This window comes from Balaenoptera acutorostrata, chromosome 5 (genome assembly GCF_949987535.1).
Source record: "Balaenoptera acutorostrata chromosome 5, mBalAcu1.1, whole genome shotgun sequence".
Lineage (NCBI taxonomy): Eukaryota > Metazoa > Chordata > Mammalia > Artiodactyla > Balaenopteridae > Balaenoptera > Balaenoptera acutorostrata.
In genome coordinates, this window is record NC_080068.1 from 58159273 (window position 1) to 58231361 (window position 72089).

Consider the following 72089-nt stretch of genomic DNA (forward strand, 5'->3'; position numbering starts at 1 on the left):
TGATGTGATGTATATATATACATATATATAAACACACATGTATATATATACACACATACATATATATATACACATACACATGCACACACAATGTAATATTACTCAGTCATAAAAGAGAAATGAAATCTTGCCATTTTCAGCAACATGAATGGACCTAGAGGTTATTATGCTAAGTGAAATAAGTCAGACAGAGAAAGACAATTACAGTATGATTTCACTTATATGTGGTCTAAAAAACAAAACAAATGAACAAACATAAGACAGAAACAGACTTATAGATACAGAGAACAAGTCGATGGTTCCCAAAGGGAAGAGGGTGGGTGAAAAAAGAAATAGTTGAGGCAGATTAAGAGGTAGAAAGTTCCACTTGCAAAATAAATAAATCACAGATAAGAAATGTACAGTGTGGGGAATAGAGTCAATAAAAAGGAAGAAAGGAAGGGAGGAGGAGAGGAAAGGAGGAAGGGAAGAAGGGAGGGAGAAAAAACAAACACCTGTAAAAACGATTTCGGTATTGGCACAAAATGTAAGATCAATTTTTCAATAAGCTGAAGAGTAAGAGAAACCATGACAATGTGCAGCAATATTGGCAGTATCTTTTACATTAATGTGTATATCTGAAATGTAATTGTTTAAATGTTGATGAGAAAAATTAAATTGAAAATATTGAAAACTAATATTTTTTTTTAATTTCTTAATTCATGGAGACATCTCTTGGTTTAGCCAGGGAATAACGACAGAAATTTAGAGAAAGTAAGAAGTGAATACACAGAATAATATGGGTGTTAAGAAATGACATTTAATGTCTATCAAAATAGTAGTATGGTCTTCACATTTCTAATTTTTAAAGGCAATATCTATTCTCAATTTGTTACGAATTGTGACTTCATGCTATTGTATTTTGATAAAATAGAAATATCCAATTCATCATGTTTGATAAATGCTACACACACATCATTTAAGGAACTAATTATAACACTGGATTGGTGTAGGTATATGGTCAGCAGTTAGTAACTTTTCTGAAATTAGTCTTTAATTTACAATGAATTTACTCTAAGATTTTATGCTCTAGATCTGTGCTACTCACACAGTAGACTTAGCCATAGTTGATGTTTAAATTTTACTTAATTAAAATTAGATTAGGGCTTCCCTGGTGGCGCAGTGGTTGAGAGTCTGCCTGCTAATGCAGGGGACACGGGTTCGAGCCCTGGTCTGGGAAGATCCCACATGCCACGGAGCAGCTGGGCCCGTGAGCCACAACTACTGAGCCTGCGCGTCTGGAGCCTGTGCCCCGCAACAGGAGGGGCCGCGATAAGAGGCCCGCACACCGCGATGAAGAGCGGTCCCTGCACCGCGATGAAGAGTGGCCCCCACTTGCCGTAACTAGAGAAAGCCCTCGCACGAACCGAAGACCCAACAGAGCCAAAAATAAAGAAATAAATAAAGTAGCTATAAAATTAAAAAAAAAAAAAAAAAAAATTAGATTAAAAATTCAGTCCTTGAGAGGAGCTTCAAAATGGTGGAAGAGTAAGATGTGATCACGTTCCTCCCCACAAATACATTAGAAATACAGCTACATGTGGAACAACTCCTACAGAACATCTACTGAATGCTGGCAGAAAACCTCAGACCTCCCAAAAGGCAAGAAACTCCCCATGTACCTGGGTAGGGCAAAAGAAAAAAAGAAAAAACAGAGACAAAAGAATAGGGATGGGACCTGCACCAGTGGGAGGGAGCTGTGAAGGAGGAAAGGTTTACACACACTAAGAAGCCCCTTCGCGGGCAGAGACTGTGGGTGGCGGAGGGGGGGAGCTTCAGAGCCACGGAGGAGAGCGCAGCAACAGGGGTGCGGAGGGCAATGCGGAGAGATTCCCGCACAGAGGATCGGCGCCGACCAGCACTCACCAGCCCGAGAGGCTTGTCTGCTCACCCGTCAGGGTGGGCGGGGGCTGGGAGCTGAGACTCGGGCTTCGGAGGTCGGATCCCAGGGAGAGGACTGGGGTTGGCTGTGTGAACATGGGCCTGAAGCGGGCTAGTGCGCCACAGCTATCCAGGAGGGAGTCCGGGAAAAAGTCTGGAGCTGCCTAAGAGGCAAGAGACTTTTTCTTACCTCTTTGTTTCCTGGTGCATGAGGAGAGGGGATTAAGAGTGCTGCTTAAAGGAGCTCCAGAGACGGGTGTGAGCCGTGGCTATCAGCGGGGACCGCAGAGACGGGCATGGGACACTAAGGCTGCTGCTGCAGCCACCAAGAAGCCTGTGTGCGAGCACAGGTCACTATCCACACCTCCCCTCCCGGGACCCTGTGCAGCCCGCCACTGCCAGGGTCCTGTGATCCAGGGACAACTTCCCCGGGAGAACGCATGGCGTGCTGCAGGCTGGTGCAAAGTCATGCCAGCCTCTGCCGCCACAGGCTTGCCCTGCATCCGTGCCCTTCCATCCCCCCAGCCTGAGTGAGCCAGATCCCCTGAATCAGCTGCTCCTTTAACCCCGTCCTGTCTGAGCGAAGAACAGACGCCCTCAGACGACCAACACACAGAGGCGGGTCCAAATCCAAAGTGGAAGCCCGGGAGCTGTGCGAACAAAGAAGAGAAAGGGAAATTTCTCCCAGCGGCCTCAGGAACAGCAGATTAAATCTCCACAATCAACTTGATGTACCCTGCATCTGTGGAATACTTGAATAGACAACAAATCATCCCGAATTGAGGAGGTGGACTGTGGGAGAAACGATATATATATATTTTTCTCTTTTTCTCTTTTGGTGGGTGTGTATGTGTATGCTTCTGTGTGTGATTATGTCTGTATAGCTTTGCTTTTACCATTTGCCCGAGTGTTCTGTCTGTCCTTTTTTTTTTTTTTTATTACTTAAAAATTTTTTTTTCCTAATAATTATTTTTTATTTTAATAACTTTATTTTATTTTATTTTATTTTACTTTATCTTCTTCTTTCTTTCTTTCTTTCCTTTCTCCCTTTTATTCTGAGCCATGTGGAAGACAGGCTCTTGGTTCTCCAGCCAGGCGTCAGGGCTGTGTCACTGAGGTGGGAGAGCCAAGTTCAGGACACTGGTCCACAAGAGACCTCCCTGCTCCACGTAATATCAAATGGGGAAAATCTCCCAGAGGTCTCCATCTCAATGCCAAAACCCAGCTCCACTCAACGACCAGCAAGCTACAGTGCAGGACACCCTATGCCAAACAACTAGCAAGACAGGAACACAACCCCATCCTTTAGCACAGAGGCAGCCTAAAATCATAATAAGGCCAAAGACACCCCAAAACGCATAACCAGACATGGACCTGCCCACCAGAAAGACAGGATCCAGGCTCATCCACCAAAACACAGGCACTAGTCCCCTCCACCAGGAAGCCTAAACAACCCACTGAACCAACCTTAGCCACTGGGGACAGACACTAAAAAGAACGGAAATTACGAACCTGCAGCCTGCAAAAAGGAGACCCCAAACACAGTAAGTTAAGCAAAATTAGAAGACAGAGAAACAAACAGCAGATGAAGAAGCAAGACAAAAACCCACCAGACTTAACAAATGAAGAGGAAATAGGCAGTCTACCTGAAAAAGAATTCAGAATAATGATAGTAAAGATGATCCAAAATCTTGGAAATAGAATGGAGAAAATACAAGAAACATTTAACAAGGACCTAGAAGAACTAAAGAGCAAACAAATAGTGATGAACAACACAATAAATGAAATTTAAAATTCTCTACAAGGGATCAATAGCAGTATAATTGAGGCAGAAGAACGGATAAGTGATCTGGAAGATAAAATAATGGAAATAACTACTGCAAAGCAGAATAAAGAAAAAAGAATGAAAAGAATTGAGGACAGTCTCAGAGACCTCTGGGACAACATTAAACGCATGAACATTTGAATTATAGGGGTCCCAGAAGAAGAAGAAGAGAAAAAGAAAGGGACTGAGAAAATATTTGAAGAGATTATAGTTGAAAACTTCTCTAATATGGGAAAGGAAATAGTTAATCAAGTCCAGAAAACACAGAGAGTCCCATACAGGATAAATCCAAGGAGAAACACGCCAAGACACATATTAATCAAACTATCAAAAATTAAATACAAAGAAAAATATTAAAAGCAGCAAGGGAAAAACAACAAATAACACATAAGGGAATCCTCATAAGGTTAACAGCTGATCTTTCAGCAGAAACTCTGCAAGCCAGAAGGGAGCAGGACATATTTAAAGTAATGAAGGAGAAAAACCTACAACCAAGATTACTCTACCCCACAACGATCTCATTCAGATTTGACGGAGAAATTAAAAGCTTTACAGACAAGCAAAACCTAAGAGAATTCAGCACCACCAAACAAGCTTTACAACAAATGCTAAAGGAAATTCTCTAGGCAAGAAACACAAGAGAAGGAAAACACCTACAATAACAAACCCAAAACAATTCAGAAAAATGGTAATAGGAACATACATATCGATAATTACCTTAAATGTAAATGGATTAAATACTCCAACCAAAAGACGTAGACTGGTAGAACGGATACAAAAACAAGACCCGTATATATGCTGTCTACAAGAGACCCACTTCAGACCTAGGGACACATACAGACTGAAAGTGAGGGGATAGAAAAAGACATTCCATGCAAATGGAAATCAAATGAAAGTCGGAGTAGCAATTCTCATATCAGACAAAATAGACTTTAAAATAAAGACTATTATCAGAGACAAAGAAGGTCACTACATAATGATCAAGGGATCAATCCAAGAAGAAGATATAACAATTGTAAATATCTATGCACCCAACATAGGAGCACCTCAGTACATAAGGCAAATACTAACAGCCATAAAAGGGGAAATTGACAGTAACAGAATCATAGTAGGGGACTTTAACACCCCACTTTCACCAATGGGCAGATCATCCAAAATGAAAATAAATAAGGAAACACAAGCTTTAAATGATACATTAAACAAGATGGACTTAATTGATATTTATAGGACATTCCATCGAAAAACAATGGAATACATTTTCTTCTCACCTGCTCATGGAACTTTCTCCAGGATAGATCATATCTTGGGTGACAAGTCAAGCCTTGGTAAATTTAAGAAAATTGAAATCATATCGAGTATCTTTTCCGACTACAACACTATGAGACTAGATATCTACTACAGGAAAAAGCCTGTAAGAAATACAAACACATGGAGGCTAAACAACACACTACTTAATAACCAACAGATCAGTGAAGAAATCAAAGAGGAAATCAAAAAATACCTAGAAAAAAAGGACAATGAAAACACAACGACCCAAAACCTATGGGATGCAGCAAAAGCAGTTCTAAGAGGGAAGTTTATAGCTATACAAGCCTACCTCAAGAAACAAGAAACATCTCAAATAAACAACCTAACCTTACACCTAAAGCAATTAGAGAAAGAAGAAGAAAAAAACCTCAAAGTTAGCAGAAGGAAAGAAATCATAAAGATCAGAACAGAAATAAATGAAGGAAATGATAGCAATGATCAATAAAACTAAAAGCTGGTTCTTTGAGAAGATAAACAAAATTGATAAACCATTAGCCAGACTTACCAAGAAAACAAGGGAGAACATTCAAATCAATAGAATTAGAAATGAAAAAGGAGAAGTAACAACTGCCACTGCAGAAATACAAAGGATCATGAGAGATTACTACAAACAACTCTATGCCAATAAAATGGACAACCTGGAAGAAATGGACAAGATCTTAGAAATGCACAACCTTCCATGACTGAACCAGGAAGAAACAGAAAATATGAGCAGACCAATCACAAGCACTGAAATGGAAACTGATTAAAAATCTTCCAACAAACAAAAGCCCAGTACCAGATGGCATCACAGGTGAATTCTATCAAACATTTAGAGAATAGCTAACACCTATCCTTCTCAAACTCTTGCAAAAAATTGCAGAGGAAGGAACACTCCCAAACTTATTCTATGAAGCCACCATCACCCTGATGCCAAAACCAGAGAAAGATGTCAAAAAGAAAGAAAACTACAGGCCAGTATCACTGATGAACATAGATGCAAAAATCCTCAACAAAATACTGGCAAACAGAATCCAACAGCACATTAAAAGGATCATACACCATGATCAAGTGGGGTCTATCCCAGGAATGCAAGGATTCTTCAATATACGCAAATCAAACAATGTGATACACCATATTAACACTCTGAAGGAAAAAAACTATATGATCATCTCAATAGACGCAGAGAAAGGTTTAGACAAAACTCAATACCCATTTATGATAAAAACCCTCCAGACAGTAGGCAGAGAGGGAACTTTCCTCAACATGATAAAGACCATACATGAGAAACCAACAACCAACATCGTCCTCAATGGTGAAAAACTGAAACCATTTCCACTAAGATCAGGAACAAGACAAGGTTGTCCACTCTCACCACTATTATTCAACATAGTTTTGGAAGCCTTAGCCACAGCAATCAGAGAAGAAAAAGAAATAAAAGGAATCAAAACTGGAAAAGAAGAAGTAAAGCTGTCACTGCAGATAACATGATACTATACATAGAGAATCCTAAAGATGCTACCAGAAGACTACTAGAGGTAATCAATGAATTTGGTAAAGTAGCAGGATACAAAATTAATGCACAGAAATCTCTTGCATTCCTATACACTAATGATGAAAAATCTGAAAGTGAAATTAAGAAAACTCTCCCAGGGCTTCCCTCGTGGCGCAGTGGTTGGGAATCTACCTGCCAATGCAGGGGACAAGAGTTCGAGCCCTGGTCTGGGAAGATCCCACATGCCGTGGAGCAGCTGGGCCCGTGAGCCACAATTACTGAGCCTGCGCGTCTGGAGCCTGTGCTCCGCAACAAGAGAGGTCGCGATAGTGAGAGGCCCGCGCACCGCGATGAAGAGTGGCCCCCGCTTCCCACAACTAGACAAAGCCCTCGCACAGAAACGAAGACCCAACACAGCCATAAATAAATAAATAAAAATTTAAAAAAAAAAGAAAAGAAAACTCTCCCATTTACCATTGCAACAAAAAGAATAAAATACCTAGGAATAAACCTACCTAAGGAGACAAAAGACCTGTATGCAGAAAATTATAAGACACTGATGAAAGAAATTAAAGATGATACAAACAGATGGAGAGATATACCATGTTCTTGGATTGGAAGAATCAACATTGTGAAAATGACTATACTACCCAAAGAAATCTACAGATTGAATGCAATCCCTATCAAACTACCACTGGCATTTTTCACAGAACTAGTACAAAAATTTCACAATTTGTATGGAAACACAAAAGACCCCGAAGAGCCAAAGCAATCTTGAGAAAGAAAAACGGATCTGGAGGAATCAGGCTCCCTGACTTCAGACTATACTACAAAGCCACAGTAATCAAGACAGTATGGTACTGGCACAAAAACAGAAATATAGATCAATGGAACAGGATAGAAATCCCAGAGGTAAACCCATGCACATATAGTCACCTTATCTTTGATAAAGGAGGAAAGCATATACAGTGGAGAAAAGACAGCCTCTTCAATAAGTTGTGCTGGGAAAACTGGATGGCTACATGTAAAAGAATGAAATTAGAACACTCCTTAACACCATACACAAAAATAAACTCAAAATAGATTAAAGACCTAAATGCAAAGCCAGACACTATCAAACTCTTAGAGGAAAATATAGGTAGAACACTCTGACGTAAATCACAGCAAGATCCTTTTGACCCACCTCCTAGAGAAAGGGAAATAAAAACAAAAATAAATAAATGGGACATAATGAAACTTAAAAGCTTTTGCACAGCAAAGGAAACCGGAAACAAGACCAAAAGACAACCCTCAGAATGGGAGAAAATATTTGCAAATGAAGTAACTGACAAAGGATTAATCTCCAAAACATACATGCAACTCATGCAGCTCAATATCAAAAACAACAACCCAGTCCAAAAATGGGCAGAAGATCTAAACAGACATTTCTCCAAAGAAGATATATAGATTGCCAACAAGCACATGAAAGAATGCTCAACATCATTAATCATTAGAGAAATGCAAGTCAAAACTACAATGAGATATCATCTCACACCGGTCAGAATCGCCATCATCAAGAAATCTACAAACAATAAATGTTGGAGAGGGTGTGGAGAAAAGGGAACCCTTTTGCACTGTTGGTGGGAATGTAAATTGATACAGCCACTATGGAGAACAGTATGGAGGTTCCTTAAAAAACTAAAAATAGGACTACCATATGACCCAGCAATCCCACTACTGGGCATATACCCTGAGAAAGCCATAATTCAAAGAGAGTCATGTACCAAAATATTCATTGCAGCTCTATTTACAATAGCCAGGACATGGAAGCAAGTTAAGTGTCCATGAACAGTTGAATGGATAAAGAAGATGTGACACATATATACAATGGAATATTTCTCAGTCATAAAAAGGAATGAAACTGAATTATTTGTAGTGAGGTGGATGGACCTAAATACTGTCATACAGAGTCAAGTAAGTCAGAAAGAGAAAAACAAATACCATATGCTAACACATATATATGGAATCTAAAAAAAGAAAAAAAAAAAAGATCAGAGGAAACTAGGGGCAAGATGAGAATAAAGATGGATACCTACTAGAGAATGGACTTGAGGATACAGGAAGGGGGAAGGGTAAGCTGGGGCAAAGTGAGAGAGGGGCATGGACATATATACACTACCAAACATAGAATAGATAGCTAGTGGGAAGCAGCCGCATAGCACAGGGAGATGAGCTTGGTGCTTTGTGACCACCTAGAGGGGTGGATAGCGAGGGTGGGCGGGAGGGAGATGCAAGAGGAAAGAGATATGGGGGCATGTGTTTATGTATAACTGATTCACCTTGTTATAAAGCAGAAACTAGCACACCATTGTAAAGTAATTATACTCTAATAAAGATGTTAAAAAAAAAAATTCAGTCCCTGAATCCTAATAAACATTTCTAGTGCTCAGTAGACACATGTGGCTAGTAGATAGCACAGTTCTGACAAGCAATTACAGGACATTTCATCACTGCAGAAAGCTCTATTAGAAAGCGTAGATCTAGAACTTTTCAAGTATGACTCAAATTTTAAAAACTGGATCTACAAACATTTAAGGGAAAACATCTATTGTACAAATTGTTCTATAGATTCAATGCAATCCCAATCACAATCAAGCAAGTTATTTTGTGGGTATCAACAAATGAATTCTAACCTTTGTATGGAAAGCAAAAGACCAAGAATAGCCAACACTATATTGAAGGAGAAAAACAACTTTGAAAGACTGACATTACCTGATTTCAAGACTTACGACATAGTTACTGTAATCAAGACAGTGTGGTATTTGTGAAAGAATAGACAAAAGATCAACTGAATGAATAAAGAGCACAGAAATAGATGTAGACAACTGAGTTTTTAAAACTTTTTATTTTATATTGGAATATAGCTGATTAACAATGTTGTGATAGTTTCAGGTGCACAGCAAAGGGACTCAGCCGTACATATACATGTATACATTCTCCCTCCAAACTCCCCTCCCATCCATGCTGCCACATAACATTGAGCAGATTTCCCTGTGCTATACAATAAGTCCTTGTTGGTTATCCATTTTATATATAGCATTGTGTACATGTCGATCCCAAACTCCCTGACTATTCCTTCCCCGCAACTTTCCCCCCTGGTAACCATAAGTTCATTCTCTAAGTCTGGGAATCTGTTTCTGTTTTGTAGTCAACTGATTTTTGAGGAAGGAGCAAAAGCAATACAACATAGAAAAGATAATCTTTTCAACCAGTAGTTCTGGAGCTGGACATCCACATGCAAAAAAATGAATCTAGACACAGACCTTACAACCTTCACAAACATTAACTCAAAAAGTATCAGACACCTAAGTGTGAAATGCAAAACTAAAAAACAGCTACAAAATAACTTAGGAGGAAATCTAGATGACCTTGGGTATGGCACTTACTTTTTAAACACAACATCTAAAGCACTAATCCACAAAGTTCTTGACAATTTGGACTTTATTAAAATGAAAGACTTTCTCTGTGAAAGACAATGGTGAGAGATTGTGAAGAGAAGCCACAGACTGGGAGAAAATATTTGCAAAGTGCATGTCTAATAAAACATTGTTACCCAAAATGTACAAAAGTCTTTTAAAATTCAACAATAAAAAACCAAACAATCTGATTAAAAAATGGGCCAAGAACATTAACAGGTACCTACCTCACCAAAGAATACATACAGTTGGCAAAGAAGAAAAAAAAAAAAAACCTGAAAAAATGCTCCACATCATACGTTATCAAGAAAATGCTAATTAAAACACAAGAGTGAGATACCACTACATATCTATTAGAATGGCTAAAAACCACAACACTGACAGCACCAAATGCTGATGAGGAGGTAGAGCAACAGAAACTCTCCTTCATTGCTGATGGGAATGTAATATGGTATAGCTACTTTGGAAGACGGTTTGGCAGTTTCTAACAAAGCAAAATATACTCTTACCATACAATCTGTCAATCATGCATCTTGGTATTGCTCCAAAGGAGTTAAAAACTTATGTCCACACCAAAACTTTCACATGATTGTTTATAGCATCCTTATTCATAATTGTCAAAACTTAGAAGCAATCAAGATGTCCTGAATGGATAAACGAACTGTGGTACCTCAGAAAAAGAAATGAGCTATCAAGCCATTAAAAGGCATGGAGGAACCTTAAACACATATTATTAGGTGAGAGAAGGCACTCCAAAAAGCTACATATTGAATGAGTTTAACTATATGACACTCTGGAAAAGGCAAAACTATGAAAACAATAGAAGGATCTATGGCTTCCAGGTGTAGGAGTGGGGATGAATAGGTGGAACACAGATAAACTTCAGGGCAGTGAACAATACTTTATATGATATCATAATGATGGATACATGTAATTATATATTTGTTCAAGCCCAAAGAATGTATAACACCAAGAGTGATCTGTAATATAAACTATGGATTTTAGGTGATTATGATGTTTCCAGGTAGGTTCATCAAATGTTAGCAAATGTAGTACTCTGGTAGGGGATGTTGATAATGGGAGAGGTTATGCATGTGTGAGGACAGAGGGTATATGTGAAATACCTGTATATTCTCAATTTTGCTGTGAACGTGAAACTTCTCTGAAAAAGTAGTCTTAAAAATTTATTGTATAAAATAATTTATTATAAAGGAGGTATTTCAGTTATATGTATTATCTATTCATTATTTGACCATTATGCCTGCCTACAAACACAATTTATATTTACTTCTTGGATTATCAATAAAACGTCTCTTATCATCTTGTCTTTTATAACTATTCTACTTCATTGGACAGGGACACTGTAACTTACATGAGAAAACAATATTTTTCTATTTAAAAAGTTACCTTCGGTTACTGTTTGTTCCTTATATAATATAAATTCTCTATTTGGTTATTAATACTGTCAGTCAGATGCAAAATCTTGGACAGAAATAAACATATCAGCTCTAAAATTTCCAAGACACTTAGAGAGGAAATGAGATGCTGGAGGAAATAAGAATCACCTGATACTTGTAGGTAGGTGTAATCAGAGAAACAAAAGCAGTAGGAGATACAATGTAAGGGACTCTTTGAAAGGAATTGGCTTACATAACTGTAGGAACTGGCCAGCCAAGTTTGGAATCTGTAAGGGCACGACAGCAGGAAGAGCAGACAAGAACTTTTGGGTACAAGCTGAAGATGCTATTTACAGGCATAATTTCTTCTAATTCAGGGAAGCCTTACCTCTGTTCTTAAGGCCTTCCAATTGATGGAATCAGGGCCACCCAGATTATCCAAGATAATCTTCCTTAAAGTCAACTGATTATGGGCTTTCATCACATCTACAAAATACCTTCACAGCAGCCCCTAGATTAGTATTTGATTGGATAAGTGGAACTGTAATCTAGCCACGTTGACACACAAAACTGACTATCACAGTAGGGATTATAACTCCTGCTGGATTTTTGAAGATGACTCAGAAAAAAAAGTAAGTTGAACAAATATTTTAGTCTAATCATGACTTTTAACCTATGCGTTAACACAGTAGAATATGTTTACATGGTATTTTCCTAAAATGGCATGAAATGCAATGTTATAGAATACAATTCCTTTTATTATGAAGCACAACTTCTATCTCTTTAACAAAAACATTACAAAGTAAATGAATGTTACAAGTATATTTCTGAATTTGTTATAAATATAAAAAAGATGAGCTTAATATTTGCATAGGTAGAACCTTTTGCTTTATATCTCTTTTCAAAATTCCCTTCTTAAAGAAAAAAGATAAAAAATTTTATCTTTAAAAAAAGATAAAAATGCTCTGAAAAACAATTTAGGGTGTTTCTTATTTATCCTCAGAACAGTGTAGGGGGTTTCTTTTTAATTTGTATTGAGGTATAGTTGATTTACAATGTTGTGTTAGTTTCAGGTGTACAGCAAAGTGAATCTGTTATCATATACATATATCCACTCTTTTTAGAATCTTTTCCCATATAGGCCATTACAGAGTATTGAGTAGAGTTCCCTGTGCTTTGCAGTAGGTCCTTATTAGTTATCTATTTTATATATAGTAGTGTGTATATGTCAATCCCAATCTTCCAGATTATCCCTCTCCCTGCTTACCCTCTGGTAACCGTAAGGTTTTTTTCTACATCTGTAACTATTTCTGCTTTGTAGATAAAGTCATTTGTAGCCTGTTTTTAGATTTCACGTATAAACGATGTCATATGATATTTGTCTTTCTCGGTTTGACTTACTTCACTATGTCAATCTCTAGGTACATCCATGTTCCTGCAAATGGCATTATTTCCTTCTTTTGTTCAATGTAGCACTATTTACAACAGCCAGGACATGGAAACAACCTAAATGTCCACCAGCAGAGGAACTGATAAAAAAGACGTGGTACATATATGCAATGGAATATTACTCAGTTTAGGGTGCTTCTTATTTATCCCCTGAACAGCTTTAATCTATTTCTCCATATAATTTTGCGAAAGCATAGACAGAACAAACCAAAATTTGGACATCAGGAACTGAGAATACTGGGAACACAATCTAGGACTATTAATTCAGCAATCTATTTTGTTTTACTTCCAGAAAAAAATATGTTTTTTGAAAAGGGGGCCAAAAAAGAGGAATAGATAAAGAAGTAAATTAATTATTTTGAATTGATAAAGGAAAGCCAAAGTGCTGATATTTAGCCTGGGGATCTGAATCTCTGATTTGCCATTCCCTGATGAAAACTATCAAAAGAAAATTAGATACCACTTTTTTTTTTTTTTTAACTTAGGCTCTCATTTCCAAGGTATGCGATTTTTTCCTTGAAAGAGAAAAGTGTTTTTTATTTAGACAAAAATACTCGGGATCTCACCATTGGGTCTAAGATTTTTTTTTTTAAGTTTTTCATAAACTTACACTTTTAAAACCATAGTGTTTGAGCAACGAACTTGTTCAATTAGTTTAACTTCATTGCTAAGTGGGACACATCAGGCAAAATATATTCCTTACCATCAAAAAGATCTCAGTTTATCAAGGTGCACAGAAACGTTATACATACTCAGAATAATGTGACAGGAAAAATGGTACAATACTATGAAAATTAATATAAATATCCTCATAGTTTTAAAGGTGGGAGTAGGTAAGTTTGATGATGAGAAAGATTTCCATTGGAAATGTTGTTGACATTGAATCTTAAATTTTAAAGAAAAGTATAAAGTATTGACCGATGCCAAAGTTTGTGGGAACAGTCAGTCTGGAGAAGAGAGAGTTCCTGGTATAGGACAAAGCATGTACAAAGGCCTAGGTTCAAGGAACAACACAGTATATTCAAAATAAGGGGATACTTCTGTGATTAGAATATAGAACCTGAAGGAGTAAGCCTCCTCCTCATCCTTGGTGGGCCTTAGTAGGAAATAAGGTCATAAAAGTTATAAATTTTCTTATTTGTCTTTGCAGATAATTTATACTCCTATGGTAAATATGGTTTGTTAAATTTGAAACGCCTATGATCCATTTATATCCTGGCCTCTCAGATTTTGTACCTCCTCACTCTAATAATCTTTTCATCCACCTAATCTCAACAACATATTCCCAGAGTGATAACCTAGACCATGTCATACCCAACTGAATTATCTGAAATTCAATTTCAAGCTTTGTGCTAAAATCACCTGCTTTTTAGATCACTTACTCTATTACTCCCAAAATTTAATTGGGATTAATAATTAAATGTATTAGGAAAATACATTTCAACTTTATTCAGACATCCAATCCATTGACCTTGTTATTTCTCTATTAATTTACCTTTCTCTTATGCACCTTAAATCATTTGTGCAGTATTATAATCATTCCCTGATAAATAGCCCTATTTCCTTCAGTTTCTTCTCGTTTCTTCATATTAGCTTCTTGTAATAGGGTAGTTTAAGTTATACTATAGTGACAACATTCAAATAAGTCTCTTCATTAGCTCCTGTCCTTGGTTCAAATAATAAATAAATCAAATAAACAAATATTTGTTCCTTGCAATTATTATATTTCTGTCACAGGTCCTTTGGGGTTCTGATACATAACTTTTTTTTAAATTGAAGTATAATTGATTTACAATATTTTATTAGTTTCAGGTGTACATCGTTATTCAATATTTTTATAGCTTATACTCCATTTAAAGTTATAAAATGCTGTCTGTGTTCCCTGTCCTGTATAATATATCCTTGTAGCTTATTTATTTTATACATAGTAATTTGTACCTCTTAATCCCCTACCCCTATCTTGCTCTTCCTGATTTGGTGCAGAACTCTTTACTCCAGAACTTAAACTGTCAAAATCTCCAGTAACTATTTCAGAGAAGTTGTGAAATTATGTGATAGCTCTTAGAGCTTCATCCAGAAGTGATAAATGTCAAATTTGCTTACATGTCTGGAAAAAAAAAAACAAGTCACATAATTACACTTATTTTCAAGGGGCAAGGGAGTACAATTTTACTAAGTATCTGTGAGGGGAGAAAACTGGAGTATTACTAATAGCCCTGACGACTATCATGCCTGACCATATCTAGCCCTGATTACACCCAGCTAGCTCCCTATTCTTTACCTTCACTGTACTAGTTGAACTCTCCAGGAAAACAAAGAGAGACATAGAAAACCCCCAAAGACTGACTTTTTCTTTTAACATTTATGCCAAGAAATAAAAAAATGGGTACTTAACTTTGCCCAGTAATTCTGCTAACCCTTCCTAAAATGTAAATCCCCCATTCTGCAAAATAAACATTTCATACTCTCTTAATCACTCTATAAAAAGCAACCTCTCTTATCTAACTCTGATGACCTTCTATACAAATTTAGAAATTATAAGCAATCATTTAAGAACTATTTAATATTATTACACTCATATCTACTAATCTGCCATTTATATCCTTCTCTTCTATTATAAGGAATGACTCATTTATGTACCATAAAAGCCCAAAACCTCTACCTGTGTCTTGGATCCTGCCTCTCAAGCATTATAAAGAGATATTCTCCTCCATTTTTTCCCCCCATCTTTTTCTTATCAGTTTATCTCACTCTCCTGGATCATCCTGAAGAGTATACAAACATCTCAGCAGGTCCCATATTTTAAATAATAATTACAAACAAACCCAACAAACTCAACTACAAAAATCTCTTGACCCCCTAGCTATCTTCAAAATAAAAATTCAGTTTAACTTCCCTTCACAGAAAAACTCTTAAAACAGTTCTCTCTAGTGGCTTTCCTCTTTTGCTTGCTTCCCATTCTCTCTGCAACCCACTACAGTTAGCTGTCTTTCCCCTCTACTGCAAGACATTTTTCTTGTCAAATTTTCTATTGGCTTCCTAGCTGTCAAGTCCTCACCTTGTTTGATTTCTCTAGCCACATTAGTGACTGTTATCACAACCACTTCTTTGAAACATTTTCTTTTGCTGTCCAGATTTTCTCTTATCTGAGTGACTTTATATTTTTAGTAGGTCCCCTCCATGGCTCATCAACTAAACATTGAGATGTTACAGTAATTATTCCTGAGCCCCCTTCTCTTTTCTTATTACTCCTTTTGACTGTTGATATCATGTGGTTATATGCCTTTAAATGCATACATTAAGTAAAATTTAAAATTATCTCCCATTTTCACACTTGTTTAGCCAGCTTAACATATCCATTTGATTATCTCTAGTAAAATGTCTTTATTGAGGACCATGTAAATTATTACTCCTGAAGTTGTCTAATGTGGAGCACAAAATGCCTACTATATATCTAAGCTTAACAAATTCATAAAAGACCTCTTGATATCTAGCACTCTGTAATCTACTTTACAACCAGTTTTTTTTTTTTGTCTCAGAAAATAGCAACACCATTTACATTACCACTGAAATTTAACACTAATATTCTTTTTACCTATTTTTACTATAGTCCCAAATCAATTCAACAAAAACTCTTAAGCACTCTATCCCAAACTATATCCAGAATCTGGCCACTTTAGGGGATTCCACTGTTGTACTTTTGTCTAAGCCACCACCATCATTTAACTGAATTACTGTAATCATCACTTTATTTACCCCACTGACTCCACTATTGGTTTTCTACAACAGAGTCAGAAGGAATTTTTTTTTTTTTAAATATCAGAGTATGCCATTCTTCTGTTAATATTCTACAATACTTTTCCATCCTACTTTCAATAAAGTTCTAGTTCTGACTGTTGCCTAATTTTATAACCACATTCTTATTTTTGATTAATGGAATCTACACCTGCCTAGATCAAATCTAGTTCCAACACCGAGGAGAGTAGTCTAATCTAGAAATAAAATTCTTGAAACATATTCGGAAATAGATAAATCTTTCCACTAGTTTTTAATGTATGCATTTTTCAGGTTTTTAAATTCATAATAATTAATTTCAGTTTTCTTTAATGTCCTCATTTTGCTTTTCCCTTGTCCCACTTCTGGCTCAGACAAAAAAAATGCCAAAGTAATGTTTTAACCAAAATACCTACCTATTTCTTAATATGGGGATATAATAGGTAAATAGAGTAAATAGATAAATAAGTATAGCTGATGTATTACTACAGTATAAAGGTTTTTGTTTTTTTTGTTTTTTTTTGTTTTTTTTTACTAAAGTGGCAATGATTGGACATTTCCCCTACTAAGAGGAATGGAGACAGAGAAAAAGAGGGAGAGAGGAAAGGAAGAAGAACAATAGCACTGACAGTAACAATGCAGGTATTGAAAAGTAGCAGTGATGGGTATGGGGTGAAAAAAGAAAATCCATTTTCTCTCTACCTCCTTATCTCCCATAGTCCTGGGTAGCCAAAAGAAGCTGATGAAATTGAACCTGTGATTTAATGTAGTCAGATCTATTTCATCATCTTCATCTTTCTCCCCTTTGTGCCTTAGAGAGAAATAAATTAACAATAAACAACCGGAATATCCTCTTAATTGGGTAGCTCTAGCAAGCCTGGAAGTAACGATGCCAGAATGTATAGTAGTTGAGTGCCTCCTCCTTTGTAATAAAGCTGTCAGTGCTGACATTCCCAGATTCATGGTCTTCTCCTTCCTCCTTCTTGAGCAGGGTGAAGGGATTATGCAGATGAGTCATAACACTGTGTCTGCCTAGGAAATCTTGTCTGTGTGTTTGGCATACTTTGAATTTGTTTCTATACCACTGAATACGCACAGCTCAGAACTGTGTCTAGGGGATAAACACCTTAACAAAGCTGTTTAGCAGCTCCACTAAATGGTTCTGGCAGGCATAAACTTAGAGTCGATGGGAGAAAGCTTCCTCTCCCACTCTGTTCTTCTATTTGTCCTTTTTCAAGTCTCTCTCTGTAGTTTTTTTCCTGTCTATTTCTTGTCTGTCTGCTTAAGTGTCTGTTTTTTGCTCCACCTCTCTCCTCTAAACACTTGAAGTTTTTGTTCATATTATACATAAACATTAATATAATTTATTAGAATTCTTTCCCTTAAAGTGAGGAATATTTTATTTTAGCCTTGCTATCCCTGAGAGAATGGAGAAAAAAATATTAGGAATGGGGAGTGAGTTAGCCACCCAATAATTATTAGTCAGCCTTAGATTACAAGAGCCTTTTGAACTATGGTTCAGAGTTAAAAGCTTATTCTGAGTGTGATGGAAAATCTTTATAGGGTTTTGAGCAGAAAATGTACATAATTTGATTTATATTTAAAAATATCAAGTTTTGGCTTAAAGTGTGTAAAGAATAGTCTACAGAGGGTAGAAGGTAAGAATGGAAGCAGAGAGATAAGCTAGAATGCTGATACAGAAATCCAATATAGATAAGATCATGGCTAGAACTCGGGTGCTATTCTTTTTGCTGATTTTGTCTTTTCCTAGTTTCAAATAGTTAAAAGTCTTAATAAATAATTTTTTTCTTCTTTTTTTGAGAAGAGAAGCCACCATAAGTGGCTCACCTTCCTCTACCTTCCCATTGTTTTCCTGTAGATACTATAGTTTTTAAGGTATTTTTTCACAAGTTTATCTACTTTAGAGCTCAGTGGAGTATTTATATTTGCAACAATTTCCACAGCATCTCTTCGAGATTGTAAAGAGTTATACAAAGTAAATCTTTCCCTGAAGACAAGAGCTTCAGTTTAAAGGAGGTTCTCAAGTTTTCTTAAGGAAAAATCAGACACTGGAGTCACACTACTCAGTCTAAATTCGTATTTAATCCTTATTTTACAATAGAGTTTACCACACTGAATCCCCATGATAGCAACAGCCTATAGAAAATGAAATGAGATCTTAGGGATTTACCTGTAGTGGTTTTGCCCAGATGAGTCACTCAGTGGCATTCTATCAATTTCTTTTTCTCTAACGGGGAAATAGATGTCTATGAAGGCATTACTTTATTTATATGTTTTCCAGCATATTTTTAACACTCCTAGAAATAACATATCAAACACACATTCATAAAAAATCATAGTTCTGCTCCAAGCCTTTCAGTACAAAATAGCTAAATTTAACATCTAGAGAAATTGTGAACTAACATTTCATATATGTTTCAGAAATTTAAAATTTTCTTTTATCAAGCCTTTTTTAGATATTAAGCCACGTACCAAAACTGACCTAATCATATGTAATCCCTATTTAAGACTAATGAATTAACTTAGAGTCTCATACTTTAAGGTTATTAGACTAACCATAAAATTGCCATTTTGTCTAGGTCAAAAATGTTTTGATATTGTCAATTTAACGTGATTCAAACTATATTTATATAGACAGATTATAAACTGCTTCAAATACACATATAGAAAACACTTCTAACAGGCCTAATTTAAGATTTTGGGCAAGTTGATAAAATAAAAGATAGAATACAATAAAAGATACTTCTGGGTAGATATGGAATTCTATGAACTCATATAATATCTCTCATACTGTAATTGATGGATGTTTTCTTATGTCTAAGAATAGAATTCCCTACTATGAGTATCTCTTAAATCCTAGAACCAACAGGGTTCAATCTTTTTTTTTTCTTTTGCTGTGTTTCCCTCTCACATAAATTCAACTGCTGTTCTACAATATGTATCTATCACTACATCTGTCATCCCAAGTCACCACATATTTAATTCTACAATACATCCTTTTAGATTTTTTGCAGGTATTTTAAATTTCATATACAAAATAATCTTTTTCCCATCCCATCACATTTTTCTGCCATGTTCTTTTAAGACTTGGATGGTGACAACACCAAGCACCCAATCAGAGGACCAAAAAATCTTGATGTCAAACTTAGGTTCTCTTTTCTCCACTTCCATTTTCAGTAAATCAACAAAATATGCTGATTCTACCACAGAAATGTCTCAATTACTGACTCACTTTTCTACTTCCAGTGATATTGCCTCAGTTCAGACCCTCATCATGCCTCTTCAGATTGTTGCAAAGGACTCCTAAAGGTTTTCCTTGATACTAGGTTTTTTCTCTTCTGGTAAATTGGTTAAACATGTATCTTCTTATATGACAAAGAAAGGTTGATGTTATCAACCTATGGTTAAAATTTCCTACTGGCTTTCTTTTAAAAGCAACTTTTTATGAAGATACAGTGGACATATAACATTAGTTTCAAGTGTAGAACATAATGATTTGATATTTGTATATATTGTGAAATGATCACCACAGTAAGTTCAGTTAACATCTATCATTGCACACCCTTACAATTTTTTTTCCCCTTGGCATCAGAACTTTTAAGATCTACTCTTAGCAATTTTCAGGGTTTTTAGTTTGATTTTGTATCTTGGTAGAGACACAAAGCAGTCTTCATTTCTTCCACATATTAGAAACATTTTTAATTACAATTCAGCTTCTCTGAGGGCCATATCAAAGAGTAAAATGCCAAGAGCACAGAAAACCTGAGTGGAGGGAATCTTTCATAATGAGACACTAAGTGAGAGATCTTGTTCAAGCACACCACTCAACAAGCTGGAAGCCCATGCAGGTCCCTGAGAAAAGGAGTCATTCTGACTTAGGTCCTGAAGGAATCCCACTCTGTACTCCATCATCAGATTGTGCCTTTGAAGGGCCTTGGAAAAGAGAGGTCCTTGACGAGTGATCACCAGTAAAATCCTAATGGAAAGCAAACTCCTTTGGGGAGCAACTCTTTTACTAGTGGGTATTTTCTTCTTAATCAGAGTATCTCACTGGAATTAAAAGACCCCAACTACACTTATAGTGACGGGTTTTACATTAGTCAGACTATTTCCTGGGAAGTACCTATAATTAGTAAGAAGTCACATTCTGTGATCAGTCATGATTTATTTTCTGGTGAGATTTTGGGCCTTCAGCTAGGCCTGGAGAAAGCTCACTAATGTCTCAAGCAAATGAACAGAATTAGAAGGTCACAGAGAGCCTTAGGTGGATGGAGGTAAGTTATCCTGTAGAGGAGTGTGAATGGTATCTCTGACCCTTCTAGATAAACAGTGGCTAACCCTGGTGCCCAAACACAAGTGCCAAACTTAAGAAAATTAAACCTATTTGGGGGCTGCTCTTTCTTCTGACAGGCTTACCAGAAAACTAAAGACATGTCCTGGTGGGTACTACTGACTGCCTTAAAAATATGGCCTCCTCTAATCTTGTCTCAAACTGTACAGACAGCCCCTTTTCTTGCCAAGCCACCATACCTAGTTTTTCTGACACACTGAAATTCTCATTACTATCACATGTTGAGTTTATTAGTATTATTATTGTTATTTACATTATCTATTTTTGGTAGTGTATTCTGTTTATATATATTTTTTTCTTCTGATTAGTGACTCTGACTTTATTCCATGGTAATTCCCTACTCTTGCTTCAGAACCAAGTTAAAAATGTCACCTCATGAAATCTTTCTTAACTCCAGAAGGAGTTATGCTTTTTGTGTTACCAAAGCAAACTATGATATATTATAAGCTATTTAATTAGTCTTGTGTCTCCAACTTTGGCAAAATTAATACAAGGCATATTAGTTCCTCAAAAAATGTTTGTAAAATATAAATAAATGCCCCAAACATCAATCGTTTAGAAGTCCCACATAAGACACACTAATTGAGGGGACCTTCAAGATGGCGGAGGAGTAACAGATGGAGATCACCTTCCTCTACACAAATACATCAAAATTACATCTACATGTGGAACAACTCCTAGAGAACACCTACTGAACGCTGGCAGAAGACCTCAGATTTCCCAAAAGACAAGAAAATCCCCACATACTTGGGTAGGGCAAAAGAAAAAAGAAAAAACAGAGACAAAAGAATAGGGATGGGACTTGCACCTCTGAGAGGGAGCTGTGAAGGAGGAAAAGTTTCCACACACTAAGGAGCCCCTTCACTGGCAGAGACGGGGGGTGGGGGTCGGGGGGGAAGCTTCGGAGTCACGGAGGAGAGTGCAGCCATAGGGGTGCAGAGGGCAAAGCAGAGAGATTCCCGCACAGAGGATTGGTGCCGACCAGCACTCACCAGTCTGAGAGGCTTGTCTGCTCACCCGCTGGGATGGTTGGGGGCTGGGAGCTGAGGCTCGGGCTTCAGAGGTCAGATCCCAGGGAGAGGACTGGGATTGGCTGCGTGAACACAGCCTGAAGGGGGCTAGTGCACCACAGCTAGCCGGGAGGGAGTCTGGGAAAAAGTCTGGACCTGCCTAAGAGGCAAGAGACCACTGTTTTGGGGTGAGCAAGGAGAGGGGATTCAGAGCACTGCCTAAACAAGCTCCAGAGATGGGCGTGAGCAGCAGCTATCAGCCTGGACCCCAGAGACGGCATGAAATGCTAAGGCTGCTGCTGCAGCCACCAAGAATCCTGTGTGCAAGCACAGGTCACTATCCACACCCTGCCACCCGGGAGCATGTGCAGCCCTCCACTGCCAGGGTCCCATGATCTAGGGACAACTTCCCTGGGAGAACACACAGCATGCCTCAGGCTGTTGCAAAGTCATGCCAGCCTCTGCTGCTGCAGGCTTACCCCGCATTCCAGTTATAACTACCGTACCCCTCCCTCCCCTTGACATGAGTGAGCCAGAGCCCCCTAATCAGCCGCTGCTTTAACCCCATCCTGTCTGGGTGGAAACAGAAGCCTGAGGGCAACCTACAAGCTGAGGTGGGGCCAAAACCAAAGCTGAACCCCAGGAGATGTGCAAACAAAGAAGAGAAAGGGAAGTTTCTCCAGGCAGCCTCAGGAGCAGTGGATTAAATACCCACAGTCAACTTTATGTACCCTGCATCTGTGGAATACCTGAATAGACAATGAATCAGCCCAAAATTGAGGAAATGGACTTTGGGAGCAACTGTAGACTTGGGGTTTGCTGTCTACAAATGATTTGTCTTTGATTTTTATGTTTATCTTAGTATAGTTTTCAGCGCTTGTCATCATTGGTGGATTTGTTTTGGTTTGGTTGCTCTCTTCCTTTTTTATTATTATTATTTTTTATTTTTCTATTTTAGTAATTATTTTTTAACTTTAATTTTCATTTTCTTTCTTTCTTTTTTTCTGCCTTTTCTTCTGAGTCATGTGGCTGACAGGGTTTGGTGATCAGGCTTGACACCAGGCCTGAACCTCTGAGTTGTGAGAGGTGAATTCAGGACATTGGACCACTAGAGACCTCCCGTCCCCATGAAATATCAATTGGCAAGAGCTACCCCAGAGATCTCAATCTCAGTGCCAAGACCCAACTCCACCCAATGGCCAGAAGACTCTAGCGCTGGATGCCCCACGCCAAACAACTAGCAAGACAGGAACACAACCACACCCATTAGCAGAGAGGCTGTGTAAAATCATACTAAGTTCACAGACACCCAAAAACATGCCACCGGACGTGGCCCTGCACACCAAAAAGACAAGATCCAGCCCCACCCACCAGAACACAGGCACGAGTCCTCTCCAACAGGAAGCCTACACAAGCCACGGAACCAACCTCACCCACTGGGGGCAGACACCAGAAACAACAGGAACTATGAACCTGCAGCCTGCAAAAAGGAGACCCCAAACACAGTAAGTTAAACAAAATGAGAAGACAGAGAAATATGCAACAGGTGAAGGACGAAGGTAAAAACCCACCAGATGAAACAAATGAAGAGGAAAGAGGCAGTCTACCTGAAAAAGAATTCACAGTAATGATACTAAAGATGATCCAAAATTTTTGAAATAGAATGGAGAATATACAAGAAACATTTAACAAGGATCTAAAAGAACTAAAGAGCAAACAAACAATGGTGAACAACACAATAAATGAAATTTAAAATTCTCTAGAAGGAATCAATAGCAGAATAACTGAGGCAGAAGAACGGATAAGTGACCTGGAAGATAAAATAGGGAAAATAATTACCGCAGAGCAGAATAAACAAAAAGGAATGAAAAGAATTGAGGACAGATTAAGAGACCTCTGGGACAACATTAAACGTACCAACATTTGAATTATAGGGGTCCCAAAAGAAGAAGAGAAAAAGAAAGCATTGGAGAAAATATTTGAAGAGATTATAGTTGAAAACTTGCATAACATGGGACAGGAAATAGTCAATCAGGTCCAGGTAGTGCAGAGAGTCCCCTACAGGATAGATCCAAGGAGAAACATGCAAAAACACATATTAATCAAACTATCAAAAATTAAATACAAAGAAAAAATATTAAAAGCAGCAAGGGAAAAACAACAAATAACATACAAGGGAATTGCCATAAGGTTAACAGCTGATCTTTTAGCAGAAACTCTGCAAGCCATAAGGGAGTGGGAGGACATATTTAAAGTGATGAAAGGGAAAAACCTACAACCAAGATTACTCAACCCAGTGAGGATCTCACTCACATTCGATGGAGAAATTAAAACTGTTACAGATAAGCAAAAGTTAAGAGAATTTAGCACCACCAAACCAGCTTTACAACAAATGCTAAAGGAAATTTTCTAGGCAGGAAACACAAGAGAAGGAAAAGACCTACAAAAACAAACCCAAAACAATTCAGAAAATGGTAATAGGAACATACATATTGATAATTACCTTAAATGTAAACAGATTAAATGCTCCAACCAAAAGACATTGACTGGCTGAATGGATACAAAAACAAGATCCGAATATACGCTGTTGACAACAGACCCACTTCAGACCTAGGGACACATACAGACTGAAAGTGAGGGGATAGAGAAAGATATTCCAGGCAAATGGAAATCAAAACAAAGGTGGAGTAGGAATTCTCATATCAGACAAAATAGACTTTAAAATAAAGATTGTTACAAGATATAAAGAAGGACATTAAATAATGATCAAGGGATCAATCCAAGAAGAAGATATAACAACTGTAAATATTTATGCACCCAACATAGAAGCACCACAATACATATAGCAAATGCTAACAGCCATTAAAGGGGAAATTGACAGTAATGCAATAACAGTAGGGGACTTTAACACCCCACTTTCACCAACAGACAGATCATCCAAAATGAAAATAAATAAGAAAACAAAAGGTTTAAGAGACACATTAGACCTGATGGACTTAACTGATATTTATAGGACATTCTATCCAAAAACAACAGAATACACTTTCTTCTCAAGTGCTCAAGGAACATTCTCCAGGATAGATCATATCTTGGGTCACAAATCAAGCCTTGGCAAATTTAATAAAATTGAAATCATATCAAGTACCTTTTTTGAACACAATGCTATGAGACTAGATACCAATTACAGGGAAAAAACCCCATAAAATATACAAACATGTGGAGGCTAAACAATATACTACTAAATAAACAAGAGATCATTAAAGAAATAAAAGAGGAAATCAAAAAATACCTAGAAACAAATGACAATGAAAACATTACAAACCAAAACCTATGGGATGCAGCAAAAGCAGTTCTAAGAGGGAAGTTTATAGCAATACAATCCTACTTCAAGAAAAAAGAAAAATCTCAAATAAACATCCTAACCTTATACCTAAAGCAATTAGAAAAAGAAGAACAAAAAAACCCCAAAGTTAGCAGAAGGAGAGAAATCATAAAAGTCAGATCAGAAATTAATGAAATAGAAATGAAGGAAACAATAGCCAAGATCAATAAAACTAAAAGCTGGTTCTTTGAGAAGATAAACAAAATTGATAAACCATTAACCAGACTCATGAAGAAAAAAAGGGAGAAGACTCAAATCAACAGAATTAGAAATGCAAAAAGGATAAGTAACAATGCAGAAATACAAAGGATCATGAGAGATTACTACAAGCAACTATATGCCAATAAAATGGACAACCTGGAAGAAATGGACAAATTCTTAGAAAAGCACAACCTTCTGAGACTGAACCAGGATAAAACAGAAAATATAAACAGACCAATCACAAACACTGAAATTGAAACTGTGATTAAAAATCTTCCAACAGGGACTTCCCTGGTGGCTCAGTGGTTAAGTATCCACCTGCCAATGCAGGAGACATGGGTTCGAGCCCTGGTCTAGGAAGATCCCACATGCCGTGGAGCAACTAAGCCTGTGCTCCACGAATACTGAAGCCCGTGCACCTACAGCCCGTGCTCCGCAACAAGAGAAGCCACCACAATGAGAAGCCCGTGCACCACAACGAAGAGTAGCCCCCGCTCACTGCAGCTAGAGAAAGCTTGCGCAACAACGAAGACCCAACACAGCCAAAAAAAAAAAAAAAAAAATCTTCCAACAAACTAAACCTATCCTACCAACAAACACCTATCTTTCTCAAACTCCTCCAAAATATAACAGAGGAAGATACACTCCCAAACTCATTCTAAGAGGCCAGTATCACCCTGATACCAAAACCAGACAAAGATGTCACAAAGAAAGAAAACTACAGGCCAATATCACTGATGAACATAGATGCAAAAATCCTCAACAAAATACTGGCGAACAGAATCCAACAGCATATTAAAAGGATCATACACTATTATCAAGTGGGATTTACCCCAGGAATGCAAGGATTCTTTAATATATGCAAACCAATCAATGTGATACACCATATTAACAAATTGAAGATTAAAAACCATATTATCATCTCAATAGACGCAGGAAAAGATTTCAATAAAATTCAACACTCATGTATGATAAAAACTCTCCAGAAAGTAGGCATAGAGGGAACCTATCTCAACATAATAAAGGCCATATGACAAACCCAGAGCCAAAATCATTCTCAATGGTGAAAAACTGAAACCATTTCCAATAAGATCAGGAACAAGACAAATTTGTCCACTCTCACCACTGTTATTCAACATAATTTTGGATGTTTTAGCAACGGCAATCAGAGAAGAAAAAGAAATAAAAGAAATCCAAAATGGAAAAGAAGAAGTAAAGCTGTCACTGTTTGTAGATGACATGATACTATACATAGAGAATCCTAAAGATGCTACCAGAAAACTACTAGAGCTAACCAATTAATTTGGTAAAGTATCAGGATACAAAATTAATGCACAGAAATCTCTTGCATTGCTATACACTAATGATGAAAAATCTGAAAAAGAAATTAAGGAAACACTCCCATTTACCACTGCAACAAAAAGATTAAAATATCTAGGAATAAACCTACCTAAGGAGACTAAAGATCTGTATGCAGAAAATTATAAGACACTTATGAAAGAAATTAGATGATACAGAGAGATGGAGAGATATGCCATGATCTTGGATTGGAAGAATCAACATTGTGAAAATGATTCTACTACCCAAAGCAATCTACAGATTCAATGCAATCCTGATTAAACTACCAATGGCATGTTTCCACAGAACTAAAACAAAAAATTTTCACAATGTGTATGGAAACAAAAATCCCCAAATAGCCAAAGAAATCTTGAGAAAGAAAAACGGAGGTGGAGGAATCAGGCTCCCTAACTTTAGACTATACTGTAAAGCTACATTAATGAAGACAGTATGGTACTGGAACAAAAACAGAATTATAGATCAGTGGAACCAGATAGAAAGCCCAGAGATAAACCCATGCCCATATGGTCACTTTATCTTTGATAAAGGAGGCAAGAATATACAATGGAGAAAAGACAGCCTCTTCAAAAAGTGGTGCTGGGAAAACTGGAAAGCTACATGTAAAAGAATGAAATTAGAACACTCCCTAATATCATATACAAAAATAAAGTCAAAATGCATTAAAGACCTAAATATAAGGCTAGACACCATAAAATTCTTAGAAGAAAACATAGGCAGAACACTCTATGACATAAATCACAGCAAGATCCTTTTTGTCCCCCCTCCTAGAGAAATGGAAATAAAAACAAAAATAAACAAATGGGACCTAATGAAACCTAAAAGCTTTGACACAGCAAAGAAAACCATAAACAAGATGAAAAGACAATCCTCAGAATGGGAGAAAAGATTTGCAAATGAATCAATTGACAAAGGATTAATCTCCAAATTATACAAGCAGCTCTTGCAGCTCAATATCAAAAATCAAACAACCCAATCCAAAAATGGGCAGAAGACGTAAATAGACCTTTCTCCACAGAAGATATACAGATTGCTAACAAACACATGAAAGGATGCTTAACATCATTAATCATTAAAGAAATGCAAATCAAAACTACAGTGAGGTGTCACCTCACACCAGTCAGAATGGTCATCGTCAAAATATCTACAAACAATAAATGCTGGAGAGGGTGTGCAGAAAAGGGAACCCTCTTGCACTGTTGGTGGGAATGTAAATTGATACAGCAACTATGCAGAACAGTATTGAGGTTCCTTAAAAAACTGAAAGTAGAATTACCATATGACCCAGCCATCCCACTACTGGGCATATACCCTGAGAAAACCATAATTCATAAAGAGACATGTACCACAGTTTTCAGTGCAGCACTATTTACAATAGCCATGACATGGAAACAACCTAAGTGTTCATCGACAGATGAATAGATAAAGAAGATGTGGCACATATATACAATGGAATATTACTCAGCCATAAAAAGAAATGAAATTGAGTTATTTGTAGTGAGGTTGATGGACCTAGAGTCTGTCATACAGAGTGAAGTAAGTCAGAAAGAGAAAAACAATTACCGTATGCTAAAACATATATATGGAATCTAAAAAAAATAAAATAAAAAATAAAAAAAGGTTCTGATGAATCTAGGGACAGGACAGGAATAAAGACGCAGACGTAGATAATGGACTTCAGGACACAGGAGGGGGAAGAGTAAGCTTGGACGTTGTGAGAGCGTGACATTGACATATATACACCACCAAACATAAAATAGATAGGTATTGGGAAGCAGTTGCATCACACAGGGAGATCAGCCCAGTGCTGTGTGACCACTCAGAGGGGTGGGATTTGGAGGGTGGGAGGGAGGGGATATGGGATATATGTATACATATAGCTAATACACTTTGTCATACAGCAGAAATTAACACAACCTTGTAAATCAGTTTTATTCCAATAAAGATGTTTAAAAAAATAGACCGACTAATTAACTTCTCTATTAATTAAAACCTACTTCAAGATAAAAAAATGTACATTCATAATAGAGGATCAGTATTAGGTAAGGTGATATCTATTAGAAACTATGGTCTGTTTTGCAGATAATAATCACTTAAATATTAAGTTATGACTATTGTTTGCACTTATATATTTATCAATATGATGATAGAGAATATTTGTTTCAATGTAGAAACATTATTGAAAAAAATGAAATCTCAATCTCCTTTTAGAGATTAAAATTTGATGATGAGGAACGGTACCATGTTTTTTGTGTGTGTGTGATACTGAATAGCAATGAATCTACAGACGTTATTTACAAAATTGAGCTTCTTTTTCATCCATATCATTCTGCTGAAAAGATAAAGATTAAATAAATCAGATATTCTAACTTTTCAGGAAAAAAAAGCGTAATATTTCAAGAAAACAATAAATGTTAAGCCTGCGTGTTGTTTTCTTTGAATTCATTTTACTTGATTTTTGTTCTGTATAAGAAGGACAAACGTTGATTGCAATGAACCTGCTCTATATAGGCCATGTAAAATCCCTGTGGATTTGATTGAGGGGTGGGTGTCCAGCCTATTTTATAAATTCTCTTTTAGTATATTTTTACAAGGAGAACAATACAATGTGATGGGATTATAAACTTAAAAAGCTATAAATAATATTCTCAAAACATTGCTTTCTTATTCTCTCTAGTCACAGTACTTTAAGGATGCATAGTTAGATGTGGCAAGACAAAAGATGTTAAATTCAAACTAAAGCTTCTAATGAAGTGGGAATGTATAACTATTTTTTGAAACAATAGTCTTCATTCCAAAACTTGCAATAAAAAATACTAAAATTAGAGATTTCAAGATACTTTATGAACACTTTAGAGCAAATCATTGTGTGACTCATTTTTGCACTAGATAGAACTGCTCAAAGATGACTAATTTATAGACATGTATTTGATATTTTATACTTTGTCTTTCTTAATCATGCCAACTCCAAATTTATACACATATTTTCTCCTGAGATTTCTCAATATTTGCTAGATCATGGTTTCCTTGCAGCCAATGATGTGTTAGATCCTATTTTCAGAATAACTCAAATAACGGAAGAAACAAACATTCAACCAAGGGATGGGACATAACAAGGAATTTCTTTCTTTTTTTTTTTTTTTTTTTTTTTTTACAAATTAATCCAATAATATAGGTTTTCCTGATTGCTTTTCAGTTATTGTTTTTTTCAATTTCCAGAGTCTGAAATGTAGGCTAATAAGGACCAAAAACTTGGTCACAAAGACCTCAAACCTCAATGAGATAAGCTTGTGCTATAACGTCACTACACAGGTAATCATTATGAATATTGTCATCAGTGGTTCTAGTCTGAGAAGCATAAAGACAAGTAAGAAAGAAGAAATTGATAGCATAGAAAAAGAGTAGATCTAATAATAAACCACAGTCCTGGTTCATGGGGAAAATTAACAAGTTTAACCAACTGGTAGCTAACTTATTCCATTTAGTAAGGTAGAAATCACAAATATGCTAAATAAGAAATGACAAGGGAAATAACTATTAGAAGAAACAAACAAAAATTCCAAAAGTGTCTATTTTATAGAATTCTATGCAAACACACATAGAAACCTTGGTAAAAAGGAAAAATTTACTTGAAAACTGTAATTTTTCCAATTGACCACAATTGAAATTGTAAACTGAAAGACATTCATTTCATTAGAATGAATAGAGAAAAATTATCAAGGAATTATCTCCAAAAAACCACCAGCCCCAGTTACTTTCACAGGAGAATGGAATTTTGAAAACCAGATAGCCCCAATGATATATTGTTCCAAAGAATATGTAATAAAGGGAAACATCTAAATTTATTTTCTAAAGCAATTATGTCACATGACCATCAGCAGATATTTGCCTCACAGAGAAAATGGAAAATGTGGAACAAAATCTCTTTCATCTTCCTTTTAGGCATATCCTTTTCTACTATTATTGTTACTGAGGATAATCCTTTGCATGGTCACTGGAGCTCATTCCTATCTAACATCTCAGAATCTTATCTAAGGTTTTTCCTAATGTTCTTAACAAACCTATTTTCATTTGTGTAAATCAGGCACAAAAGCAATACAGAAGTACAATACATAATTAAACTTTACCATACTAAAATGTAACATTAGTCCCAATATATTTTTGTTCAATTTGACTGTCTTCACCACTGCTACATTTGTTTTGTCAGAATACATATCTTTAATTGGAAAAATTCAAAAATGCTATGAGTGGTATTTCACAGAAAATAATTTAAAGTGGCTAGTGACCTTCATCCCTACTCATAGAAGAAATGTAAATCAAAGCGATGATAAAGCATTTTTCAATTTGTGAGAACTGCAAAAGTATTTTAAAGTTTGAAATTTTAATACTTTTAATAGTATGGGTAGATGAAAACTATCATGCACAAATGTGGAGGGTTATATGGTAATATCTATTGAATTTACAAATATACATGACCCTTGTCATCTCAAAGCAATTCCAGTGTAAGAACTGGTCTATGCATATATGCACAAAACTGTGGCAGACTACCTATGTGAACATATTCATTTCAATATTAGTTGTAGTTAGAGAAAAATGGAGGCAGCCTATGTTTCCATCAGTCTGGAAAGGTTTAAGTAACAAGGAACTTAGAAAATATAAAAAAACAGTCCAAATGTTTATCAATAGGAATATTGTTTCAATAATTAATTGCATATTCATAAAATAAATTTTATTCCTTGGAAAACAATATCATTCTGTATAAGTTGGTTTGTAAAGAATTCAATGATATATGACCCAACAATCCCACTACTGGGCATATACCTTGAGAAAACCATAATTCAAAAAGAGACATGTACCACAATGTTCATTGCAGCACTATTTACAATAGCCAGGACATGGAAGCAACCTAAGTGTCCATCAACAGATGAATGGATAAAGAAGATGTGGCACATATATACAATGGAATATTACTCAGTCATAAAAAGAAATGAAATTGAGTTATTTGTAGTGAATAGATGGACCTAGAGTCTGTCATACAGAGTGAAGTCAGAAAGAGAAAAACAAATACTGTATGCTAACACATATATATGGAATCTAAAAAAAAAAAAAAAAAGGTTCTCATGAACCTAGGGGTAGGACAGGAATAAAGACGCAGACGTAGAGAATGGACTTGAGGACACAGAGAGGGTGAAGGGTAAGCTGGGACGAAGTGAGAGAGTGGCATGGACATATATACACTACCAAATGTAAAATAGATAGCAAGTGAGAAGCAGCTGCATACATAGCACAGGGAGATCAGCTGGGTGCTTTACGACCACCTATAGGGTTGGGATAAGGAGGGTCAGAGGGAGACGGAAGAGGGAGGGGATGTGGGGATATGCATATGCATATAGCTGATTCACTTTGGTATACAGCAGAAACTAACACAACACTGTAAAGCAATTATACTCTTATAAAGATGTTTAAAAAAAAGAATTCAATGATAAATTAAAATTATGAAAGTTGCTTAAGAGTATGAAAAGTATGAAGACATAAATATAAATCATATTCATGCTGGTACATGCATACAAATAGTAGGGAAAGACACACAGAGAACTGGTAATAGCAATCACATAACACTAGTGCAGATGGGGGTATTTGCAGAAGTTAGGAAGTTTGTTTTTTTATTATTATATATATATTTTGTGTTTACCATTTACATTCATCACACTGTTTTAAAATAAATTTATAAATAAAGATGCGTTAAAACACAATATTTAATGTGGATTTGACTTCTTGTGATTGCTGTGATGGAGATATACTTTATTCATTTAATTTAAAAAAAAAAATTTCCAAGGGAAAAAATGAAAGAAAAAAAAGGATGAAGGAAAGAGAATAAAAGAGGAACAAGTATGGGAGGGCAGGGAGAAACAGGGAAAAAAAGAAATATGAGGTAGGGAGGAAGGGAATCAAGGAAAAATCCTATACTCCTGAGTTAGATTTTTCACCTTAAAAATCCTTACTGTTGACCAGGTGATTGTGCAGTAGAATCCATCTTGAATGATATTACTTTATCACTACTATGAATGATAATAAAAGATCAACGGAATTTCTTAAAAGTAGGAGACAGTTATAACTCTATTTGTCACAAAACATCGTGCTGTATTTTATTTAAATCAATGAACACAATGCAAACTATTAATTTTGGAAGATAATCTAAATTGTAATATGTATTTAATAGTCATGCCAATTAATATCTTTTAAGCCAATTTTAACATTTGTTTAAAAGTGATATAAGGAATTTATCTCTAGGTTAAAAAGTAAGTTTTCCATCCATAAGATTATAATTTAACATAAATAATAGTATAAGGTGGTGCTTTTATACTTTTCCAGTGTAAAAATTGCACATTCTTTGATTTGGCTGAAGAACGTTGTCTTAAAAGTAATCCTTTTGTTTAAAAAAATGATCAAATTTATTAACGATATATGAAAAATACATTTTCTGCTTAAGTGCCATTTTTGGTTTTTGAGACAGAACTGTGCTTTTTATGTGTAATGTGATATCCAACAGCTCTAAGTTCAGAATGTCAATATATTGTAAAGATAAAAATGTGCATTGTTTGTCCTGTTTTATTTTTAAGTGTTTTTTTTATAAAACTGAAACTAGATGTTGTAAAGGACCTTCTACTGCCACAGTTTGAAATTAAAATCCCAAACCAAACCTTCTCTTTCATAAGGACTGCAAACAAATATCTATGCACATCTTAAGAATTCTAATATTGGAGGCTTTAGATAATTCAACAAAAGATCAGGTCTATCTGTAGAGCTTTAAAATGATATTATGCTTTGACTTTTTAAATAAAGAAAAACAGAACACATAATCAGCAATTGATATTTTTCTTTAAAAATATATATTTATGTTCATTCTCCCCATCTGGGAAATAAAATATTTACAACTATTCAAAGAATTTACTTACTTTTGGTATTTAGCATAATAATTCCTTCTTTTTGTATCTATTCTGACACTTATTCAGCATTCAAGTCAAGGGACAACTAAAATGTCTGCTGCTTTTGTGAGCTTGGTTGCCCACAAAAGATTTGTGATAGTCAGGGAGGGTATGGGCCTGGGAAATATTGGAGGAAAAGAATGAAGGTAGAAAGACACAAACATAAAATCTAAACATATGGGGCTTCCCTGGTGGCGCAGTGGTTTGGAGTCTGCCTGCTAATGCAGGGGACACGGGTTCGAGCCCTGGTCTGGGAGGATCCCACATGCCACGGAGCAGCTAGGCCCGTGAGCCACAATTGCTGAGCCTGCGCGTCTGGAGCCTGTGCCCCGCAACGAGAGAGGCCGCGATAGTGAGAGGCCAGCGCCCCGCAATGAAGAGTGGCCTCCACTTGCCGCAACTGGAGAGAGGCCTCGCGCAGAGGCGAAGACCCAACACAGCCATAAATAAATAAATTAATTAAAAAAAAAAAAAAAGTGGGACTCCTGATATTCATCCCACTTAAAAAAAAAAACAAATCTAAGCATATGCCGCTTAACTGAAAAGGTACAATTTAACCTATTACTGATCCAATGAAATTGAAAAATAACAAACATGAGATGTATAGAAAAAAGTTCTAGAGTACCATTTACTATAGAAATTTATAAGGCAGATTGATGTGGCCACCTAAATGGACTGTGGGATCACAAAATGTTGTGCTCTGAAGTTGTCCTCAAAAATTGTCATATCTAAGCTACAAAGTTTTTTTTTTCTTCCTTCGTCAACGTATTGGATTTAGTCTAAGACTTCTAACCTCTCTCTAGTATTGATTTCAGCAACCTTCAAAAATCACTGTAGCTTGCTATAATTTGCATTTTGCTGGGCAGCATCAGCAGAATTGACAATATTTGCTAAAGCTTGTGTAATTTTCCCAATAAAAACTTTAAAAGTAACTATTCAGTTGTTCAGTATCCATTTTTATTTGCGTACCTATGCTCCTTCAATCCTGTTAGGTCAATTCCCTAAGTTAACAATCTGCCTCATTTCTATGAATTCCCTACAAAATGTTCAATAGACGTCTATAAAGGAGAGTGATGTTGCACTCAAAAGTAGATGCTTGCTATTTACCATGTGTTAGCTTTCACATCCCTGTGCATACTTTAGGAAATCATTCTACCTTGATGGCACGTATTTATACGATAAAGGTTCATTGTTTCTCACCAAATCTCATTACTGGAAATTGAAAACTAATACTATTTTCCTTCAGTTCAATGTGTGAATTTTCCATGACCCATTCTAATCACAAAGAAAATGAGCATGAAAGACAAAGCAGCTCAAGTGGAAAAGACTATAACAGCAAATATGAATGGCTACCCTTCATGAAGGAGGCTCACGTATTGGATCTCAGAGCCAAAAGGAAAACGTCACAAAAAACTTGACTTCTTTATCAATGACACTGGAGATAATAGTACTTACTTGAGTAACTTTTGTGCATAGTGAAACTTCAGTAGCAATGCAAAAGTAGGCAGTTATTTCTCGGTCTTACACCTGTGTGTTAGCTTGTGTGGCTCTGCTTCAGGATTTTTGTTGAGTTTGAGTTGGCTACACAGATCTCATCTGGGGCAAGTCTGAAGTGTCAGCATCCATGGAGACTTGCTTTTCTTATGATAAAGGCTATAAATTTCAGAGGGATGAGGAAAAGCCAATAAGATGTGGATAGGAAATTGGTACACTGTCACTTCCACCCATGGTTTTGGACACACTCAGCCATATAGTCAAGGCCAAAATTAATGAAGCATAAAGGTAGCATTGATGGGGGAGAACAATATATGCTGGACGTAAGTTAATCTATTATAGCAGTCATTAGTATAGAGATCAAAGCAACACAATGAGTTGCGTTACAAATTCCCTATACTGAAAGAGAGAAAAAAATCACTTAATTTAATGTAAGGGGTTGGTGGTCTTCAATATCTATGGAGAAAGTAGCTTATTATTTCTTTTATTTCTATCCTGTACAACTTTATGATAAAGTCGTGGGAGACCTAGCTTGATCCTCAAACTATTTCCATCAGGTGAACCCAAACCTGTAGGGCTAATGTGCAGGGCCAAGGATCAAGATCAAGGAGTTGATCCCATGAGGTGCTGAAGAGCACCCTAGGAAGGCATCAATCTCCACTGAACTGGAATTTGCCAGACACTATTAGCCCCCAAACAAATTCAGATATCAGAAGGAAGAAAAAGTTATAAGTATTCCATGTTATCTGAGACCCAGATTTGTGCTCAACTTAGGTCCCCACAGACTGATAACTGGATTTTGCAGAGAGAAGAGAGAGGACAATAGGTAGAATTAGAAAATTCTGATTTGGATAACACTTCAGTATGAGATAGGGAGATAAGTTATTATTTACTTCTTATGTACATTCTACTCTACTTTGCCTTAGAATCCTGCAGAGCTATAACCCCTGTGGTTGGTAATAGCCACGACCATGAAGGAACCCTGTGAAATCTCCATTAAGAGAAGCTACTACCAAGAGACTAGCTCATTTATATCCACCACTTACTATCCCTTTGGGTGTACTAGAGTGGTCACAGTGAGGCCACACTTCCTCTTAGGTTGCTCTCAGCCAGTGAATGACCATGGTGGGGTAGAGTGGTATTAAAGCTGGCTCAGTCAAGCCAGACTCAGGACTGGGAAACTTTGCTCATGGACTCCACGTGGGCCTGGCCAGGGCTTTCTCAGAACTGTGCTGCAGTCAGACTATTTCTGCCCAATCTTTCTTTCCCCCTCTCCTTTCACAGGAGTCAGCCTGCCTTGTGGGCTGGAGGCTTTCACTATCTACTCTAGCACCTGCCTACTTTATCCTTCACAGCATCTCTCCCAATAAAACTTTTGCATATCTAATCTTACATAGGTATCTGATTCTAAGAGAACCCAAACTGACACAAAAACCAAGAGTGGAACAGTGTTAGTAAAAAGACTGCTTAATAATATCACAGCCTTGGGCTTCCCTGGTGGCGCAGTGGTTGAGAGTCCGCCTGCCAATGCAGGGGACACGGGTTCGAGCCCTGGTCTGGGAAGATCCCACATGCCGCGGAGCGGCTGGGCCCGTGAGCCACAATTGCTGAGCCTGCGCGTCTGGAGCCTGTGCTCCGCAACAAGAGAGGCCGTGATAGCGAGAGGCCCGCGCACCGCGATGAAGAGTGGCCCCCGCTTGCCGCAACTGGAGAGAGCCCTCGCACAGAAACGAAGACCCAACACAGCCATAAATAAAATAAATTAAAAAAAAAAAAATTTGAAAGAATTAAACATGATAACGTGCATACAAGCATTCTGTAACTTGTTTAGCCCTACAAGCATGCTTAAGATAGCATAACCTCATTCACACTTCATTCATTTAAAAAAAAAATAATAATAATAATAATATCACAGCCTTAGTAATAAGGCTGTTCTTGATGTGAGAAGTAGTGTACTTCACGTGGACAAAAATGTTGCCTGCCATTTCAGTAAACAATGAATGTTGCCTGCCATCAGCCACTGCAGCTGCCTGGGCCCTGATGGTGTGCCCTGAGGAGAATTCAGGATGGAGAAAAAACAGGATACTGGCCCTAGAGAGTGAAGATGCATATCAAAGGAATAATTTCAATGAGCCCAGACTTTTGCATATTCACATACACAGAAAAGCTTGAGGTATCTATTTTTTGAGGTATTAACTTGAGGTATCTATTAACTTGAGGTATCTATTTTTTTGTAATTAACAGTAATCTTTTGATGTTCAGCTACATGTTTTTGTTTTTTTTTCCCAGCAAAAACTTCTACATATCCTGGCTCCTTCCTCACCTCTTTGGGACAGTTCCTCAGAGCTATCTGAGATGCTGTCTCCTGAACTATAGTCCTCAGTAAGGTCCTCAAATAAAACATAACTCTCAACTTTTAGGTTGTGTGGGGTTTTTTTTCAGTTGACATTTAGAAGGCATATAGTATTGTATAGAAGGAGGGGCTGCCCTTAAACACCTTACAGAAATAAACACCTCGATGCTGTACACTGCATGTTAGCTACACAGCTTTAATTCCCCTGATGGACATAGCTTGGAGATCAAGCTGGATCAAATAGAAACAAGTTGTAAAATCCAGTGGAGGGAGCAGTCATGTTTGAAGAGTGTGCACTGCTCAGCGAAGGTGGGCGTATGGACAGAAGAGGCGATGATGCCTGGGGGAAATACCTATACTCAGAACAGGTGGTTGCACAGCCTGGGGAGTAGAACCTAATAAAAGTCAAGTGAAAGTGACTTTTCAGTGGGCACCAAAGAGATTTATCAAGGCATCTTTATATGGTTTAGCAGATGCTGGAAGCCTTGGATCAGAGGTAGGGGCAGGATGATTTGCATTGGGAATAGAGAGAGAAAGAAAGGAAGAATTGCAGTCACAAAAAAGCATAATTCATGAGCCCACGACAAGATCATTTTACTAAAGTGACTCCTGGGAAAAAAGTGTGTGAAAACTATTATGAGGGAATCAATGACCTGTAATTGTACATTGTTACAAGAACTACTGAAATATGGTTTTTAAAGTGACTCTATTTAGAGTTCCAGGCAGTTTACTTTGAGAAAAAACAGTTTTTGTATTGTGTTAATATTCCTAAACAATATCAACTTCATTCTGATTCCTCACACATTAAGAGAAGGAAGTTGATTTACTGTGTAAATCAGATCATCCTAGTAAAGTGGTCTCATGTTGGGGAGACACTTGGATTGCCACATCTACTTCCACCAAGATTCCAAATCTATCCTGTCAATTAATGGTCCAGTACTTTTTTTCTGAAGACATGGAAAACCATAAAACATCTGTTTGGGGTGTTTTTTATTTAACATTTTTGTTGCTGCTGTTGATGTTCATATTATTGAGTGATTGACAGTGACTTATTTATGGCTGCTCTTTAGAAAAAAAATAATAATAAGCAGCTATAGGCTGAATAGAAGGAAGAGAATGCTAACAAGTTCCAGGGGACTTTGAATGGCATGAGTCAAATGACAAGATTAGTTGCCAGACAGGGCGTCAAGAATCAGCATTGTGTTTAGTAGGTGAGAGCAGAACCAATGTCTGGGAGGAGAAGAAACCAAATTAGAAACCAAGATTGACTTACATACTGTTACTATAAATTATTATTTGTTCTTCATTGTCTTATATTTTCTGTACTTAAAAAAAAATAATGAACATTGAGAACATGACATGCTATATCATAATAGAGAAAGCTGAGCACAGAAGTTAAAAAAACTGAATGAAAAGGAGATTTAGAAAGTAAAAATTTGGATGTGGTGTAAGTGGCTTTTGAAAGGACAAAACATTATATCCAGATGTGTTCTGTTACTGATTTATTGTTTCAGCTTCCTGTTCATGAATAGCATTTCCTAACTCACAGTAAAGAATTTAAAGTCACTGAGTTTATTATGCTTCTAATAAACTGGGGTCAGGAGACTAGACATTACAGTATTGAAATAGTTAATTGATGATAGGGGTCCTGAGCTAAGGTGATAATGGTGAGAACTGAGGGGAATTGAATGATGAGAAAGGCATTGCAAGGATAAAATAAATCTCCCATTTTGAATCCTAAATACTATCCCTTCCTTTCCAAATCAAGATTACATATTTCAGAAACAAAATGGATTGTATAATATGAAAGTTACTGGATTAGAGAGTTTTAATAAACATCCTAGAATATGAAAATCCTATTTAAATATGGATAAACATCTCCTCTAAAGTGCCTCTTGGGCTTCCCTGGTGGCATAGTGGTTAAAAATCTGCCTGCCAATGCAGGGGACATGGGTTCGAACCCTGGTCCGGGAAGATCCCACATGCCACGGAGCAACTAAGCCTGTTCACCGCAACTACAGAGCCTGCGCTCTAGAGTCCACGAGCCACAACTACTGAGCCCGTGTGCCACAACTACTGAAGCCTGAGAGCCTAGAGCCCGTGCTCCACAGCAAGAGGAGCCATCGCAATGAGAAGCATGCACACCACAATGAAGAGTAGCCCCCGTTCACTGCAACTAGAGGAAACCCATGGGCAGCAATAAAGACCCAATGCAGCCAAAAATAAATAAATAAAATAAATAAATTTTAAAAAAGAATCTGCCTGCCAATGCAGGGGACATGGGTTCGAGCTCTGGTCCGGGAAGATTCCACATGCTACGGAGCAATTAAGCCTGTGTGGCACAACTACTGAGCCTGTGCTTTAGAGCCCATGAGCCACAACTACTGAAGCCCGCGTGCCTAGAGACTGTGCTCTGCAACAAGAGAAGTCCATGCACCGCAACGAAGAGTAGCCCATGCACCGCAACGAAGAGTAGCCCCCGCTCACCACAACTAGAGAAAGCCGGCGCATAGCAATGAAGACCCAACGCAGCCAAAAATAAATAAATTAAAAAAAATAATAATAAAGTGCCTCTTAAGACTGAGCTGAGATCATATGAACCACATCGGCTCTGGGAATATTGCCCAAAGTTCAGAACATTTTGATACAAAAATATTATTTATTTAGAGACTCATGTTTTACCCTTAGAATTTTTGCATATTTTGCCATTTATTCCTTAATATATACATAGCAACTTCAATTTTAATTTCTTCAAAATAATTAAAACAAATATGCAAAGATGTATCATGGTGACCCTGTGACTTTAACTATGCACGTACACTATCTCTTCATTTTACCCTGTATTGAAAAGCACATAAAACCTGAGTTTAGAAAATATATTGAAAGGATTTTCAATGTCACAAGTCACATCACTGCATTTATAATTTAAGAAATGACACTTATGGTAAGCAAATTGACACTATTAGAACATTTATGAGATATTTTTAAAAGATTGAACCAACATGAAGACATTGGGTGTATTCATTCAAAGTACTTACGCAGATGTACTGAGATGGAGTTAGGAATGCAAGACGTCTGCTTGGGGGAACATCTGCGAATAACTAAGAGGGAGGAAGCAGGATTCTCAGCAAAAGGTTTCAGGGAGCAACTCTGATCTGGTACCTGTGAAAAGCATGGCCTTGAAGGAAATCTGCAGAAGATTTTCAAGTTGCTGCAGCTGGAGGCAGGTTCTTTTTAGAAGGGATAATTGAGTGGTTCACCACCAGGACTGCCACAGGTGAACATCTGTGAAGCACAGACCCACTTCTCCATATGGCTGGCCAAATGAAGTTGGGCTGGCCAAAAAGTTCATTGGGGTTTTTCCGTAAGGTCTTATGAAGACCCCAAATAAATTTTTAGCCAACCCAATACATTTGGAGGGAAACTCCTAGAGGTTTCTAGTGGGCCTCATTTCCTAAGGGGAGACTTAGAAAATGGAAGGCCTTACTTACTACTAGTCATCTTTGTGTTTCAATTTTCCTTCCAAATTTCCTTCACCCTCAGCTACTATTTCTGCTGGTTTTGGTGACTTACCTAGTGGAGTGTCACACGTTTTCACTCCTGAAGGAACACGATTCCTCTGTGTGAAATTCCATACCTAGGAAGTATGCACTTCCTAAGCCTTTATATAGTGGTGCTAGCTGAGGCTCTCTAAGCAGAAAATACAAACCCATACCCAGAACAGGTGCCTATTGTTTGAGAACAAATTGCAGGCCCATTAAAATGGAAGGGACTTGGTAAAAGCAAACTTACAACCAAGTCGATGGTTGCTTCTTTTGAGGAATGGCCATATCGAAGGTTCATCTTTTGTTTCTGTTGCTGGTATGCTGTGCATGCAGAAGTGGTAATAACTAGATAAGCCTTGGTAAGTAGGAACCCATGCCGATGGGCCCATGCAGTCTCTGCTGTTGCCACCACAAACACTCCGTTTGCGGGTCTGTTAGGCCTTGTGAATGAGAAGTGTTTCTATCCCTCTTTCTTCATTGAAATTAAACACACACACACACTCTCAAAGGTCACATACCATGTACTCAGACTGTATTAACCTGCTCTAATAAAGATACCAAAAATATCCTGGCTGTTGAAATTGAGTCTATCATTGGCTTGAGCTTGCAGTAGTCTACAGGAATTCTCCAGAATCCATTTGGTTACTGCAGTGGCTAGACTGGTAAAGTAAATGAAGGCATATAAAGGACCATCACCCTGCATTCCTGAGATACTGAAAAGTGGCAACAAACATCCTCACTCCCCCTGTCCCTGTCACACAAGGATCTTATCCTGTTTTTGATTTACTCCCTCAAGGGTTGTGGTTTCAGAAGCTCCCCTTTGGCCTTCCTCGCTATAATAGCTTTACTCCACAGACCAAGAGTCTAATACAAACGTTGCTTTAACTGCCAAGTATGTCAGTCTCAATTATATAGTCAGAGTCTTGGGAACTGACCAACAAGTGAGTATATAAAATTTGTAGGCTCACTGGAGGCTGGATTTTGGCCAGGTCTTCATGTTATACATGACTCTAATATGCCAGAATTTTGTCAGAGAACTATGACGATGTTTAAATTCTCTGCATATTAATATCATATGAGACACTGTTTTCAGTAGTTATTAAAATGTCTGCTATTCCTTTCCCCAACATACCACACACATAAGCGAACAGCTTTTGGGTCCATGGAGGAAAGATTTGGGAATCATTTATACATACATTTGCTCTGTGGTTGCAGAGTCCTTCCTGGGGAGCAGGACCATTTCATTCAACATTTGAAGGTCTGAAAATTGTCTCATTCCCAGGAATTGTGTAAAGGGCCTTGAACTTTTATATTTTTTTAACATCTTTATTGAAGTATAATTGCTCTACATTGGTGTGTTAGTTGTTAGTTGCTGCTGTATAACAAAGTGAATCAGCTATATGTATACGTATATCCCCATATCCCCTCCCTCTTACATCTCCCTCCCACACTCTCTATCCCACCCCTCTAGGTGGTCACAGAGCACCGAGCTGATCTCCCTGTGCTATGCAGCTGTTTCCCGCTAGCTATCTATTTTACGTTTGGTAGTGTATATATGGTCAGAATGGCCATCATCAAAAAATCTACAAACAATAAATGCTGGGCCTTGAACTTTTATTGAAGTAACTATCCTTGAACTCCTACTCATCTGTTTTCCATTCTTTTATTTATATTATGCAGCAACCTCATGGGCTGCCCATTAATTTGGCCCTCAGAGATGTTACATTCTAATATTCATTTGCATAATCCTATGCTGCCTTAACAGCAACTCAAGACTGTGCTGGTATTGTAACTGTGACCACCCAGTGTCTGACATTTTAGCATGATCACTTGATGTCTATTTATTTGAGGCCCATCATACCCAAACCAACCAAGCTGTGTGACAGCCTCTCCTGCCATCAGCCCTAACTGTAGAGAAGGGCCAACCACCACTGAACTTAGTGAAATTGACACACCTGTCACCAGCTCATTCTTGATGACTTTAGTGAATGGTGTGGTCATTATTCTGGCCTAAGGTAATACATACACTTCACCATGCCCATTTTCCTGTGCCTTTTAATCCCTTTCTCTACTATCTGCTATAGAAATATAAATATTTTCATATCACTCAACAGTGTCTACATTTTCTCCAGGTTTATAGAAGTCATCCAAACAGCTAATTAGCACCTTTGCCTGGGTTTCTTACCAAGGTATTATATATTGTATCTCAGAAATATCCTCAAATTAATAAATTCTCTTTTCCAGTCCTAAGTTTCTGTCCCCTTGATTATCAAGCATCCTTTTAATATAGTCACACTGGCAATCTCCCAGCTCCTGATGACATCTGCTGGCTAACTTTTGCAGCTCCTTTGGGTCATTGACCCTTTTCTCCCTCATCAGATCTAGCATATGCCTGACTGGATTATGCTACAATTGGCAGTAGTCAAGGAGTTGGGAAAAGATATTAACAAGGCAGAACCTTTTATGTTATGGGAGAGAAGCCTCTTCAGTGCTTTCTACTCGAGGAAAGTGACAGTCTTATTAGGGAAGGGTGGACCATCTCTGTAAACTTAGGGTTTAAAAGGCTGGGGAACTAAAATGTTGAGTGTCATGCATTCCTTTGACCCCATTCCATGTGCTAGAGTGTCTGAATTTTTGAACCAGGACCCTAACTTTAGCATATGGGATCTTCATCAACTGCACATTCCATGGATCTTTGAAGTTCAGGGACTCTAAATATTAAATCTTGAGTTTAGTCTCCACATTTTCCTGCTCTCCCACAGCAGCAGACAAAGGCTTCTTTGTAAGCTACCAAAAGGCCCTCAACCTTCACACTTAGTATTCAATTTTTTGTTAACATTTCTGCTTTTCATTTGCTGTAGGATGTCAATGAAACTTAATACCAGTCAGCCAATTCCATCGCCCTTGTATGCATTGCACCCCCCTCCCAATCCTTTTCAAACTCCTGAATTATTGTACTGAGCAAGATAGTTTCTGCCACTGGAACATTCTGCCAAGTATTTGAAGTTTTATGAAGTAATTGTATGTTGGAAAGTCCATTTCCTGATTTTGAGTTGTAAATTTTCCAGCTGTTGAAAAAGTTCAAATTACATATATGAAAAAATAAGAGCCACAAAAGCTATCTCTAATACTGACCATGTAAAATGAAATAATTTTCCAGGATATGACCTATTTTACATGAATAGAGAAGCCAAAACAATGAGCTAAATAAAATATTTGTAATGAATTTCTGTCCATAATGGAGTTTTAATTAAGAATTCTAGGGCTTCCCTGGTGGCGCAGTGGTTGAGAATCTGCCTGCCAATGCAGGGGACACGGGTTCGAGCCCTGGTCTGGGAAGATCCCACATGCCGTGAGCGACTGGGCCCGTGAGCCACAATTACTGAGCCTGCGCGTCTGGAGCCTGTGCTCCGCAACAAGAGAGGCCGCGATAGTGAGAGGCCCGCGCACCGCGATGAAGAATGGCCCCCACTTGCCGCAACTGGAGAAAGCCCTCGCACAGAAACGAAGACCCAACACAGCCATAAATAAATAAATAAATAAATAAAATATTAAAAAAAAAAAAAAAAAAAAGAATTCTAAAAGAGAAACCAAAGTAACTACTCAAGAGTAAAGCATAACCTCTAAGTGACTGGAGACTCAAAAAGTAAGTAGATAAATATTATACTTCTTAAAAATACAAATGCTTAGGATTATATATTAATATACTGCTAAAACTCTATCATATTATAACTAAAGCAAATAAAGTCCTTTCCCGGTGTATTGTCTTCTCTTTACAGATACATGCTTGAATGCTTAGGGGATACTAATGACAATTATTGTTTATCTAAGTAGGACCAATATGTAAAATTCTATCTGATAATAACTGCATGGTCTTACATACATACATTTTAATGCACTTTTTCTTCGCATCATTGCAAGAGGAAAGTATTATTTCTGTAGACTTGTGTAGATTTATCTGTACACTTTTGGTAATTGCCAAAAGAAGTAAAAAGGAGTAGAGGGAGCAGAATGAGAAGGAGAAGGAGAAGTAGTAAAAAGAAAGTCAAAGTAAAATAAAGACAAGGGAGGAAACTATCAGGCAAGAATAAACTTATCTCTAATATAAGACTTTCTGGACAAGTAGAATATGACGATGACAGTAATAAACTAGATGATCGAAATGCAAAATGAAGTTGACTGGGAAAAGTTGGAAAAAGCAGTTTTTGCTACTTATCAATAGAAGTATTTATATTACTGCATTAGAAAGAAAAACTTTTCCCAAATTGGCCAGGAAAATGTGGGATTATTTGAGGATGAAAGAACTTGAGGAAAATACTTGAAATTAGCTCATAAATATCTACTACTTCAACACTCCCCAACTATACCAGAGTCAGAAATAATTTCTCAATCAGAGGGAAATATGTGTGCATGAGTGTACCTACACACAAATTCTCACAGCTAATGCCAAAAGCATAGATGTTCTTTGTGTCCAAAGATCACATTTTTAAACAGAATTAAATTGCTATAATTTTCATATTAATACATTTATGTAAAATTAGTAAGTTATGTATACATTTTAACATTATATTCCGTTTTTATTTTGAACAGTGTTTTACTTTTAGTAATTTATTTAATTTTATTTTTTTAACATCTTTATTAGAGTATAATTGCTTTACAATGTTGTGTTAGTTTCTGCTGTATAACAAAATGAATCAGCTATACGTATACATATACCGCCATATACCTTCCCTCTTGTGTCTCCCTCTTACCCTCCCTATCCCACCGCTCTAGGTGGTCGCAAAGCACCTAGCTGATCTCCCTGTGCTATGCGGCTGCTTCCCACTAGCTCTCTATTTTACATTTGGTAGTGTATATATGTCAATGCCACTCTCTCATTTTGTCCCAGCTTATCTTCCCCTTCCCCGTGTCCTCAAGTCCATTGTCTACATCTCTGTCTTTATTCCTGTCCTGCCCCTAGGTTCATCAGAACCATTTTTTTTTTTTTTAGATTCCATATATATGTTTTAGCATACTGTATTTGTTTTTCTCTTTCTGACTTACTTCACTCTGTGTGACAGACTCTAGGTCCATCCACCTCACTACAAATAATTCAATTTCATTTCCTTTTATGGCTGAGTAATATTCCATTGTATATATGTGCCACATTTTCTTTATCCATTCATCTGTTGATGGACACTTAGGTTGCTTCCATGTCCTGGTTATTGTAAATAGTGCTGCAATGAACATTGTGGTACATGACTCTTTGTATTATGGTTTTCTCAGGGTATATGCGCAGTAGTGGGACTGCTGGGTCATATGGTAGTTCTATTTTTAGTTCTTTAAGGAACCTCCATACTGTTCTCCATAGTGGCTGTATCAGTTTACATTTTCACCAACAGTGCAAGAGGGTTCCCTTTTTTCCACAACCTCTCCAGCATTTACTGTTTGTAGATTTTTTGATGATGGCCATTCTGAACGATGTGAGGTGATACCTCGTTGTAGTTTTGATTTGCATTTCTCTAATGATTAGTGATGTTGAGCATCCTTTCATGTGTTTGTTGGCAATCTGTGTATCTTCTGGGGAGAAATGTCTGTTTAAGTCTTCTGCCCATTTTTGGATTGGGTTGTTTCTTTTTTTGATACTGAATTACATGAGCTACTTGTATATTTTGGAGATTAATCCTTTGTCAGTTGCTTCGTTGGCAAACCTTTTCTCTCATTCTGAGGGAGAATTCATCTTGTTTATGGACTCTTTTTCTGTGCAAAAGCTTTTAAGTTTCATTAGGTCCCATTTGTTTCTTTTGGTTTTTACTTCCATTTCTCTAGAGGATAGGTCAAAAAGGAGCATGCTGTGATTTATGTCATAGAGTGCCTGCTTATGTTTTCCTCTAAGAATTTTATAGTGTCTGGCCTTATATTTAGGTCTTTAATCCATTCTGAGTTTATATTTGTGTATGGTGTTAGGGAGTGTTCTAATTTCATTCTTTTACATGAAGCTGTCCAGTTTTCCCAGCACCACTTACTGAAGAGGCTGTCTTTTCTCCATTGTATATTCTTGCCAACTTTATCAAAGGTAAGGTGACCATGTGTGCGTGGGTTTATCTGTGGGCTTTCTATCCTGTTCCATTGATTTATATTTCTGTTTATAGTAGTGTATTGTTTAGCTTCCATGTGTGAATTTTTACAGTTTTTTTTCCTGTAATTGATATCTAGTCTCATAGTGTTGTGGTCAGAAAAGATACTTGATATGATTTCAATTTTCTTTAATTTACCAAGGCTTGATTTGTGACCTTAGATTATTAATTTTGGGCTACATTAATGTTTTAGTATATACAGAATTTTGTATTTGAAAATATTAAGAAGCTTTACTGATTTATTTTATGAATTCTAAATACTTTTGAACTCTGAACACTTATGAAAACTGATTATTACTCGTTATAATCTCTAACCTCTTATTAATTCTGAGCATTTTCATACTTAATATTGACATTGATTTTGTTCTGGTTTTCAGTCACTCCTAGGAGAGGCACAAACAACAATAGATGATGCTACCCATTGTATGATTAATGCATAAGGACATGCTTAGAATTATTATCAAAGGAAGTGGTTGAATACTGACCAGATATTAGAACATATATTCATGATGATTTTCTATTCAATACCTCAGCGTCTGAAATCCTTTCTTACTCATTTGATATATAAAGTTTTAAATTCTGATATTATTGGCAAGGTTATTTCAATCTAACTAAAATGGGCTATCTTCTCCCAGTTATATGAATTTACTCAGTAACTTTCTCTCTGCCCTAAATCCCTTCCCTTTAGATAAGCACACGTTGCTTTTCCTTTCTCATAATAAATTATAATGGACACTTTAATTTTTCACTGTATTATAGTTTTCCAAATTTATTCCTTTAAAACCTTGAAATGTGAGGATTTAGAAAAATAGTAAAAGTCTCCCTGCCTTCAATGCTCTCATAGTATAACAGAGGTGAGGAACACATAAACCAAAAATTATAAATCAAGGATATGAATGTTATATGAATGTTTCCGAAGTGATAACATGAAGGGCAAAGAGGGAAGTGAACTATGAGACATTTGATTAGAGCTTGATTAAAGGGAGTTTTCTTAGGGTCTATGTTTTATTCTATAACAAAAATAGTGAAACAAGTAGGAGATTGATATTTTGGAATCAAAAGAAGTTTGCCTATTTAGATAAGGTCAAAGTAAAGGCAGATGAAGATGAGGGAATTAGGGATCTGGGAAACTATGAGGTTGTGCCAACAATTAAGATGTTCAAATTTAAAGATGCAGAAGTGGAGCAATTCCAAGAGACCACAAAGTGTTGAAAATCATCCTGAGTGTAGATGGCTGAGTGAAAGTGGGGTCATGGGGAATGAGAATGTCTGTTATTCTACCTGCAAGTACACAGGTGTGTTGAGCAGGAGTGTATTTTCTAAAATCTAAGACCAATTCAAGCTTATTCTGAATTCTGGTCAAACATTTTAAATGAAGAGTCTACAGTTTTACTCTGAGATTGCAACCATCTGAAGATTAATGAGCATTCCATTTCAACAACTTATACAAATGTCAAGTCTGGGTTTGCCTTTGATCTCTCTTTAGTATTGCAACATCACCAACTGCTTCAAAGCTCAAAGACCATACACAGATTATTTAAACAATCATTTATTAAGAATTGACTATGCACTGAGCACTCTTCTAAGTACTGTTTATATAGCAACATACAATGTGGTAAAGATATAAAAGGCAAGAAATCTTCCGTGTATTAATCTTCCTACTCTCACTAATATATTCATTTCTTTGGAACACACTTTAGTTAACTCCAGTGATATTTATTAATTCCTTCCTCCTAAACAAACCTTAAAGTGCTCAGTTAGTCAGTAAGACTAAGTTTTTGGCTACCCACTATACCCACAACTTCAGTACCCAGAAATTAGAAAAAAGAAGAAATATGTTTTTCTTAAGATGAGAATATCAGTTATGATTTTCCTTTATAAAAAACTTCTGGCCTATTACCTTTTATCACATTGTCACCAAGGTTTTTGAAAATTGTTCTCTTTGGAGAATGGCATTGTAATCTCTAAAGTTCTCCTGTCTCCCTATGTTCCAGTCTTGCATCTCAAAATAAGTATTAAATATTTCCCCATCACTACCAATGCAATTAGTCCAAAACTTTTTTTATTCTTTCCCTCAAACAAGACCTCCCTACCAACTTATCTTTTAAAAATGCACTCCTATGCTTCCAGTTATCCTTGAAGCAAATATTTCACTGCTGGTAATTTAGCCACAGAGACCCATCATGTTCCTTCAAATGATATATTCCTTTTCCATATTTCTGTCCATTTCTCATGTCATCATCCTAACTCATACCTTTAACACTCACATTACATTATTAAAATAGTCTTCTATGTAACCTTCCACACTAAAGTTGCTATTCACGCTGTAAGATAAACCCCAGATCCTATGGATTTGAAAATGGCAGCTAGATCTTGCAGACCTGAATTCTCTCACCTGAGTATTATTTCCTCTTAATATCCACCTTGCTTATCATTATCATCATTGGTTCTTAGACATCCCCCCCCCCTTTCAGAATAAGTGCCAATGCCTTCAAGGTAGGATAACTGAGAGCAAGTTGGATGATTTAAACAACTTGTTGATAGTGAATGAAAATAAACACCAAGAAAGAAGTTATATCTTGTGATTCTTAAAAATTTAAAAATACTTGTTATTAACTTGGACTACACTAAGGTAATAATTCCTTGCCTAGGGTTCAGCCTGCCTCTATTTTTCAAAGCCATCCTTTCATCTACACATATAACAGTAACTCTAGTATATCTTAGACTCTTCCAAATTAAGACCTAAGAGATCAAGATCTAGAAAGAGTTAGGCTTGCCTTTTGCTAACTGAGATTTCATTTCCTAGAACATATATTTGTCATTCTTATTGGCTATTCAGAATCTGAACCACTCTGTTTGGGACACCCTGAACATACGTGTTGACTTACCTTCCCAAGTTGTCCTACAGCTCGCTTAATATGGGATCTAGGCTTTGCCAAACAAATGCAGGTACCTGTGCACTGAATCATAGGATGGTGTTGCAGAGGAGAACTTTGTGGTAGTTTAAGAAATTAATTGCTTTTCTAAGGAACAGCAGTGATGTCAGAGCTAATGGAGGTTCTGGGGTCCTGGATGTGGGTAATCTAAAGTTTAGGGTGTAGCATTTGAAGGTTGATGTGGTGCTCTGTTTTGATTTAGTGTAATGTTTACCAAAGTGTGTTTCTTACACCAGCAGCAACTGCATCACCTGGGACTTGTTAGAGTTGTAAATTCTCAGGTACCATCCCAGACCTACCAAACCAGAATAAACTCTGGGAGTGGGACCCAGCAGTCTATAGGTCAGTGAAGCTCTACAGGTGACTCCAATGGACACTAAAGTTTGAGGATCACTGATTTGGAACACTATTTCAGATTGCCTTTGTCACTAAATTTAGCCCTTAGATAATATGTATGTATGAGTGTATTGTGTGTATTGGTTCCTATGTCTCTGCATAATGTCAGCAGCTTTAACTGACCTTGGCCTGGTTAAACTAGTAGCCACACACATAGCAATAAAAACCATCAAAAGCATCTGAACTTTATTCCAAAGGATTTTTTTTCAGTTTGGTTTCTAGCTGTATGTGATGAGCCTACGAATCATCTCTCCTGGTTCTTACCCCACTTTGTTTAAACCTCACCTGCTGCTTCTTATCTAATCCTGCTCAAATTTAATGATTTCATCTTACACTTTGTATCTTGTCTCTGACTTGACAAGGGTGCCGAAGCTAGTAATTAATCCTCTGGCTGCTATACTATTAGTAGCACACCTAGGCACTATGCACCTAAAAAGGATGTTTGAATCATTTAATATATTTGTATATTGTATTCCCTTAGAGATTAGAAAATCTGTGTGGGAAGTGATTGCACTTTATAATGTTTAATATACATTAACCTGCACAGTGAAGCTCAGTCAGACCTATAATATATTCACTGTGTAAATAACTTTGGTTTTACCTCCAAGTTGATTTGACCAATTGTTTTGTTCCTATTTTACTTCATTTTCTGGTAAAATAAATCATGAAACCAAGTGGCTATAGGAAAATGAACTACGTAATTGGACATCACATTGGGTTCTTTTGTTGATTACCTTTTTATCTTTCATTAGATTAGTAACCCTATCTCTAAATCTGTACTCTGTTGTAAACTCTTAAACGTTACCTCTGTGACTCAGAACTTATTGCAAAATTCAATGAAATAGTCTCACAGTACTATGGTAAATGAAATATGACCATAGATTGTATGTAGCTCCTCTCATTAAAAGTAAAGCCTGTTCCCCAGCCCCTTAAATCTTAGCAGCCTTTATAACCTGCTTTGAATAGAAGTGACATTGTGTGAGTTCTGAAGCCTAGGTCTCATAAAGTTTTGTAACTTCTACCTGACCCTCTTGGAACAGTACTGACCATCACATAAAGAATCATATTCTTACCTCAAGTAAGTTGAGAGGCCCTGTAGAGAAGAACCAAGGTACCTAAGCGGACAGCCAACCAGCAGCTCCAAGACTTGCGAGTGACGCCATCTTTAAACCTCCCAGACCAGCTGATCCTCAAACTTGTGAGTGAGCCCAGGTGTAACCAACAGAAGAAATGACAGAGTAAACAACTGAGTTGGGAGAAATAAGAAATTAGGTTTAACCCAAAACATTTGGGATAGTTGGTGTTGCATCAACAGTGACCTAAAATTTAAAAATACTGATTATATTATGGATTTAAAAAATAATTTTCTGTAACTTATTTTTGGTTTTTATGCCAGTGATTGTTGATCAGACATTTTAAAGGGAGACTTTTGAATTTGCTTTCATTAAAATTTATTTTAAAATAATTAAAGGACAAACGCTGGAAAATGTGTTATTAATGATCTAGGAAAATCTGGTCTCACTGCCAACTATGTACTTCCAAAGAGAGATTCTATCATTCTAACTACTATTCCCCTGTTTTCTTTGACAAGGTCATAGTTAATGGGCTTCTCAGTGTGTCTGAAATATGATGATAATTAAAGAGAAATCCCACTTCAAGCATATACAGCGTTATAAAAATGACTTCCAAATAACACTTATGTCTGGATATACTAATGCTTAACATATTTGGTCTTTTTCCTCAAGAGTGTGGTTTGATGGCTCTATTATAAATCTGTTAAAATGTAAATAGAGAAGTTGTATTATTCATGTTATTTATTGTTTTTATGAATCAATAATATCTATTATTTTATTTGTAATCCAAATTTTGTAACATACTTAATACTTTAGTGAAATAGCTCAGATGATAAGTATGGGGCTAAAAATATCATAGCATATTATTTAGGAACACATAGAAACATCCTCTCTATAATTTCATATTAAATCATTTAAAATAATTTTCAAACATTGTTCATTTATGTAATTTTGTTTAAATTATCCAATGTAACTTTGAATTCCTACCATGTGCCAGATAACTATTCTCAGCACCAGATACAGAAATGAACAAAAGGGAAAAGAACAAAACTAAATAAAACATAACAAAACTTCTCTACTATGGGAGCTTACATTCTAAAATGGGGAAAGACAGACAATAAATAATTTAAATAGGTACATTATACAAAAAATGTTTACATAATCTTATACATGTTGGATGATAAGACATGTTAGATGTTTGATGGTAATAAAGGTTGTAAGAAAAGTAGAATAGGAAATAAGCATAAAGACTGAACTTAAGGTGGAGGGAGATGAAGCAGTGCCATTTTGCATAGGCTTGTCACAGAAAGCCTCACTGAAAATATGATATTTAATCAAAAACTTAATGGAGTCAAGGAATAAATCTATTTGAATACCCAGAAAGGGTCCAATTTAGAGGGAAAAGTAAGCACAAAGAGTTGAAACAGAAGTGAGTTCAAGAAACGTCTTGGAGGTCACTATAGATGAAAAATAGTACAGGATGCCAAAAGCAGTAGATGCCTTTGGAGATAAGGCAAGGACAGGTCATCTATAGCCTTGTGGACTATTGTAAAGACTTCGACTTTTACTCCTCAGAGTGGATGAAAAGTGATTTTAGAGCATTTTTAAGCAGAGTATCCTTTTGATTTCATTTTAGTTTTAAATTATTACTTTGATAACTCTATAAAATAGACTGCGTGAGTGAAAAGAGGGTTTCACAATGGTGGAAGCTTGGACTAGTGTTTAGTGCAGAGGGTAGAGGTAAAGGGTAGGATTTCTAGGTGTAGTTTAAGAACTGAGCCCAACATGATCTACTGATGTAGTTAATGAGAGATGTGAGAGTCAGGGAAGATGAGGATGACTCCAAGTTATTTATTTAAAATGCCATGGATATCTTTCCATGATATGACCATCTGTATAATCATTTCTTATATAACATTATGCTAAAATGGTTTATAAATGGTCACAACCATTTCCATATGGCTTAATATTTGTCACATTTTAATAAACATATGTTTACTGAGAAACTATTTTAGGCTCAAAAATGAATGAGACATATTCCCTGTCCTTGAGAGATAAACATATGTAAAAAATACTTTAAATTTAGTGCAGGAAGTAATTAGATACAGATATAAACATAATGATATTTAAAGGAATAAAGTATAGTGATCTGATCTGAACACATGGAAGGCCTAGGAGTTAATTTCAAGGTTGGGCAAGTTAATAATTAGATAAAATTATATAAATTTATAGATAAAATGAAAGAAGAACTAAATAAATGGGGAGATCATTCATGTTATTAGACTGGACAACTCAATATTGTAAAAATGGCAACTTCCTAAGATTCATAATAGGTTAAAAGCAATGCTACTTAAAATATCACAGAATTGTGATTTTTTTAGTATAGAATTCAGAGCTGAATCTAAAGGGACAATAATGACACTCAGTGATCAAAGGACAAGGTGGAAGAATTTACTCTGAAAATAACAAGGCAGTATTAAACTTATGATAATTAAGATGACGTTGTATTGTTTCAAGTGTAGAAAATTACCCATGTAAATGGAGCAAAGAATTAGAAAAAAAAAAAAGATTGATAGATGTATGGACTAGTGTAAGAGCAAAATGGCATGGCATAAAGGACCAAGAGGGAAATATCACCCTTTGAAATAAATGACAATAGGGCAAGTGGTATCTATATGAAGTAGAATGAAATCACAGCCTCTCATCCTGCCATATTAAAAAATCAATTTCAAGTAAAGAAAAGCTAAAATTATAAAGATTTAGGATATAATAGAGTGGAATATTTTCAATAACCTGCTGCAAGGAAAGAGTCATTAAACAAGACACATAAAACACTGACCACAAAGTAAAAGACTAATAAATTAAAATACAGTAAAATTAAGTATTGCATTCACCAAAAGATACCATAAGCAGAATAAAAATACCAATTGCAACATGGGAGAAAATATCAAAAATTTAAAAAGCTAACAAAGAACTAGTGTCCAAAATATGAAAAGAACACTTTCCAACCAGTAAAAAAAGATATTAACTCAAATGAAAAAAAAAATTCCAAAGACTTGTAAAGGAATTTTACTAAAAGGAAACTGAAGTAGATAATAGTAGCGATTATATGTAATCAAATTTGTAATCAGAGAAAGCAAATTAAAACCTCAAGACAATACCACTATTGAAAATATCAATTAGTAACAAGGATGCAGAGCATCATGAACTAGTATATTCTTTAGAACATTTCTGACATTACTTGTTAAATTATAAGGTTTTCATACCCTCTGATCCAGCAATTCTACCACTATGTATAGATTCTAGATAAACCATCACGTACACCAAAAAATATGCACAGGACATCCATAGCAGCACTATTTGGGACAAACAATAAATAGAAACAACTCAAATGGTCACCTACAGTAGGATGGATTAAATAAATATGTGGTATATTCATACAATAGGAGATCATATGACAATACAAATGAGTAAGCTAAACCTACATGCAACAGTTTGGATGAATTTTATAAATATAATTTTGAACAAAAGAAATCAGATTCAATAGAAGTATATACTCTCTGAGTCCATTGTTATAAATTTCAGAAACAAGTAAAACTTTAAAAACATTGTTTCAGAATGCATACATCAATCCACATTAAAGAAAGAAGAACAATGATTAATGATTATCACAGAACTCAGGATAGTTACTAACTCTGGGAGAAGGATCAAGTTTATGATAGAGGAAGGGAATCTGGGTTGCTTCTGAAGTTCTGATAATATTCTATTATTTTTCCATATACCATAATAAGATTATTCACTTTCTTAATTTATTTATACTCGATATATATGTTCTAGTCACTTTTCTGTTCTATATATTATATTTATATATATTTAAATTATATAAAAAGTAGATATTTTGGTTTGAAAATTTTCCGAATAATTTAGACTTCTTTTTTTCAAGTAGCTAAAAGAAAAACATCTGTATATGAAAGCCACATTACCAAATGACTGAGAATACAGAGCGTCTCATAAATCATTCTTTTCAATATATTTTTTCATAGCTAATAGTATGAGGAAATAAAGCATATATGAATGAAATTATAAAACATATAAAATCTAATATATTAATATTGAAAAAATAAGCAGCAGACTCCACTTCCAGACTCCACTTCCAGAAATGGCAACATGAGAAGTTTGAGGAAATCTACTCAAGAGAAAAGAATAATATGACTGAACCAAGTTACCATAAACAACAATATCAGGACACTGGAAAATGATTGAAGGTGGTCAACAACTTGAGAAGTACAGTTTATTCTTGTTATTCATGGTTGTGTTCTAGAAAGTTGAATACTGAATCATTACCCTCAAGAAAAATAGAGGGTTAGGTTCCTGCTAGCCTCTGTTCAAAACTTTCATCACCAGATCAGTACAACACCTTATTTTATATTGGTTTCTGTTTCAAGATACCTTATTCAATATATATCATTGATTCATTAACATTGAACTCAAGGTCAACAGCATTATAACTCATGCTTGAATTAAGTTAGTGTAACTGAACATATTTTCTTGGTAAGGTACATCACAGCCTGTTGTGCTTAGGAAAACTAGACAGCCCTTCAGCACTATGCTAGGAGGACATTTTGAACAGTGAAATCACCAAAAAAAAAAAAAAAAAAAAAAAAGCACAAAAATGCATTTTAAACAAGAAGGCAGATTATTACCTTGTTTGACCTCAGCTGGGAATGTGTGCCACTCAAAGTTTTTACCATTCCACACATTTCTGAGTAAGCATTGAAGACCATGAGTATTAACTTGGGGATTATGAATTAATTTTAGTGAGTGGGCAAACTCACAGATATAGAGTCAGTGAATAATGAAGATTGACTGTATCTATTCATTAAAAAACTGCTACTGTGTTGTATAAGATCCACGAGTCTGTGACCCACTTACCTGATGGAGCTTTCATTCCCCTACCAAGGGTGCCCAAACCCACAGCTCTATCTGCCAGAAGTGATGATTTTTATTCAGGGAAGGTGACAGAGCACTGAGAAATTTAATGCAGAGATTTTGGAAGTGAGAGAGCCATGAAGCACTGTGATATTAACCTGCCACAAAACCCTGGCTTACTGCTAAGATACACATGCACATAGGAGAACATAGGGAGTCCAGTTAAAATGTAAAACCAGAAAAAATTGCAAATTTGCAACATTTCTGAATTCAACTCAGACAACAAAAGGTGAACATTTTACAGCCTTTACGTTTCTGATCATAAGCTTTGCCCACATTTAGCATTGCCTCAGTGCTAAAGAAGATCAACTCCAGGGAGCTACGAACCCAAGTAGGATTAGTACAAAGAAATTCACATTATATCACTCTGCTGAAAGCCAACGTAAAAAGAGAAAGTCTTGAAAGCTGCAAGAGAAAAATGATATAAAAAATGATATACAGGGATGCAATGATATAATTAATGATTATCTTCTTATTAAAAAATACTGATGTCAAAAAACATGGAATTGTATATTGAAGATGCTGATAATAAAAATCAGTCAGTAAATTTATATTCAGCAAATTATCCCTCAAATCGAAGGCAAAATAAAGACATGTTTACATAAACAATAATTGAAAGAATCTATTGCCAACAGACCCATGCTATAAGAAATGCAAAAAGGAAGTCCTTCAGGCTGAAGGAAAATGATACCAGATGGTAACTCAGATCCATAAGAAGCAATATGAGAGGAATGAAACCAGTAAACATGTGGATAAATATAAAGATCATAAATATAAAATGTTCCATTAGATATATATGTTATATATGTTGTATGTTTTTCTTTAATTTCTGCAGAAGACATATGACTGCCTAAAGGAACACATATACCTGTATTCTTGAGTTTACAACATACATAAATTTTAATACACATGATAGCAATAGTATAAAGAAGGGGAGAAGTGGAGACATTATAGGTAAAATATGACTAGGATAAAGTCCATATTAACAAAATAAATTGTGGTAAGTAAAATATGCATATTAAAATTCTCAGAGCAACTACTAAAAATAGCACAAAATATAACTAAAATGCATAGAGCCATTAAAATAATATGTTAAATATTTAGCAAAAGAGATATCAAAAAAGTAGGAATCAGGAAACAAAAGGGAGATGAGACAAATAGAAAATAGTCAAATGATAGACATAAATCCAAATACATGCTTAGTTATTTCAAGTGTGAGCAGACTGAACACTGTGTTCCAAAAAACAAAATTAATCTGACTGAAGGTAGAGCTAAAAGTTGTCCACAAGAGAAATACATTAAATCAAAAACTGAAATAATAGATTGAGAGTAAGACAAAAGGGAAAAGAGAGACCATGCAAAAAGTAAACATAGGAGAGCTAAAGTGTCTAAACTAGTGTCAGACACAATAGACTTCAAGAAAAAATACTACTACAGACAAAGAAGGATATTTCATCATGACAAGAGGATCAGGAGGGCAAGACGACATAAAAAAATAAGTGTATGTGCACTTAGAAAGTTTCACAATACGTGTAACAAAAAAATAGGCAAAAACATAAATATAATTGGATATTTAAATATTCTTTTCTTACGAATTGACAGAGCAACCAGACAGAAAATCAGTAAGGATATACAAGAATTGGAAAACATTATTAACCAACTTGGACAAACAAAGAACTATAAAACACTACAGCCATACATATTTTTTGGAGATAGTATATGGAAAAATTACTGGGACAGACTATATCCTGGACAATAAAATAATTCTCAAAATTTAAAAGGATTGAATCATATAGTCCTTGTTCTCTATTGACACCAGAATTAAATTATATACAAAAATCAGGAAAAAAAATCAAGGTAATAATATATAAATGTCAAACTACGTGCTTCTAAACTACCTTGGTATTAAAGAAGAAATAACATGAGAAATTAGAAAATATTTGAATAGAATGACATTAAAACACTCATCAAAATGTGCTGTAATGAAATTAAAGACATTGTTCAGATGGAGATATATACTTTTGAATGTTAATGTTCAAAAAATAAGTTGATTTTCTAAGCTCTCACCATAAGAATTCAGAAAAAGATCAAATTAAACCCGAGAAGTAGAAAAAAGGAAACAAGAAAAATAAGTAGAAAATAAAACTGAAAACAGTTTAACAATAAAGATAATGAATAAAAACAAAGGTTGAATATTTGAAAAGACCCATAAAATGGTAAGAAAAATAGCTAAACCAATCAAGAGGACAAAAGAGAGAAGGCAAAAATTACCAGTATCAGAAATGAAAGGGGACATCACTAGAGGTAATAAGCACATTCAAAGAATAATAAGGGAATATTATGGACTAGATCAAAACCTTCAGAAAATAGAGAAGAAAGGAACACTTTCTAACTCATTTTATGAGTCCAGTGTTACTTCATACAGATTCAGACAAAAGGACTGCAAGGAAAGAAATATGAAAATGTATCACTTATGAACATGGCTACAAAAGCCCTAACAAAATATTCGCAAATCAAATACAGTAGTATATAAAAAATATATACATTGACCAAGTGGGGCTAATCACCAGAATTTAAGCTTCATTTAACTTCCAAATATTAATTAATGCTCTACACTATATTAATAAAATTAAGACATGCATATAATCTTCTCAATAAATGCAGAAACATGCCTGTAAAATTCAACACTCATTTGTGACTACAATTTTTAGAAAACTAGAAAGCAAATATAACATGCTTAATCTGATAATAAGCATATATGAAAAATCTACAGCTACTATCTTAATGGTAAAAAACTGAATAGTTTCTACCCAAGGTCAACAACAAGACATTGATGTCCATTCTTACCTCTTCTATTCAATATTGTACTATAGATCCTGTCAGTTCAATCAGAGAGAAAATAAATAAAACTCATAGAGTTTGGAAAATAAACAGTAAAGAGTTCTTTGTTCACTGAAGACACAGTAGTATATATGGAAAATACTAAGAAATCTACAAAAGGTTTCTAGAAGTAATGAGTGAATGTAGCAAATTTGCATCACTCAAGATCAGTATGGGTATGTGAGTGTGTGTGTGTGTGTGCATGTATACCACAATATATGAGCAATGAAGGATAAGGTAACTGAAGTACAGGGAAGTTAAGAAATTTTCTCAAGTTTACAGAGGAAGGGGTTCTGAAGCCAGGATCTGAAAGTAACTGAGATATAGGGAAGAGAGAATATTTAAAATAATGACATGCACATATAGCTATTTGTGATTTATTTTAGAATATTTCAGATCCCTTTCTATGTGTATGTATATGCTCATGTAGAAAGATGTTCTACTTTCCCAATTGTCTTTACATAAAGTAAATAATAGTTCACATAGTCTTCTGTCCATTTTTTTTAAATTTACATTGTGTCTTAGAAATCTATTCATTTTAATATATCTTTTGAGTGGCTGTGTAGTTTTCTAGAGGATACATTTTTCTGTGATTTAACTCTTCTTTTATCAGTGGAACTTTATAATTGTTTCCATTTGGTCATTATTACAAGCTATACTGTTATTAATATACCTGTATGTGATTTTTAAAAAGAAATGTGCAGACTTGTATTTCTATGGAACATGTTTCTTATGTTGAATGTATGTTTCAGTGAAAAATGTTTAATTTGATTTAGAATACTCAAAAATGTCCCCATTCAAAGCTCCAGTCAATTTACTTGGCACCAGGAATGTATAAAATGTTCTTACCTGCATACCCTAGCTGATAATGGATATAAAATTTTGTCACTCTGTTAGGACAAAATAATATGTCATTGATTTATTTTTCATTTTTCTGTCTGTTAGACAGGCAATGTTACATAATAAATTTGAATGGCTTTAAGAACAACTGTTCAAAACTTTTTACTCTTTTAAATTGAATGTGATTTTTTAAATGTTAGAATATTTCAAATATTGTGACCAAAAAATCTATTGTTCTATATTACAAGTATTTCATGCAGACTTTCACTTTTTCTTAATTTTGTTTATGTAATTTCTTTCTGTATGGAAATTTTAAATTTTATGTAGTTTCTGACAATATTTTACTTCAGAATTTGACACTTATGTTGACATTCTGCACTTCAAGATTACTTTTCAAGTTCTCCTAGATTTATTCCCATACATTTTTATTTGGTTGTTTATGCTTGGCCCTTTGGTCATTTTGGAATGTACATCCACATAACTGTTAATGTGTTATGTGCAGATTTAATTTTATTATATTATAAATGTATAGTCAATTAGATGTTAACAAATTATAAAAGACCATATTTGATATGAAAAATTATGCATTAAAATTTATTTTAAAAATTAGCTTATCTCTTCTGCAACTTTAACCTGCTATATTTAATTTCTCTATATTTTTTATTGCTCAACACAGATAGAATTATCATAAATGCCATTGTTCACATAATAGAGCAGAATTTGCTCTTACTTATTCAAATTAACAAAACATATTCATCACTTTTTTGTTTTTACCTGTTTTAGACACAGCTACCTTCAAGTTTCCATAAGAATCATTTTTTGCCCATTTAATCATAGCCCAAGTTCCTCCAAGATTCAACGTTCAGCCAGACAGTCTATTCTTCTGGAATTAATTCCCATCAATATTTGATTTATTTCTCAAAATCTGTACTTCCCATAAATCATATTCTATATGAAGTACATAGATGTTGACCCACTGTCAGCTGCACATCTCTGAAAAACTTTTTGGTTCTTTACAGTTTGAATGTTCTCTGTCTCTCAGTCTGTCTGTCTGTCTGTCTCTCTCTCTCTCTCACACACACACACACACACACACACACACACCCTGACACAGAGTTTGAGTCTCTCTATTGATCTTCTCTTTTATTTATATTATGGATAGAGGAAATCCATGAATCTTGCTGAGTAGCTGCTGATGTTGTGGTCATGCATCACTCTGCTATAAACACAGTAAAATAAAGTACCACTCCTTAATATTAATGCAAACAGCACAGCACATTCAATTAGGCACTAAACAGCTTTTCCCTCTTCTCTTATACCCATGTTTAGAGGATTACTGGAGCTGTGTTTCAAACAGTTACTCAAATTTTGCACCGCCTTCCAACGACATGTTATGGTTACCAAAGACAAGAAGCAATAATAGAGTAATTCAGCAAGGGCTAAATATGCCTTTAATAGCCATGCAATAGGCTTATCTGGGCCAACAAAATGACCCTCTTTCATGTCTGTTCAATTAGAGATAATAGTTGAAGGCGTTAATCACACATATTTTCAACAAAACTTTTCTCAGTTAAAGACACCCTGCAACTGACGTGGTCCAATGCACATCTGCCCATTAGGGTTGCTATGACTATGGTGAGTCTGATCTGAAAGACAGGATACAATCAGGTCTGAGACAATGAGTGGATTTTCATATTTAATGGCCTGGGTTTTCAGCTTGGCACAGCAAACTGAATAGCAGTGACCCAAAGGTGACCTTCCATTTTTCTTCTTTGATTTGTCCCTAGGAATGGATAAGGCATTGGGATCCTGGGAGTAATCAGAATGGGATTATTTGCTTTCTGTATTAATCCCTGAGTACTGAACTTAACATATTTATTTAAGAGAATTCATAAGATTGACATAGGGTTCATATACCATATATCTATAAATAAGGTTCATATATCATATATTTATAAATATCTATAAATATCTTTGAAAAATTTAAGCAAAAATAAGTACTCCCTGGGATCCTGGGAGTAATCATAAAACAAGCATGTCTCTTTTTTTTAGTGACCAGATATTCTGAACAATAGGTTTTCAGTTTCCCCAACTACAGAAGCATTTGAACAAGTTTATCTAAAGTAACCTAGATATAAAATTAAATTGCTGTTATTTCATAAACTGAATATGTAATAGAAATAAGAATTAATGAGCCAAACGGGTCTTTTTTTCTCTGAGACAAAAATGAGATCAGGTACAGAAAGTACTTAACCAGATACCGGGCTCCATGAATGCTGGGTATGTTTATGTTGTTATTTCTCTCCTTCCTTGTGTCTTTACAGTGCATGATAGTCCTTTCAGCTTTGAGAATGCTGGTATACTTCTTCCCCTGAAGTTCCCTAGAAAACTTTTTCTCAAGAAAATATCAGATATCAATTATTAATACTTATAAATTGAATTCCATACACTGCTATTATTGTTGCATAATGCTGATTGCAGTACTATCATTTATTGAACAACAGATTTATATGTTACTAAGTATTGTGTGAAAAAACAAAGGAATCTGGTAACACAATAACACAGTCTTTGTTTCTGAAGTTAAATAAATAAATAAATAAAAATAGAAATATATATATATATATATATATATATATATGCAAACATTCCAAACCCCATTATATAACTGTTAATCCATACAACATTTCACTAAGTAGTTAAGTTAGGAGATGGTGTAAATTAAGCAATTAGAGGAATTACATAAACTAATGAGTTTGCCTTTACATCCAGGTAAATTCTTTTTATTTTATATGATTAATTTAAACCAACACTTTCACTTAACACTCCCTGGTCACCCAGCTTGAAATCCTTTTCTTTATTTGTGTTCCCACTTCTCTTGGTCATCAATATGGTATTTGCATTATTCAGCCTTCTATTAGTGTTTTTTATGGGTATAGCTTTACCATTATTGAACACAGGTTGTAATTTTTCATCATTTCTGCAGTTCTATGACGTTTTGCCTGATTTATGAAGACTAAGGGGTTTTTTTTGTTTTTGATTTTTGTTTTGTAACGAATGGAAAATGAGGGAATACAACTCTACGTAAAGGAAGGGTTTCTCTGACCTGATAGTGGATGAATAAAGTTTTTGACTATGTGTATGGTGTTTGAAAAAACAAGCTGAAAATATAAAACAATATGATTTACTGGTAGAATAAATTGTACAAAGTTATGAATACTTAGATTTTTATTTTCAAGAGAACTGGGCATCAATAAGTGCTTCTGGGATATGGCAAGTTTGGGACCAACTAGATTCCTAGAGGGAAAAGAAGTCATTACTCTAAGGAGGTAATATTATAAAGTATAGTGTATGGAGAAGTCCAAGAGTGTTCAAAAAGGCTACAGGTATATAATTTTTAAACTGTGCAATTTACCTCTAAATTTTAAATGGAAAACTTTGGTGTCTAAAAAGTCTGAATTTATATGTTATAATTCAGGCTGGTTAATTTGTTTATTGGGTACTCTTTACTAGATATATGTAAACTGATAAATATATATTGAGAGATATCCATAGATAGATAAGTAGAAACATAGATATATAGACAGAAAATTATCCTACTGAAAAATTATTCCTCACTGATGTAATACAAGAATTAGTTAATGATATAATACAGACTTGCAATAATTTTTAAATTTATTTCTGGAATTTAAACATTTAAGGAAATATTCTATTTGACCACTTCCTTGACTCAGATTGGCCTTTGAATTCTTGGATTCATCTACATTTACATCTTCTTCCTTACTACTATCAAATGCTAATAAAATATTTATTTCAGTGAGAAATATGTAAATATATATATATGTTATGTATATTTAAATTTATAAATACAAAAATATATAAACAAAAATATATCTATTTTAAATATAATATGTTTATACATTTTACATGTATTTATATAAAATATACATTACATATGTAACTTTACCTATATAATTCATGTATATATATATATATACAATGTTATACATCAATTATATCTCAATGAAAAAAGACCCTAGTATTAACTGAAATACCAAGTTCTACCAGATCCAGCCTCTATGAGCACAAACTTTAGTAAACTAAGGTAATCAGCCAATATTACATTGCCCTACTCTCTGGAACAAGATGCCATTAATAAGAATATCTATATTTTTAATACACACTATCTATGACATTCAATAAAACAATTACTAGATATAACAAAAGATAAAGCTGTGTAACTAAAACAAGATAAAAAATGTACAGTAGAAACAGACAAGAATATGGCACAGATATTTGTAAAAACAAGTACAGAATGAGCTAGAACAATAAGATAAAAGATGAAGAATTTCATCAGATTTTTAAGATCCATTAACATGACATTCTAAAATTTTAAAATGTTTGTTTAATATTTAACTTTTAAATCATTTTAATAAGAGATCAGCCACAGTTGAATTCAAGATTTGTAAACTGGAAAATAGGCCAATAAAATATATCCATAGAATACATACTAAAACACAAAGAAAAAATGGAAACTATATAAAACAACATTAAATATTGATGGGGTACCATGAAAAAGCCCAACATACATGCAATTTGAGTGCCAGATGGACAAAAGAATAGAGACAATGATAATATGGAATGAAAAATTGCTGAAAAGTTTCCCAAACCGAGTAAAGACCTCAGGTGACATGTTCAAGAATCTCTGCAAACTCTAATCAAAAATAAATTCTGAGAAAACTCTACCTAGAGACACACAACAGTAAGACTGCTGAAAATCAAACAAATTGAATATTTTAAAAGCAGCTAGAGAAAAGTCTGTATTATCTTCAGAAGTGTAATATCAAGACAGCAAATATTCTTTCAACAAATGGAAACCTGAATATAATGGAGTGGTATTTATAAGCACTAAAAGGAAATAAATACCTATCTTGAATTTTATCCCAAGTAAATGTTTTTCAGAATAAAGGTAAAATAAAATGACTCAGATGAAAACCTGATAGCATTTGTTACCAGACAACCTGGACTAAGAGAATTTGAAAGTGATTTGTTAAGACTGAAGAAAATGACCCCACATGGAAACACAGCCATGCAGGAAGGAGAGAACAATGGGGGAAATGAAAGAGTAAATATAAATGAACAGTGATAAAGTAAATGAAGGTATAAAATAACAGTAGTATTTTTGTGGCTTTAAAACTTTTCAGAACAATAACTCAAAATATAGAGGAGTAAATGGAATGAAATATTCTGAGTTTCTAGCAAGACCAGTGAAAGTAACAATTTGTGTTAAAACTGTAATAGGTAAAAGTTAAAAGTTTTAATCTCTAGAATAGTAAAATTACACACACACATACATATGTAAAATTAGTAGAAGGGAAAACATTTTTACAAATTATAAGTTATTTTTTAAATCAGAAGGTAGGCAAAATGAGAAAAAAATTGGAATAGGTAGGTACACAGAAAACAGATAATAATATGAGTGATAATATGAGTAATATAAAATAAACCACATACTTGTACATGTCTCATAAAAAGAAGTAAACACTAAAAACATAAAGAGTAATGGATGTTGAGAAAAGAAAATAGGAGCAGTAGAATACAATTACATTTTTCAAAAGAAAAGAATTAACATTAACATTATGTAAGTTACAAGAACCTTATATTTCTGTTTTCACAGGTTGAATAGATCTGGGTAGAGGAGTTTTTATAAATATGCATAAATTATGAAGGGTTTACAAAACAAAAACTTTGTCCTAAATTACTAGCCAGATCATTTACATAGAGTTATATTATTTGTATTTATATTGATTTCTCTCCAAATTAAATAACATAGGTAAATGACTCAGAAATCATAGACTTAGCCTAATTTAGATTCCTTTCTAAAACTATTACGGAAAATTTATATACCTCCCCAGTTCTATATCATTAAAGTGGTAATATAATGAAACTTTGTTTTCTAAAGTTGTTGTAGAACCCTTTCTCTGAATCATTTGAAAACTGAAATGATTCTATTGAAAACATATCTGAATGTTACCTAAAATAGAAAGTTTACACTAGATCAGTCTCCTCAGGCAGGATACTACTGATGTCGTGGGCTGGATAATCATTGTGGGAATCTCTCCTATTCATTGTATGATGTTAGCAGGATCCCTGGCCTCTACCAGGAATTGCCCCAGTTGAGAATAATTATACCAGATGACCTTTAATTATTTTTTACAATTCTGAGGATAACTATGACTTTTATTTTCAGGGCTGAGTGGCTTCATTCATTGTGTGCTAATTCTCCAGAAACATTAGACATCTTTATTAAAATAATATATATTGTAACATATCCCTGCAAAATTTATTTACGCATATTACTTGTTTTGAAGATGTGTTGTTATAACGTAGGAAGAATAAAAAAAAGTATTAAATTCTTAACCTATATGTAGAAAACATTCTAAAGAGAAGAAAGGGAGTCTTGAAAGACATAGCTACAGAAATTCTTGGGACTTTCCTGTTTCTATTTTTGTGCAAAGATCAATTATGACAGGCTAGTGCAAAATTTGACCTTTATTTGTGAGAAATCTGTCACAGGTTGTCATTGATTACATGAGAAATTATAAACATTCTGTACTAAACAAGAACATTATCGGCATTTACAGTGACTGCACATCTGCCTAGTGAGATTCCAATCATACCTAATATCATCCTGTTGCCTGAGTCAGAAACACTCTTAGTCTTTCCCCTAAAGCAAGAACAAAGGATTTGCTTTATAAAAATAAGTTGCTTGAATCATACCACCTTTATGTTCTTTCACTGATAATTTTACTTCAAATGACATCTAGTTCAGTAGAATGCATTATCTTTTATATACACATTCTTCCTATGTTCATTTCAAAATGATATTGACCGGTTATTAGAGAGAAGAGGTTGTGGTAGTTTGATATAAACTTTGAATAAAATGCAAATGTCTGACACTTAATGGAACACCAGGCAAGTAAATAAATTGTCATATATGATAAAACATTTAAAAGAAATGTAAACAAAGTATTCCAGGCTTAATTCTATCTAATGTTTTAATTTATTTTTCACAAAATGATTTATAATGAGGATTCCAAATGTAAAGTGTACTTAATAGTGGCTGAAATAGATCAGCCTTTTCAAATTCAATATGTGTACACCTGGAAGTATATGAAGACTTTTCTATGAAATATTTAGGAAAGGATAGCTTTTAAAGGATACGCAGATCCTCAGTGAAGACTATCCTGTGATCAAAATGTACACTTTCATAATTGCCATTCTGTCATTCATCCATCCCATTTATGAGTGAGGGAAGCTGGATTAGGCAGAGAGAGAATTTGAACTGTAATGCAATTGCAGCAGAGGTCTTAGCTGATGGCACTTCAGAGATATCCCAAATGGAGGCAAGAAAGTTGGGTCTATGTACCTCTGCACAGACCAGTTTTTGGAAGTGAAGGACCCCTGAGAGGTTGTAACAGTAAGGAAGCTGTTACCTTTGACCATGGGAAATTCCTTGAGTCTCATCTGTGATTGCCTGTAACCATCTGTCCTGGCAGATAGAGTACTGAGTGCTTTGGACTTGAAAGTGGATCTGAGACAAATCTACAATTCAATACAGTCTCTTTCTTGACTAGTGAGAATCTATTTGCTTTGTATAATAACTTCACCTGATCTGGGAATATGTTTTCCAAGATTCTGGCTGGCTTTTTTTCTGGACAGCTTATAAGAGAAATGTTAGTGGAACAAAAATATCCCCATCACAACCAATCTCATGGTGGCAACTGTTTATTCATTATTTGCTCCCTCTACTATATGTTTTAGATTTCCTTTACTCTTGACTAAAATCTCTATTAGTCTAGGTGGCTACCTATTGAGGAGAACCAGATTTGCATACCTGAGAAGCCTGAGCCTTGATCTTCATGTCCTTATTAGATCATTGGTGTTACGTTTGCTCACTAACCATCAAAATTGGGCAGGGGAAGTCAAATAGTTGTCACAGGGGATTAAGATGGTGCGAACACTATCTTCCCAGTCCCCATTATATCAGAGCAATCCTGTCTAATCTGATGGTCAAGATCAATTATTCTTATCCTTGTCAGCATTGACTGCAGGGCTTTTGGCACAAAGAGCCCAAAGTGACCAGGTGACAGCAATACACTCCTATAAGCATTCAACCTCTAACCATGGTATCTAGAATGGCAGAGATTAGAGTTTCAGGGTCAGGAAATACAAATAATCCAGATGAGTCACTGGGAGTGAGGCTAATAAGGACAATTCATATGGCTACCACTTAGATTCAGGCATACAAATTCTATTTATTGGGGAAACAGCACAATAAAAGGTCATACCTCTCCCATATCTCCATCTGTATGTCTCTTTACCAGTTGTCTATGTCCTCAATTTTTCATCTTTCTTCCCCCAGGCCTTGACCAATAAGCAAAACCATTCACTATTCTGCATAAAATAGTCATATAATTATTATATCTCCTGCCTCTCAAAGCCTGAGATAATACATACTAGCCTGTGCAATGTCTTTCACAGTAATTCTGTTCAAGGTTATCACTGTTGAACATTTTAGCAATTGTGGTCCAACAGCATGTTAACATCTATGATATGCTACTTTCCTCCAGTGTTAGGCTCCTCATTTCTAGCTTGCCTGTAGGTAATCCAATTCTGAAATTTCTTTTTAGGTTCTGCTTCTTAAAAACAAGACTTCTACCAACTACCAAAGGCTGGGTTCCCTAGGAAATAGACTCTAAGATTTGGATGCACTAAGGTGTATTTAGTAGTGTTCTCAGGAACAACACCAGTAAGATAGTAGTGTTGCAGGATTGGGAAGATGGGGAAGTTGAACTGTGATGCAATTGCAACAGGGGCCTTAGGCAATCCTATGAAGGACCCTTCAGGGATGTCCCTAATTTAGGCATTAACCAGTTATCACCTGCAGGCTCTCCTCTTGCTCTTGAAAGCCAATGGCCACAAAATAGCACATATTACAATATGTATTAGTTTCCTAGGACTGCTGTAACAAATTCCTTTTCAACACAATTTTTCTTTGATTTTTCTCTTCTTGGGTCTAATTTACCCAATCTTAATTTAGAAATTTTGCTTCCTGGTCCTCTCGTAACCTAATAGGTATTCCTTGCCTTGCATCCTGCAGTGCTTCTTCATCCTTAAGGAAAAAGAATAGATTCAGTTTACACTATCTGCCTCTTTGTTTGATGTTTGAGAAGCCATAAATTAAATGTTTTATATTAATTATAAAAGCTGCCACATTTAATAGGCTCAATTCAACTTTAATTGAACATGAAAGGGACAATCTCATATCAGCTCCAGTGTGGAAAATTAATATGTGAATTTAAAAAATTCTAAATCAACTTATTTGATACTTCTTTCAAAGAAGAAATAAGAGCCAATGCCAAATTTATACATACTCACTAATGTTACATAACAGTCTTCAAATAAATTCTTAAAGTCTGGTTCCTGTTGCAAGATAATGAATTATTAAGTGGCGTTTCATAGAATTTCAACATTCGATGGTAACTATACTAAAATAAAACTTTCTAATTATTTCATTAAACGTAAGGTGAAAAGTAAAAATAAAATGTGTGATTTATTAACATTTTGTAAAAAGCCCTACTAAGCACAAACCACTGAACTAGTTGCTGAATAAACATTAACAACTAGTGAATAAACATTAACAACTAGTTAATAAATATTAACAAAACAGAGGTCTATTACTTAGAAAGATTACCTTTTAATGTAGGTTGGGGTTTGGGTGAGAATCACAGTGACCGAGACCAAATAGTGTTCAGTGGTTTAGACAGGACATCTAGTATAATTTTAGCTCCACCAGTGGAGTAAAACAGGTTAAGGGTCACCAGGAGAGAAAGAAAGAATGGGAGAACTTGAAAATTAATCTATAAATATCTTTGAAAAATTTAAGCAAAAATAAGTACTTTAAGTTTAGTACTCAGCGATTAATACAGAAGGCAAAATAATACACTAAATTGGTTAATAGGAGAAAATTCAACAAATCCTAGGTGGACTTGAAGATTTTGTTTAGAGAATTCATAAGATTAGAACATAGGGTTCATAATCCAGTTAGCCTCTATGAAGGAAATAATTGTTGACTTTTTTTTTAAGTTTTGGACTATTATTGATATTTAAGGGAGGTGTTGTTTGCATTTACTTCATATTTCTATATACATAAACATTTTCTATTAGGAAGATGCCATTTAAAAGCATATTACTATGCCATCTGTGGCCACTGGATTAGGTAAATGTTGCATTTGGGGAAATAATTAGGTATAATTTCAGCAATGAAATATTTAACATGGTACCAGTTTGAGAGTCTAGAGATAGTAGCAGTTACTCTAAAATTCCTGGCAGCATTCTTAAAATCGGAAATAGACATTTTTCTGTGGGAAATAAAATATACCTTTCAGTTACACACATGTAAGACTAGTTCATCCCCATGTTTCTGGGATAAGGGCATAACTTCACAGTTTGGGGCTTGGGATAGTCCCAGGTGTAATGTTGAAAGTATTTTGGAGCCACAGATGTAATAACAAGGACCAATCAGAGCTGGTAAAAGCCATAGCAGTGGAGCTAGGTCCTGGGGAACCTATGTTGTTTCAAGAGACAACATATGTGCTTGACAGTGGCAAAGTGCAAAGGTGTCTAGGAAATCAAGGGTACAATAGTGAGGACACTGAGCAATGCAGAAATATTTTCCCAGTCAGTGTGGATATGCCATTCCTGGCTGAATATGAACTCTGGCCTAGCTCTTGGTTCTGTAAGTATGAAGGGTCAATTAACTCCCACCTACCCATTACCTCTCATCAATTTGTATTAAAGATAGATGATGTCTCAGGGAGAATGTGAGTGCATAAGGAACACAAATATCTCTTTAAAAGAAAATGATCAAGACACCAACTCCTGACTCTTGAGATTTGAAATTCTGTTTAATAAACTGATGTCACCCTGAATAATATCAAATGGAGGACTTCACTGAGAAGAAATGTACCAAAGGAGATAAAGAAGTTTGGATGGATAATTTGTACCAGAATTTTGGCAGGGATTTGTTTTGAGCATAGTCTGTACATGGAAGTCCCCAACTCCAGGCCCTTGGGTGGCATTGAGAAAATGCATATATATTTAAGAACTAAAAAAAGCTAAAGACTAGAACTTTGGGAACTCAGGTAGTTTTTGTTTTTGTGTGCCAGGGGTTGATGATAACACTTACAGACTATCTTGTATTCCTGTACCACAACACACACGAAGACTGCAGTTACTACTGCAAAATTCACTGCTGTAACAAACAAGGCATTGGAAACCATGATGCTTCCTATGGTCAATAACACTGTCTTCAGATTACTGGAAAGCCTGTTTTAGATGATATCATTTGCCAATGCCAGTGGAACTTTTAGTGGCAAATGTGGTCACCAAGTTTCCAAGTTTTCATAGAAGAGTAACAAAGACTGACCCTTTGGATTGAGTGAGTGACACAAAGGCTTTGAATTTCACATTTCAAAGAAATTATGTGACCTTAGGTC